Source organism: Furipterus horrens, unplaced genomic scaffold (genome assembly GCF_987537825.1).
Source record: "Furipterus horrens unplaced genomic scaffold, mFurHor1.1.pri manual_scaffold_17, whole genome shotgun sequence".
Classification (NCBI taxonomy): domain Eukaryota; kingdom Metazoa; phylum Chordata; class Mammalia; order Chiroptera; family Furipteridae; genus Furipterus; species Furipterus horrens.
In genome coordinates this window covers 84,350,776-84,422,864 of record NW_028327187.1, presented here as the reverse complement: position 1 = coordinate 84,422,864, position 72,089 = coordinate 84,350,776, and the positions used below count along the sequence as shown (strand labels likewise).

General features: G+C 39.0%; 1 protein-coding gene across 1 annotated transcript; it reads right to left on the bottom strand.

Moving 5' to 3' along the window:
• Window positions 1-46,281: 46,281 nt before the first annotated feature.
• Window positions 46,282-48,380, bottom strand: LOC149991509 (akirin-1). The gene has a single exon (XM_090264438.1). The coding sequence runs from the start codon at window positions 48,318-48,320 to the stop codon at window positions 47,745-47,747; it is 576 nt and encodes a 191-aa protein (XP_090120564.1). The 5' UTR covers window positions 48,321-48,380; the 3' UTR covers window positions 46,282-47,744.
• Between the last annotated feature and the right edge of the window lie 23,709 nt (window positions 48,381-72,089).

Sequence of the window (72,089 nt, the reverse complement as noted above, 5' to 3'; positions counted from 1 at the left end):
TTTTGCTCAATTTTGATGTGACTAAAATTGCTCTAAAATAATTACTTTTTTAATACTGAGGTTTTTATTTAAGTGCAACTTCAACACAATCTTGGAGACTGCCAATGCATTTCTGTCCAAGACATGAGATCATAGTGTTCTGCACTGGAGGGACCACACCTGAAAGGAATATTCCATGGGCTGGGCAGGGGAGGGCAAAGGGAGAAAAATGGAAACTGTAATAGAATAACAATAAAATATTTTTTCAAAAAGAACTACTCCTTGCCAGATCACATTGGAAACAGGAGAGGAAAATAGGAATGTTCTGCATGACAAAGAGAACATGAGAGTCATCCCCAAATATCAGATATATCATATTTATTCTGTATGTAGTAGCCGCTGTCCTTTCAGTAGAGGCAATCAATCAGGTCTTTCATAGACAGTCCAAGCTCTATCAACTTGCTGAGCCATCTTAACCACTGGAGTAGGTGAACTAGGTGCCCAGCTCTGTTGCCAGGGGGAAACAAAATGCCCATGTTTCTTCTACACCAAGTGTTCCAGGTCTCTGTTGTGATGACCTCAGTTCAAATGCCATAGCCTTTGTGCCTGTTTCCCTGACTGGCCCTCCTAGTCCTCATCTGAGGTGAGAGTTCTATCTACCATACAGTTGACATTTTTGAGTACTTAAAATGTGCCAGATCTCATATAACCTTTTCAAGCAGTCTATAATAATAGTAAATATCAATGCTATTTTCCACTTTATAGTTGTAAAAACTAAAGTTTAACAAGTCTAAATTTTATTACCTAGGATTCAAACCTATATCTGTTGATTTCAAAACTCATCACCTCTGGAACCAGTTCTCTTGACTATAACCCTTGCATCTTGCTTAAGTCTTTCCATGCTTAGGATCATGGATAAATTGGTTGCCTATGAGCACAGAGCTCACAAGAATTACAGAATGTCCCACTATACATAGTCTCATGCTGTGCCCCAACAGCAAAATTAGATAACACAGAGATCAACTTTTAATCCAATAGTAGGCCACAGAAATGTCCTGTAGAGCCAAATTAGTTTCTCCTATACTCCCTTTCCATAGTTTCATATTGGTAGATTTCCACCATAAATTAATAATGATAAGGATAAAGGAAAGGGAGAGAATGTATGAATCAAAAGTGAAATAGCATCTTAAAATTTTTTACATCCTTCAAGCTCTTGAAAGGTAACTAAACGTGTGGTTAAAAACAACTGGGGAAAATTACGAGTAAAATTGAAGTTTGAAGGAAGGAGTGAAGGAAGATATAACAAGGGTATCAGCAGAAACAACCAGGAAATAATATATATTATGCCAAAGCTTATTGGAAAGGGGTAACATATGAAAGAGGGAAACAATAGGTTAATAAAAGTAGGTGGGCAAATTTGCACCTTGTGAGGAAAGTCTATGGAGATCCCAAGTTACCTATAGACGCATTCTCATTTTGAGTACAGCAAACATCTCAGTCCCATGGACCCTGGGCCTAGACCAAGGGCTGGCAATGTTTGGTGGTCAGAGTTCTCTGTAAGAGGGCTTGGAATAGGCATAGGAGTTAAGAGGACTTACCTCAGCACCAGACATGGTTGCACATCAAAGAACTAAGTATTTGAGCCCTGGGAAGACTTTCAAGTATGTGAAGACCTGAAGCTGTCCTGCCTGTTCCTAGAATACTGGAATTCTGGTAATTTGTCAGTCCTACACTGTGGAGGCATTCCCTCACCCACACAAGAGCTTCAGGAGCTAAGAACACCTAACTGTAGTGAAATGCCAGAGCTGAATTAAAGGCAAGGGCCAAGGGAAGATCTCAGGAAATAGTCTGACTGGCCATGCCATGTATGAGCAGCAAGAGAGAGATGACACTGTATGTTTCCATCCAGAGGGCCTTGAAATTTTCTGGAGAAGGTCTGTGAAGATATTGAACCAGACACAAATGAATATAATTGTCATTCAGTTGTTATAACAAGTGATTCTATTGTAAACTCATTATGATGGTATGAACCTGTTGACCAACTACATGTTGTTCCAGTTGTAATTACTAGCTTAATACAGTGATCACCAAACTCCCTAATACAATGTGTTGGTCTATTTTAACAAAATGTTTGTCATAAAGCAGTAGGCCTCAACCTCTCCTGCAAGATGACCATAAGTATCTGTTACTGATAAGAGTTAAATGCTAAAATATATTATTTACTTATTATACAGAATCCAAAGTTATTCCAGTAATAATGTTATTAGCACTGTCACCGACACTGTTAGCACCCTACCCAAATATCCTTGGCCTTCTTCTCTACACACTAAAGACTGCTTACTATGAATATCTGTATCTCTGTCTTAAGAGTGTTTTTCTGGCTACCAGAGCATTCAGGACCCTATACATGGCAAAATGTAAGTGCTGAGGAATTAATGTCCCCAGGCAGCCCTCAGCTAATGAAGGATAGGTGTTAGAACTTAAATACCCCAGCTTCCCATCCCCTTGGTTGAGATAATTCTGAAGTATATTTTCTAGACTTCCCCTATACAATTGCTCTCCAGTTTTCCCACAGTGGTAACTTGCAAATAGACATACCCTTTCTTGGCTTCCTACCCTTGCCTGTCTTCTATCCTTAATCACCAGCCAAGACTTTTGGGATTCCTTCCCAAATTAACAATTAGCAGTCTACTCCTTGTCTCAGGTTCTAGTTCTGGGGTAAGCCAAACTAGACACTTAATAACATTTTTTCTGACATGCTTTCCTGGGTGGAAGAACCAGTAGACTATAAAGTAGTCATTCATTACTTTGAGTACATCTATGGGAGTATGGTAAATGTCACATCTGTCACAGCAGAATAAAGGTTAAGAATTATCATAAAACATGTAACCAAGTGATTGATCATGACACAATGTGGCTTCAAAAAAAATTGCAGTCCTGTAGAGAATGGGCTTCTGAAGAATAGTGCCAAAACTTATGGTCTCTACACTCCCAACCCAGTTCCAGGTTTAATAAATGTTAGTTGGTAGAAAAAGTACAAAGAATACCCTTTATTTTTTATAGGCACTAGGTGTGAGCACAGGAAAACAAAGAAAAATTAAGAGAACACTTCTCCAAGGAGGATATACAAATGGCCCACAGACATATGAGAAGATGATCAAGATAAACGTCACTAGCCATCAGAGAGATGCAAATTAAAACCACAATAAGATAACACCTCACACTGGTCAGAATGACCAACATTAATAAATCCACAAACAACAAATGCTGGCGAGGATGTGGAGAAGAGGGAACCCTGGTGCACTGTTGGTGGGAATGCAGACTGGTGCAGCCGCTGTGGAAAACAATATGGAATTTCCTCAATAAAATAAAACTGGAACTGCCTTTTGATCCAGTGATTCCACTGCTAGGATTATATCCGAAGAATCCCAAATCACCAATTCAAAAGAACCTATGCACCACTATGTTCATAGCAGTGCTATTTACAATAGCCAAGTGCTGGAAACAGCCTAAGTGCCCATCAGTAGATGAGCAGATCAAAAAACTGTGGTACTGCATTGATACAATGGAATACTACACAGCAGAAAGAAAGGAGTGCTTACCTTTTGCGACAGCATGAACAGAACTGCAGACTATTATGTTAAATAAAATAAGGCAGTTAATGAAAGACAAATACCATATGATTTCACTTGTATGTGGAATCTAATGAACAAAATTAACTAACAAGCAAAACAGAACCACGGGCATGGAAATGTGGAACAGACTGATAGCGACCAGAGAGGATTGGGGAGGGAGATAATGGTTGAAAGAAGGGACTAATCAAAGAACATGTATGAATTACCCACAGACATGGACAACAGTGTGGAGATTGACTGTGAGAGCAGGGTTTGGGCTGGGCAGAGGAGGACGAATGGGGAAAAAATTAGGACAATTGTAATAGAATGACAATAAAAAAATTTTTAAAGAAAAATTAGGAGAATTCCTTTTTTTAAATATAGGGAACATTTTCTTTTTCTTTCTTTTTTTCTCCCTCCTCTTCTTTTCAAGTTAAGTGAGGCAACTCAACCTCAACTTCTGGAATGGTGAAATAAAGACCTCCAAAAATCCATTCCTTATAAAAGCAAGGAGAACATTGGTAAAAATTATCACAATCAACTTTTTTCAAAACTCCAGAAATTAATTAAAAGCTTACAGCATTCTTAAGTGTCTACTCAAGAAAAGTGGTTGAATATTGGTAAGAAAAGCAAATATTAACTTGCTCTAATCCTATCTTCCTTTCCCCATCTCTACAGTAGTCTTGAAAACCAACCAAATAACTACAGGCGCTGGGAAACTCAGGAGACTAGCATTCTCTGGAAGAAAAAGAACAAGCTTGGAAGTTCCCAAAAGATCCAACCTCAATGAATTGTCACTATCTGACAAATCTGGCAGTTCACTAAAATGTTCCATTCTTAGGGATCATTCATATTTGCCCTCACTCAGAACCTTCTCTGTGCAAGCAGCCCTACTGTTGGAGCATTTGTAAAAACAACAATTCGGAATTGTTTAACATTACAGCTACCTGAAATGATATTACCAGCTGGGGTTAACAAGAGGCTGACAAAAAACTTAAAAGAAAAAGCTGGAACTCTGACCTGTATGGTTCCATTGGTTGGTCAACATCCTGCAAATCAAAAGGTTCACAGTTTGACCCTCAGTCATGGCATATACCTGGGTTGTGGGTTTGGTTCTGGTTGGGGCACATACGAGAGGCAACTGACCAATGTTTCTCTCTCACATCGATATGTCCATCTCTTTCTCCTTTCCTTCCCCTCTCTAAAAATAAATAAACTAAATTAAGAAATTAAAACTAGAAATGATATTTCCACAGAATATTTTGAAAAGCTCTTACATATTCTCAGGAATCTAGGCCACATGAATGTGTTGAGCTGTGCCCATGCCCAGGAAAGACCTCAGAAGGATTTAAACTCTTATCTCTGGCTTACCTTGAGTCTATACACAAGCAGAAGTTGAAGGCTAATGCAGAGTTACAAAACTGTTTGCTAGAGCATTCAAAGCATGTCCCAACACATGTACAAAGTCCCTCAGCAAATGCTGGGGGAGTTACTGGTTCAAAGAACTTAAGAAAATCCTTGTTCCATGAATAGTTGACTATAACACTAACCAGGGACCAGAGTGGTCACACATAACAAATAATATAGATTTTATAGAATGAGCCCAGGAAAGTCACTAAACACATTGTAGATCAACTCTTTTCTAATACATATGAAAATACCCACAAAAAATATCAAACTGAACCCAGCAACATATAAAAAGGATTATATACCATGACCAAGTGGCATTTATCACAGGGATGCAAGGTTAGTTTAGCATATAAAAAATCAATCCATATAATACATCATATTAATAGGATAGAAGACAAAAAACACATAATCACCTCAAAAAATATAGAAAAAGGAATTAACAAAATCCAGCACACTTTCATGATAAAAACACTCAAGAAACTAAGAATAGAAGAGAGCTTACTTAACCTAAGAAATACACCTATACGAACATCTGGCCAAGATGGAGGTGTAGACAGACACGCTGCATCTCCCTTCACAACTAAGAAGGAATACCACTACCTCAAAACTGGAAACAACCAGAAGTTCCAGAAAATCAAACTGCATGGAAGTCCAGCAAACAAAGATATAAAGAAGAAATACTCATCCAGACAGGTAGGAGGGGCAGAGCCAGGGTGGAGAGGACATGGTGTGGTGGTGGCAGCAGTGGCAGCAGTGGCAGACCAACAGAAAGCACAGTCACATGTTTTAAAAAGTCAGGAGGGACACCTGGGGAGTGTCCCCAGCTCCTCACCAAACTGCGCAGCTCACGGTCCCAGCACTGGGGAAAATCAAGCCTCATTGCTTCTGACTGTGCAAACGAGTGGGGGTTGAGGTGGAGGCAGAAACTGCCAGTCTCTCAGCAGAGTCCACTTGTTTAAAGGGCCCTCATGGTCCTAGAATGTCCACAGACCCACCCACTCAGGGAATGACAGCCGGTGCAATGGCTAGAGAGGCACCAATCCCATACAGAAGTGGGAGAAGTGCCTGGAAAAGGGGTGAGTGCTGGGCAAACGGCATTGTTCCTTCTCAGACACCCCCCATACAGCGCCACAACATGGTGAAACAGGTCGCCCTGTACTGATGAATCCCTAAGGCTCCGCCCCTTACAACATAACAGGAGCGACAGCTCTACCTAAGTAAGACACAGAGGCAAACACACGCAGGAGACTTCCGGCCAAGATGGAGGCCTAGACTGACACGTTCCATCTCCCTCCACAACTAAGAAGGAATACAACTACCGCAAAACCAGAAATAACCAGGAGTTCCAGAAAATAAATGGAAGTCCAATTTATGAAGTTATAAAGAAGTGGTCCTCATCTGGACGGGTAGGAAGGGCAAAGCTGGGATGGAGAGGTGAAGTTGTGCTGGCAGTGGCAGCAGTGGCAGTGGCGACGGGACGGCAGCAAGCACAGGCACCCGTATTTAAGGGGAGGTGAGAAACACCTGGAGAGCACCCCTGGCTGCAGACCAAATCCATCAGCTCGCGATTCCAACACCGGGGAAGGGAGACCCCCATTGCCTCGGACTGTGAGGGCTGGATGGCGTGGGAACAGAGGAGAAGGCTCCCAGTCTCTCGGCGGAAAATGAACAGCAGGAATCCATCTTGGACCCCCACCCCCACACAAAATGCCACAGTGTGGTGAGAAGAGCCACCCAGTTGTGATGAGTCATGGGGCTCTGCCTCCTATAGCATAGGAGGTGTGACAGCCCTGCCCAGGAAGCAAAGGTAAACACAAAACTGTCAGGATGGCACAAATCATGATAGAGATCCTGGTGACGCAGCTGACCAGACAGCAAATACCTAATCTAATGAAGCAACAGATAGAAAATCTTTCTGAGGCACTGTTCAGAGCTTTCGTTATAAAAATGCTTACAGACCTAACAGCAGATCTTAAACAAGATGAGGAAGGAATGAAGGCTAGTCCTGCTGAAATGAACAAAAACACATACGAAACTAGTGGTGAGGGAAAGAAAACCAGGGATCAAATCAACAAATTGGAACATAGGGAAAGAACAAACAGCCAGTGCAGAAAGAAGAAATGAGAAGTGAGGAAAATGAGGAGAGGCTCAGAAGACTATGGGACAGCTATAAGCGGGCTAACATCTGAAACATAGGGTTGCCAGAAGGTGAAGAAGAACTAGAAATTGAAAAATTATGTGAAAAAATAATGAAGCAGAACTTCCCAAACTTGGGGGAGGAAATAGACTTACAGGTCAGGAAGCACAGAGAGTTCCAAAAAAAACTAGACTCAGGAAAAACCACACCAAGACACATGATAATCAAAATGTCAAAAATTAAGGATAAAGAGAGAATCTTAAAAGCAGCAAGAGAGAAGAAGAGAATTACATACACAAAGGGATCTCAGTAAGACTATCAGCTGATTTCTCAAAAGAAACTCTGCAGGCAAGAAGGGACTGGCAAGAAATATTCAAAGTAATAAAAAGCAAAAACCTACAGCCATGATTATTCTATCCAGCGAAGTTGTCATTCAGAATAGAAGGGCACAGAAAGTTCTTCCAGGACAAATTAAAACTGAAGGCACTCATCAGATCCAAACCACTCTTACATGAGATGTTAAAGGGACTTGTTTAGGAGGAAGAGGATCAAAACTATGAACATTAAAATGAAAACTGTATCACAACAACCAACAACAGAAGCTAGGGAACCAAAACAAAGGCAAAGTAAGTAGGCAGCGAGAGGTGGAAAAAAATTATAGTTATGGGGAACATTTTGAGGAGACGTCAGCCTGGAAGGGGAAGGGGGAAAGGAAGGGAGATGGTACAGGAATTAAGAATCATAGTAGGAGGGACTGGAGTAGACAGGAAGATGTTGAGAACTATATGGGCAACCAATGGGCCTGGACTAAGGCGGGGAACAACTGAAGGAAAGGGGGTCACCGGGTGGAGGGGAACAAAGGGAAAAGAAATTTGGGCAACTGTAACAGCATAATCAATAAAGCATATTTTAAAAAAAGAGATACACCTATAAAAACACACCTAACATTATACTTAATGGTGAACAACTGAATGCTTTCTCCCTAAGAACAGAAAAAAGACAACTTTGTCCATTCTCACTTCTATTCAATATTGTAATCAACGTTATAGCCAGAACAATAAGGCAAGAAGACAAAATGAAAGACATACTGACTGTAAATTAAGAAAAATCATCTCTATTTACAAATGGCATGGTCTTGTATATGGAAAATCATAAGGAATTGACCCCCAAAATTATTAGAACTAATAAAAGAGTTCAGTAAGGTGAGATACAAGATCAATTAACAAAATCATTTGTATTTCTACACACTAACAATGAACAATATAAAAAAGCAATTAAAGTAACAATTATATTTAGAATAGTATCAGTAAGAATAAAAATGAATAAATTCAACAAAGAGGTTACAACACAAAAATAAATAGACAAATGACCCAGTTAAGTACAGTAGAGGAAGTATAGTCAATAATGTTGTAATAACTATGTATGGTGCTTGTTAGGTACTTTATAAAGTATATGATTGGTTAACCACTATGCTGTATAATTGAAACTAATACAAAATAATATTGAATGTAAACTGTAATTTAAAAATATTTTAAATAAAAAATAAATTTTAAAAATTGGGCAAAGGTTTGAGGAAACATTTATCCAAAGAACATATACAAATAGCCAGTAAGCACATGAAAAAATGCTCAATGTCATTAGTCATTAGAGAAACAAAAAACCAAAACCACAATGAAATGTTACTTCACAGTGACCAGGATGGCTGTACTTAAAAAAAAAAAAGTACAGACAATAACAAAATCTGACAAGAGTAGGAAGAAATTGGAACACACATCCACTGCTACTGGGAATATAAAATAGTGAAGCCACAGGTAAAAGTCTGTCAGTTCCTCACAAACTTAAACATAAAGTTACCAATTGACTTAATAATTCCACTCCTAATTATATTGCCAAGATAATTGAAAACATATGTCTGTACAAAAACTTGTACATAAATGTTTATAGCACCATTTTATAATAACCAAAAATGGAAACAATCTAAATGATGAATGAACAAACAAAATATGATATATCCATGTGATGGAATATTATTCTGCCATAAAAAGTAATAAAGGTCTAATGTATTCTAAACCATGCATGACCTTTGAAAACACTATTCTAAGTTAAAAGAAGAGGCATGAAAAGCTACATATTATATGATTCCATTCATATTAAATGTCCAGAATACATCAAATGTCAAATCCCTAGAGCAAGTAATAAATTAGTGGTTTTCATGGCCTGAGGGGAGGAAGAAATGAGGGATGGCAACTGAAGGCTATGTGTTTCCTTCGAAGGGTAAGGAAAATGTTCTGGAATAAGATAATAGCAACGATCGTACAACTTTGTGAATATACTGAAAAACTATACACTCTAAAAGAAAAATTATATGGTAGGTAAATTATATCTCAAGAAAGTTATTAAAATATAATAAATGATAATCAAATACAAGAAAAACTAGATCAGTGACATGGAGGCCAAAGCCCTCAGGCTGCTTTCAGCATCCTTTGAACCTATCAATGTAACTTTATGGGGGTTATAAAAGGCTGGGGTACTGTTTTCCAGAAAACCTCCTAAATTAAATAGGTTGGGTGTAGTTGGTGGAGGTAAATGAGGATAAAGAGCAATCCTTCTTGAGCCCCTGTCCTTTGACATGCCAACTGACAGTGATGGATACAAACATGTATTTATAAACTGCTATGAAAAACGATGCAGAGAGGAAGCAGCAAAGCTGGCTCGCCGGCTAAAGGGGAGAAAGCTGAAGGAAAAGATTGCTTCAGGGCCAACTTTATGGGTTTGTGGCCTGTGCCTACAGAGCCCCACCCTCAAAAGGATCTTGTGCTTGGTTTAATGCCATGTCACTGTCTTGAAATTATTTTTAAAAGTGTATCTTTACTATGTTAATAGGATAGAGGACAAAAATATCATGGTGTTTCTTAAAGGAAATCTGATGGAATAATGGAGCATGATTGTGAGCAAAGAATATATGGACAATATATGTGTCCACTGTATCTTGTTGCCCCACTCACACATAACATTCGTGACTGTTGCAAGATAGTCTTCCCTATAAGTCAACCGGGCAACTGCTTGACTGGCTGCCTACTGACAAGAGTCAAACAAGGTAACTGCTGTTCACTCAGCTTTTATTGAATGCAGGTTTACTCAAAGTAGAACATCAACATACATTAATATCCTATTCACACTTTAATAATCTAAGAAAAGTATAACACACACATGCACACAGAGAGCTATCAATTGGGAATAATGAACCTGAATCCCAGAATTTCAGTCTGCAGGTCCAGGAGACAGCATGGTGGGCAAGAGAGTCATCAGCGTCTGCAATAAAGGATCTCCAGAGCCAGGTGGGCAGCAAGGAAGGCAAATTCCTCAATCCAGTAGGGCAGAGCCTCCGGCAGCTGATGCCAAAGGAGATCAGCATGGCATGGAGCAGCACTCTGGTGTGTGGAGCTCAGCTGTCTCAGCAGTGGTCTGGAACCTGCCTCAGTTATACCTTGAAAGTGGTGTACTCCACCCTTCTGGGTCTCTTGATAAGTGTCTTGGAACCCCTGCTGGCAAATGGGGAATTTATCCAGGAGCCTGTCTATGGGTGGTCCTGCTTGCAGACTTGGCTGTTCTGATCAAATGTGAAGTCATCTCAGGTGTGTCTCCTTGCCAGATGTGTCTGCTCTGACTTAGGTAGTTTCCCTCTTGAACCAAATTCATGGCTGACTGGCAGCCATCTTGGTTGACATGAGTGACTCCATTTTGTTTTATATACTTTATGCTGTCTTGGCTAGATCAATGCCATTTTATTGGTCCTGCTCTCCACAATGACATTTCATGAGCACAGAATTCCAGTGGATCCATGATGCATCAAGAGTTAAGTGATACTGTTACAGAAACAGGGGAGTCCAAAAATCCCTGGAGTTTGAGGCTGGGGGATGGGGAGAAGGAAGCAGCTTTCAGAATGCCTCCACATGCCTGAGGCTGATGGCTGGTGTCTTTCATTATGTAAAATTGCTTGGATGCTTCCAAGGCCTCAGGTGGATGGGAGGAGTCTTTAACCAGGTGATGGTATGGAAAGCACACAGAGCCTATGTGGGGTTCTGTGAACGGTCAGAACTATTGGCAACACCCACTGCATCAGAGGAAGCAGTCAGGGATATATTGGCAGCTGCAAACACTTTAGAGGGGGCACACTCTGGAGCTGTCTCCCTTGCTGGTGGGTGTTCGCAGAGGTGCTCTGGAGAAGGAGAGGAGATACACGCGGTTTACAGAAAGAAGACAGTTTGCAAGGAGGCTGAGAATCCCGGCGGTTTTACATTGAGAGCTGAAGGACACCACAGCACAGAAGGGACCTCCCCAATCAGATTGAGTGATTGGCAGCCGCTGGTAAAGCTGAACTGTGCCTAGGAAGTAGGGAAACGGTGTTTCTGACCTCCCTAAAAGTGGCTAGGTTTGGTAGAGGGGAGGCAAGGATATGTGTAACTGTTAAATAAACAATTTTCTTTTCACTCAACTATAATATTCAGAGTTGTAATTCTGGCGGCAGGCAATCGGACTCCTAACTAAAGAGCCCGTGGGTTTGTTTTCAAGTGGAACAGCCCTGGGACTCTGTAACAATACTCAAAGTGAGTAACGATGTGTTACATCTATGACTAAGTAAGGGAACTAAAAGCCCCCAGAAGTCATTTGAATTAGAACTTGCTAAGATGGCAGTGGTGTTCTATGAAATACAAGCAACCAAGAGACTCTGTTATACCCTTTATTATTCTTGCTATTTTGCTGCATTAGCCAACCATTTATTCTAAAAATGATAACCCAAAAGGGCAAGATAAGGCAACTCATAGTCCCTTTCCTTTCAGTTTTTTTCTTACTCATCAGTTAGCCAAGACAGAATGTTAGTTGAATGTAAGCATATCAAAAAGTGAAATATAAAAATATTTGGCTTCATTTTGTGTGTTGTTTCTATTTTTCCAATAATAATGGTATACATATGTATGTATGAGCTACTAAATACTAATTGTGTAATTTTGGTGATTCTGCATACAAGTTAAATACTCTTAGATTTCAATTTATTAATTTTTTAAAATTTACTTAGATTTAATTTAAAAGTAACATTGGACAATATAAAGATTAATGGTAAAATTTGTGCTAATAATTCTAGTTTTTAATGTTTCTTTATATAAAACCACAGTAAGTAACAAATAAAGAACATGACAAGTCAAGAGAGAGAAGGGAGAGAGGGAGAAAGAGAGATACCATGGAAGAAAGGACACAGTTTTACATGTTAGTACATTTAATGGCACTTTTTGTTCCTGCCTTTTGAACAAAAGGCCCCGCATTTTTCTTTTGCTCTGAACCCTGCAATTTATAAAACTAGAGATTGCCTTGATATCTGAATTTTTGGTTTTCAAAAAGTCTGTTGCTTTACAAGCCTACACTCTATGCTGGAGTCATTGTGTAGGTGTAAATTGTGTGAGTTGGTGTGTGTTAGCAGAGATTGGATGAGATGTGGAAGGTACTGGAAAGCAGGCTGACAGTGGCAAGTTCAAATTAAGAACACACAGAGGGGTTTCAGAAGAGGAGGTGGTAGTTGGTTCTTGGGGGGGGGCTCACTTTATGTATTAAAGTCACAGAAACAAAGCTGAGATATTATCATCTTAAATTTTCTAAGTCAAATATTGGAGAGATGTGGATGGGGGAGGAGTGTTTGCTTCACCATGGCAGCAAAAATATTTTTCAGAAGCCAGAGTGAGGCAGTTCTTCCTCGGAACAAAATGTACAGAATGTAAAGTAAAGCCAGAATTGCTTGCAAATGTCATTTGTTGTGAGATAAAAGCAATCTCAAGCATTTCTCTGTCAGGGCATTTTTGTGAAAGAGTTGCTGCCTCCCAGTGCCCAGGCAGTGAATATTTTCAAACACACCACTTCTCTCTACATGAGTTTTATATTATTTTCTATCTCTTAGCATTTATTTGAGGAGCTCAAGTATTTAATATATATTATCCTGATATAGGTACAAAATATTTTTAAAATATAATATTGAAGCTCAGCGAAATTAAGTAGTTTGCTCAATATCATACAGCAAGGCTAAAGAAAAGCCCAAATCTGTTGTTGCTTGACATAATGAATGTGAAACTGGATCTTGTGCCTTACTCTATAAGGACAGAACATGGTTTTCTAACTTGGTGTTGGTTGTGTGATTTTGTGGGAAGGAAGGGATAATGATTCATTTTAGACTAAAAAATATATCAAATATTGTAAAGGTCAGCTGATTTGCAATCTAATTCCATCTGCAACCTTAACTCTTTCGCCTTGAAACATAACATATTCACAGATTTTAAGGATTATGACTTGGACATCTTTGGGGAGCCATAATTAGGTCTACCCACATCATAGACACATGGAGAAATAAAATTCAACAATAAATTTGGAAACTTCAATACATGACTCCCATAATATGAAAGAAAACCTAGACAGAAAATTAACAAGGACATTATATCTACAACATTATCAAATAACTTGACCTAAATGACATCTCTAGAACACACCACTAAAGAACAATATAATACACATTCTTTTCAAGTACACATAGAACTTTCTGCAGGATAAACCATTCTGTAAACAATATAACTAACACCATAAAATTGAAAATAATTGGAATAATTTAAAGTATATATTCTCTGAAACAAAGGAATTAAATTATAAATGTAAAACATAAAAAATTGTAAAATCCACAAATTTAGTAATTCAATATCACTTTTCTAAATTACCCATGGGTCAAAAAATAAATTACAAGGGAAAGTATTTTTGAACTGAATGAAAATAAAATCGCATCATATAGAAACATATGGGATTCAGCTTAAGCAATGCTAAGAAAGGGATTTATATCCATAAACAAGTATGTTAGAACAGAAGAAACATCCCAAATCAATATAGTAAGCTTTCGCCTTATGAATACCCAGAAAAGAAGAGCTAATTGTCTTAACTAGTGTGCCTCAGTTGGTTGGGTGTTGTCCTGCAAAACAAAAGGTCACTGGTTTGATTCCTAGTCATGGCACATGCTTGGGTTGTGGGTTTGGTCCCCAATCAGTGCAGGTGCAAGAGGCAAGTGATCAATGTTTCTTACATCAAAGTTTCTCTTCCTCTCTTTCTCCCTCTTTTCCCCTCTCTCTAAAAGTAAATAAATAAAATATTTTTTCACAAAAGAAGGGCTAATTAAACAAAAGGTAAACAGAAAGAAGAAAATAGAGAACAATTCAATGAAATACAAAATAGAAAATCATTGAAGAAAAATCAATTAAACCAAAGTTAATCCTTTGAAAAAATCAACAAAACTGATAAACCTTTAGTTGGATTGGCTTTTGAAAAAAGAGTGAACAGAGATAACCAAAAACAAGATGAAAAAGAGGAGAGATATTACCACTGACATTACAGAACGTAGAAGAATTATAAGGGACTTATATTATAACAAACAAATAAATAGAATAATTTTCAATCTTCCCACAAAGCAAAACACAGGATAAGATGAAATCAATGGGAAATTCTATCAAACACTTAAAGGTGAAATAAGGCCAATTCTATACAAACTCTTTCAGAAAATAGAAGAGAAGGGAACAATTCCCAACTCATTCTATGAGGTAGTATTACCATGACACCAAAGCCAGATAAAGAAATCACAAGCAAAGAAAATTACAAACCCCCATCCTTCATGAATATAGGCACTATAATCCTCAAGAAAATAGTAGCAAACCAAATCTAGTTAAATATGAAAAGAATTATAGCCACAATCAAGTGGGATTTATCCCAAGAATGCACGGTTGGTTTAAAACCAAAAAATGAACTAACAACAAACCATATTAAGAGAATAAAGACCAAATGGCAGATGATCATTTTAGCAGACACAGGACATGTATTTCACAAAATCCAATACCCATTCATGATAAAAAAAAAATTTCAACAAACTTGAAATAGAAGGGAACTTCCTCAAGGTGAGAAAGAGCATCTATGAGAACCCTACAGCTATCATATTTCATGATGAAAGACTGAATGCTTTCTCCCTAAGATCAGAAACAAGGAAAGGATATCTGTCTCACCACTTCTGTTCATCATTGCACTTGAGGTCTGGCCATTGCAATCATGTAAGAGAAAGAAGTGGAAAGCATTGAGGTTAAGAAGAAGTAAAACTTTGCAAATGACATGAATCTATGTACAGAAAATCCCAAGGAATTTCCAAAGCATTATTAGAACTGATTTTTTTTAAGTTCAGCAAGGTTGCATCCGTCGTCGTCGGCAGCCGTCCGTCTCGAGAGACGATGGTGTAGCTTCTCAAGAGTCTATCTGCACTGCCGAGAATGGCTGTGCAGTCCGACTCGGGAGTGACATGGTATCTGTCTCCTCTCGTGTTGAATCGACATCTTGCGATGACGCTGGAGTGTCCTCTCCAGTGAAGCTGAAGCTACAGAGCCTGGGCAGGGTGATATGGAGGGTCTGCTGTTGCCCATGCAGCAGACCCACTCTCTCTTCGCAGCTGAAGGGTCCAAGGGAAAGACGGAGTCAATACAGCTTGGCTTCAGGTGCGCCGCAGGAGTTGCCGGTGTTGACTACAACGTCAAACCGCCTTAGGGACTCCGGCTCCGGATTTTCTGTCGGGGTTTACTCCCTTAGCCTTTCCCCTGAAGAGGTATGCCGCAAGGCAGCGGAGGTTTTTTGGAGTCAGAGTTTTCCTTCTCTGAGCAAGGTTGCATAATACATGCCAATATATTAAAATCAACTATATATAACTACATGAATAATCCAAAAGTAAAACTGGGAACACAATTTCATTCATAATGTTATCACACAGAATAAAACTTAGAAATAAATTTAACAAAACAATTGCAAGACAAGTATACTGAAAATTATAATACATTGCTGAGAAAGATAAAAGAAAATCTAAATAAGTGGAGAGACATTCTATGCTCATGGATTGGAAGACTCCATATTGTTAAAATGGCAATTCTTCCAAAATTGATCAGTAGATTCAGTGCAGTCCCCATCAAAATTCCAGCAATCCCAGTCTCTCTCTCCCTCTCTTTCCCTCTCTCTCCCCCTCTCTCTCTCTCTCTTGCTCTCACTCTCACACACAGACTCTCTCTCTCTCTCTTTCTCTCTCAGAAATTGATATTATCCTAAAATTACATAAAAAGTGAAAAGCCCAAAATAATTTTAAAAGGATATTTGGTAGATTTTTAAAAATATTTTACTTATTTACTTTTAGAGATATAGGAAGGGAGGGAGAAGAAGAGGGAGAGAAACATCAATGTGCGAGAGACAAATTGATCAGTTGTCTCTCCCATGCCTCCAACTGGGGACCTTGCCCACAACCCAGGCATATGCTCTGACTGGGAATTGAACTGGGACCTTTCAGTTTGCAGGCCAGCATGCAATCCACTGAGCCACACCAGCCACGGCAGTAGAAATTCATGTCAAAAAATTTAAAACTTACTATGAAGCTACAGCAATCAAGACAGTATAGTACTGCACTAAGGATAGACATATAGATCAATAGGACAGAACTGAGAGTCCAAAACTACATTCTTATGCTTATGGTCATTTGATTTTCAACAAAAAGACCACAACTATTTATTGAGAAAGGATAGTCTTTTCATCAAATGGTACTGGTACACATGGACATACATAAGTCAAAAGATGAACTTAAACCCTTACTTAATACTATACACAAACATTAATTCAAAATGAGTTGTAGACCTAATTGTCAGAGCTAAAACTAAACGTTTTAGGAAAAAAATTTCAATACCTTGGGTTCTACAGGGATGTCTTAGATACAATTGCAAAAGCATGATCTATATAAGAAAAACTTAATAAACTGACTATCAATTTTTAAAATAAAAATACAAGCCACAGTCTGGGAGAAAATATATTCAAACTACATGTCCAATAAAAGACATGTCCAGAATATGCAAAGAATTCTTACAAGTGTATAATAAGACAAACAGCTATTGAAATTGGCAAATTATTTGAATAAGTATTTCCCCAAGAAAATATAGAAATAGCCAACAAGCACATGAAAAGACCATCACCATCATTAGTCATTAGGCAAATGCAAATTAAAACCACAAGGAAATACCATTTTACACCCACTAAAATAGGTATAATCAAAAACACAGATGATAAGAAATGTTGACAAGGATACGGATAAATGAGAACTCTCGTATATTGCTGGGGGAAGCATAAATAGTGCAGTCACTTTGGAAACTGAGTATTTCTTAAAAAGTTAAACATACCTTTACTACATTACCCAGTAATTCCAGTCCTGGTATCTACCCAACCTAAAGGAAAACATATACTCACACAACTTGTACACTAATAGCAGCACTATTCATTTTAAGCAAAAAAAAAAAAAAAAAAATGAAAGCAACCCAAGTGTCCACCAATGAGTGAATGGATAAACAAAAGAGGGTATATCCAAACAATGGAATTTTATTTGATAATTAAAAGAAATGAAATACTGATATATGCTCCAAGACAGAAGAACCTCAGAAAGATGCTATGAGAAAGAAGCCGTGTATTATATGGTTTTATTTAAATGAAATGTCCAGAAAAGGCAAATCTATAGAGACAGAAAGATTAATGATTGCCTGAGGCTGAATGTGAGAATGAGAAGTGATTGCAAATGGGCACAAGATTTCTTTTGGGGGTGACAGAAATATTATAAAACTGGATGGCAATCGTAGTAGCACAGCTTGGTAAATTTACTAAAAATCCTGAATTGTGCACTTAACATGGGTGACTTTATGGTATACAAATTACACCTCAATAAATTTATTTAATAATTCTAAAGGAAATAAAATTCTCCACTTAGGGTACAAAACACATTTCAGATACTTTGGAGTATTGGCTAGTGTTACTCATAATGCAAAGGCCTTAAGAGGTATCTCTTTATGCAAAGTTAATAAGTATAATAGCTATAGCATTTATTGAGTTCTTACTATAAGCCATCCATTATCTTAAGCACTTCTAATGCATTTGCTGCTGTAATTCTCATTAGATATGTATGAGTTCGATGAAATAACTTGATCTAAATCACACAGTTTGTCCAAACAGTACTCAAATTTATGTCTGCCTGACCCTGAGTCCTTGCTCTTCATATCCATAATCTTGTCTTTACATGACCTAGAAAAAAGAACAAATCACCTTTAAAGAGATCTAGAAAACTTAATATGTATCTGACAAACTAGTAAGTATAATAACCATTATGACTGCTGATATAAGACAATGTATTAGTCTCTAATGATGTGTAAAATAAAATTACTCTAAACTTAGTGACTAAGAAGAATACACATTATCTAGCACAATTTTTGTATGTCAAGAATCTCAGGGTAGTTTGGCTGGGTGGTTCTAGCTCAAGGTTTATCATGAAATTGTACTCAAGATGTCATCCAGGGCTGCAGTCATCTCAAAGCTGAGGCGGGAGCATCCACTTCCAAGAGGGCTTACTCACATATCTGGTAAGTTGATTCTGGCTGATGGTAGGAGTCTTAGTTCCTCTACATGGTCATCTCCACAAGACTGCATGTGTGCTCTCACTAAATGGTTGCTCACTTCCTCCAGAACCACTGTCCAGGAGACCTAGGAGGCAGCTGCATTGACTTTTATAATCTAATTTCAGAGGTCACACACCATCATTTTGCAATGTAGGAGGAGTCTACAAAAAAAGTGACTACCGAGAGGAGAGGATCATTGCAGTCCATTTTGGATGCTGGCTAACACAGCAGATTGTCAGCTGACTCTGGAAGCTTTGCATAGCTGGAGTTGTCAAGTATTCAATCCCACACTTACCACAGACATATACATGACACTCATCAAGTTGGAAATACTTGCTCAAGTCATAGATAGAAGCCTGTCTCTTTAGGCTGCCTCCCTGCTCTGCTGGCCACATATGACAATTTGGGTGGACTCAAGTGGTGAATGGGAAGCCAGAATATGACTTTTGGTGCTTCCATTAGCCTCTTATCCAGTCTTTCTGCAATATTTTGATAGCATCCTCCCTACTGTTGATTTCCTATTCTGTACATAACTTCTGTACACCTCCCCACATCCCCTACTCCTCATCAAAATGAACCTGTTCTGCATCCCATCTTCTTGAATCTTCCTTTTTATCTAGAACTTGGAAATCTCTAAATCCGGAATACTAATTCAAGGTAATGGGTTAGGAACACTCAATATATTTGCATTTTAAATGCCTTCCAAAGCTTTAGCCCAAAAATGGATCCATGTGAGAATTTTAGTCATTTATAGGAAGAGAAGCATCTCTGTCTCTTCAAATCATACCAAGTTGATTCAAAATATACCTTCATCCATTCCTTCATTCAGCTAGTCAGCCAACCAGCTTTACTGAGTGCCTACTACGTACCTGCCACTCTACTAGACACCATAGAAAACTCATCTTGGATATTATGAATGAATGTCAGTAGAACATTTTATGAGTCACACAACTGCAGAGTGTGGAAAGTTCAAAGAGAGGCTCCTTTCCTAAGGTTCCAAGGGAAAGGAAGGAGCATACAAAGGCATATCCTTATATGGAACCCTAATATATATATATATATATATATATATATATATATATATATATATATATATGGAACCCTAATATATATATATATATATATTATGGGAAGGGTAGATCTGTTAGGGTCTTAGCCACACCTAGGATAAGCTTGTTAGCCAAAAGAAAAACTGAAGTGAGTTCCTTTGAGTGCAGCTCTTTAAAAGTACATTTAAAATACCACCCCCATGTATGCTTCAAAAGGTACATTTCTGAACCTTATGAATATGAAAATATAATCCACATATAAGAGTTGATATTCTGCCTAAAGTAGAGAAGCTAATAAATGTTGCCTCCTGAATAATTAGAATTAAAAGTGTAAAGAGCTATTATGACAGGGCACCATTGTTTTAGAAGACAATCAATTAAATATGTATTACATTCCTCAGCAACTCTTGGGCTTTTTTCCTATTGACAGAGAGAAATAGAGGAATGGACAATTGATCCAATCAACACAAATTTTTCAATGCCTACTCTGCACACTAACTACTGTATTCTGATACTGGGATTACAGAGATGGAAAAAACAGTTACAGCCCTGACATCATTGTGTTAAAACCCAGCAGGAAGGCATGAATGGAATAAATATTTCAAAAATTTACTCAAAAGGGTGATAAGTTTCCAAGGAGGAATGTTTAAGCATTAATGTTTAATGCAAAATTTGATGCAGATTCATTGCTCCACTCGCTCAGTCATTTTGAATGTGATGGGTACACAGTACACATGCTCACTCAATTGTGTCTACCGCCCCCACTGACTTTGGTTGCCAGGTTACATCAGTGTTGTGTAAAACGTTCTCTTATGTTAATAATGGCTGGACATTTTCTGAACAGACCCTGTATATGTACCACCACTTTTTTATACACTCATCTACTAATTGGCTATCGTAAATAACACTGCAATGAATATATGTAGGGGTACATATATTCTTTCAAACTAGTGTTTGGGTTTCTTTGAATATATTCCCAGAACAGGAATCAGTGGGTCATAAAGCAATTCCATTTTTACTCTTTTGAGGAACCCCTATACTGCTTTCTACAGTGGCTGCACCAATTTGCATTCCCACCAACAGTGCATGGGGGTTCTATTTTGTCCACACCCGTGCTTGTTGATTTATTGATGATAGGCATTCTGACGGGAATAAGGTGATATCTCATTGTGGTTTTAATTTGCATCTCTGATAATTAGTGATGTTGAGCATCTTTTCATATGTGTATGTCCTCTTTAGAGAAGTATCTTATTCAGCTCCTTTGCCCATTTTTAATTGGGTTGTTTTTCTTCTGTGTGTTGAGTCATGTCAGTTTTTTAAATATATTTTGGAGATTAAGCCCTTGCCCAATATATCATTGGCAAATATGTTATCCCATACAGTTGGTTCCCTTTTCATTCTGATTATGGTTTCCTTTGCTGTGCAAAAACGTTTTAGTTTGATGTATTCCCATTTGTTGATTTTTTCCCATTGTTTTCCTTGCCTGAGGAGATATATCAGAAAAAAATATTGCCAAAAGAAATGTCCAAATTTTACTGCCTATACTTTCTTCTAGTATTTTTATGGAGTCGTGTCTTACATTTTAGTTTTTCATCTATTTTGAGTTTATTCTTGTATATGATATGAGAAGGTGGTCTAGTTCCATTTTTTTGGATGTATCTGTCCAATTTTTCCAACACCATTTATTGAATAGATTGTCTTTACCCTATTGTATGTTCTTCACCCCTTTTTCAAATATTAATTGACCATATACACATAGGTTTATTTCTGGGCTCTCTATTCTGTTCCAATGATTTATATGTCTGTTTTTCATGCCAATACCACACTCTTTTGATTACTATGGCTTTGTAGTTGAGTTTGATATCCAGTAGCATGATTCCTCCTACTTTGTTCTTCTTTCTCAAGATTGCTGTGGCTATATGGGGCCTTTTGTGACTCCATATAAAGTTTTGAATATTTGTTCTAGTTCTGTGAAATATACCATTGGTATTTTAATAGGAATTGTGTTGAATTTATAGATTGCTATTGGTAGTACGGACATTTTAACAGTGTTAATTCTTTCTATTTGTGAGCATAGAATATGCTTCCACTTATTTGTATCTTCAGTGTCTTATAATTTTCTCAGTACTGTACAGGTCTTTTACCTCCTTGGTTAAAGGAAAGCAAGTTATACATTCTGACAACTTGAGTTCAAATTCCAGTTCTACCATTTAGAAGTTGCAAGACCTTGGGTAATATAAATTCTCTCTCTAAGCCCCTTTTTCTTTTTTTTTTTAATTTTATTTTTTGGTTATTCAATTACAGTTGTCCCATTTTCCCCCATTGCTCGCCACTCCCAGCTTATCCTTTCCCCCACAATTATATCCCTCCCCGTTGTCCATGTCCATGAGTCATTCATATACGTTCCTTGACTAGACCCTTCCCTTACTTATCCCCCTTCTCTCCCGCCCCCCTCCCCCCTACTGACTACTATTCTAGTCTTTGCCTATCTAGTTCGTTTGTTTGTCTTGCTCTTTAGTTTCTTGTATTGGGTGATATCATATGGTATTTTGCTTTCTTTGCCTGGCTTATTTCACTAAGCATAATTCTCTATAATTCCATCCATGTTGTCGCAAATGGCAGGAGTTCCTTCTTTCTTTCTGCTACATAGTATTCCATTGTGTAGATGTACCACAGTTTTTTGAATCCACTCATCTACAGATGGACACTTAGGCTGTTTCCAGCACTTAGCTATTGTAAACAGTGCTGCAATGAACATAGGGGTGCATAAGTTCTTTTGAATTAGGGTTTTAGGATTTTTCGGGTATAATCCTATCAGTGGAATCACTGGTTCAAAAGGCAGTTCCATTTTTAGTTTTTTGAGGTAATTCCATACTGTTTTCCATAGTGGCTGCACCAGTCTGCATTCCCACCAACAGTGCAGTAGGGTTCCCGTTTCTCCACATGTTCGTCAGCATTTGTTGTTTGTTGATTTGTTGATGATGGCCATTCTGACAGGTGTAAGGTGGTATCTCATTGTGGTTTTTACTTGCATATCTCTGATGGCCAATGATGTTGAGCATTTTTTCATGTGCCTATGGACCTTCTGTATGTCCTCTTCAGAGAAGTGTGTGTTCAGGTCCTTTGCCCATTTTTTAATTGGGTTGTTTGTTTTCTTGATGTTGAGTCGTATAAGCTCTTTATAAATTTTGGAGATCAGTCCCCTGTCTGTGATATCATTGGCAAATATGTTTTCCCATATGGTTGGTTTCCTTTTCATCTTGCTGATGTTTTCTTTTGATGAGCAGAAACTCTTTAGTTTGATGTAGTTCCATTTGTTTATTTTATTCTTTATTTCTCTTGCCTTAGGAGATGTATCCGTGAAGATATTGTTACGTGTGATATCTGAAATTTTCCTGCCTATGTTTTCCTCTAGGACTTTTATGGTATCACAGCTTACATTTAAGTCTTTAATCCATCTTGAGTTTATTCTCATGTGTGGTGTAATTTGGTGGTCTAGTTTCATTTTTTTGCACGTCCCTGTCCAGTTCTCCCAGCACCATTTGTTAAAGAGGCTCTTCTCACTCCATTTTATGTTCCTTCCTCCTTTATCAAAGATTAGTTGCCCATAGAGGCCTGGGTTTATTTCTGAGCTTTCAATTCTGTTCCACTGATCTATATGTCTGTTCTTATGCCAGTACCAGACTGTTCTGATCACAGTGGCTTTGTAGTATTGTTTGATGTCTGGTATCATGATTCCTCCTGCTGTGTTCTTCTGTTTCAAGATTGCTTTTGCTATTCGGGGTCTTTTTTGGTTCCATATGAATTTTTGGAGGATTTGTTCTAGGTCAGTGAAATATGTCATTGGTATTTTAATAGGGATTGCATTGAATCTGTAAATTGCTTGGGTAGTATGGCCATTTTGATGATGTTGATTCTTCCCATCCAAGAACATGGTATTTGCCTCCATTTATTTGTATCTTCCTTAATTTCTTTCTTCAATGTTGCATAATTTTCAGTATACAGGTCTTTTATCTCTTTGGTTAAGTTTATTCCTAGGTACTTTATTTTTCTTGTTGCTATAGTAAATGGTATTTTCTCTTTTACTTCTGTCTCTGATATTTTATTGTTGGTGTACAGAAATGCCTTAGATTTCTGTATATTTATTTTGTACCCTGCTATTTTGCCAAATTCATTTATTATATCCAGTAGTCTTTTAGTGGAGTTTATAGGGTTTTCTAGGTATACTATCATGTCATCTGCAAATAGTGATAGTTTTACTTCTTCTTTCCCAATTTGGATGCCTTTTATTTCTTTGTCTTGTCTGATTGCTGTGGCTAGGACTTCCAACACTATGTTGAATAGAAGTGGGGAGAGTGGACAGCCTTGTCTAGTTCCTGATTTCAGAGGCAATGCTTTCAGTTTTTGTCCATTGAGTATGATGTTGGCTTCAGGCTTCTCATATATAGCCTTAATTATGTTAAGGAATGCTCCCTCTATTCTCATTTTGCTGAGTGTTTTCAACATAAATGGGTGTTGTACTTTATCAAATGCTTTTTCTGCATCTATAGATATGATCATGTGATTTTTGTCTTTCATTTTGTTTAGGTGATGTATTATATTTATTGATTTGTGAATATTAAACCATCCTTACCTCCCTGGGATGAATCCCACTTGATCATGGTGTATGATCTTTTTGATGTACTGTTGGATCCTGTTTGCCAAAATTTTATTGAGGATTTTAGCATCTATGTTCATCAGTGATATTGGCCCATAGTTTTCTTTCTTTGTTGTGTCTTGACCTGGTTTTGGGATTAGGGTAATACTAGCTTCATTTAAAGAGTTTGGGAGTTTTCGCTCTTCTTGGATTTTTTGGAATAGTTTGAGGAGGGTAGGAGTTAGTTCTTCCCTGAATGTTTTGTAAAATTCGCCTGTGAAGTCATCCAGTCCAGGGCTTTTGTGTGCAGGGAGATTTTGGATTACTGTTTCAATTTCCTTCTTTGTTATTGGTCTGTTGAGACTTTCTACTTCTTCTTGATTCAGTTTTGGAAGGTTATATGTTTCTAGAAATCTGTCCATTTCTACTAGGTTGTCAAATTTCTTGCCATATAGTTGTTTGTAGTAATTTCTTATAATTGTTCGTATTTCTGAGGTATCAGTCGTGATTTCTCCTCTTTCATTTCTGATTTTGCTTATTTGTGTCTTCTCTCTTTTTTTCTTAATGAGCCTGGCTAGAGGCTTGTCAATTTTGTTTATTTTTTCAAAGAACCAGCTCCTAGTTTTGTTGATTTTTTGGATTGTTCGTTTAGTTTCTATGTCATTTAATTCTGTTTTGATCTTGATGATTTCCTTTCTTCTTTTTGCCCTAGGCTTTGTTTGTTGTTGCTGTTCTAGTTCCTGTAGCTTTATGGTTAGGTTTTTTATTTGAGATTCTTCTAGCCTTTTCAGATATGCCTGTGTTGCTATGAACTTCCCTCTTAGGACTGCTTTTGCTGTGTCCCATAGGTTTTGGGTTGTTGTGTGTTCATTGTCATTAGTTTCTAGAAATTTCTTGATTTCCTCTTTGATCTCAATGTTAACCCATTCGTTATTTAAGAGCATGTTATTCATTCTCCATGAGTTTGGGTGTCTTTGATTTTTTTTCCCTGAGGTTGATTTTTAGTTTCAAGGCATTGTGGTTTGAAAAGATGCTTGATATGATTTCAATTTTCTTTAATTTGTTGAGGCTTGTTTTGTGTCCTATTATGTGGTCTATCTTTGAAAATGTCCCATGTGCCTTTGAAAAGAATGTATATTTTGCTTCTTTGGGGTGAAAAGTTCTATATATATCAGTTAAGTCCATGTGGTTTAGTGTGTTGTTCAATGCCTGTATATCCTTGGTGTTTCTTTCCTTGGATGATCTGTCTATTGTTGATAATGGAGTGTTGAAGTCCCCTACTGTGAGTGTGTTGTTGTTGATATCTTTTTTGTGGTCTTCTAGTATTTGCTTTATGTATTTGGGTGCTGCTATGTTAGGTGCATATATGTTTATCTGTGTTATATCTTCTTGATGAATCGTTCCTTTAAGTATTATGAAATGTCCTTCTTTGTCTCTTTTTATTGTCCTTGCTTTGAAATCCGTTTTGTCTGATATGAGGACTGCTACGCCAACTTTTTTTTCAGGTCCATTTACTTGAAATATTTTTTTATATCCCTTTACTTTCAGTCTATGTAAATCTTTTGTTTTGAGGTGTTTCTTGTAGACAGCAAATATGTGGGTCCTGTTTTCTTATCCATTCTGTTACCCTGTGTCTTTTAATGGGAGCATTTAATCCATTTACAGTTAAGGTTATTATTGACATGTATTTATTCATTTCCCTTTTGTATCTCTGTTCCTCTACTCTTGTTTTGTTTTTTCTCTTCCTTTTTCTTAGAATATTCCCTTTAGCATCTCTTGCAATGCTGGTTTGGTGGAGATGTATTCTTTTAGTCTTCCTTTGTCTGAGAAACTCCTTATTTCACCTTCTATTTTGAATGAGAGCCTTGCTGGGTGTAGTATTCTTGGTTGTAGGCCTTTGTTTTTCATTGCTTGAAATATTTTTGACCATTCCCTTCTGGCTTGTAATGTTTCTGTTGAGAAATCGGTCGATAGCCTTATTGGAGCTCCCTTGTAAGTTATTTGCTGTTTTTCTCTTGCTGCTTTTAGGATTCTCTCTTTGTCTTGGAATGTTGCCATTTTAACTATGATGTGCCTTGGAGTGGGTTTTTGGGGGGTTCCTCTTTATTGGAACTCTCAGTGCTTCTTGGACTTGCATAACTTTTTCTCTCATCAGGTTCAGAAAATTTTCTGTCACTATTTCTACTATCAGTTTTCCAATTCCATGCTCCTTTTATTCTCCCTCTCTTATTCCTATGATCCTGATATTATTTCTTATCATGCTATCCTGTAATTCCCTTACATCTTGTTCATATTTTTTCAATTGTTTTTCATTTTGCTGTATCATTTGAGAATTATTACCTACATTATCCTCTAACTCGCTAATCCGATCCTCTGCTTCGTTTAGTCTGCTTTTGACTGATTCTACTGTGTTTTTCAGTTCAGAGATTGCATTCTTCATTTCTTCCTGGCCCTTGTTGATAATTTCTATGTCTTTTTTTATGCTGGTGTAGTTCTCTGCAAGTTCCCTGTAATTTTCTTGGAGCTGTTGGTAACTTCCTTGGAGGTTGTCATAGTTGTTTTTCAGGTTTTCGAGCATATTGAGCTTCTTCACCACCACAGTTTTGAATTCCATGTCTGACATTTGGGCTATGTCTATTCTATCTACCTCTCTTTCTGGGGATTCCTCTTTTCTTTTCATTGAGAGGTTGTTTCTGCGTCTTACCATGTTGGATTCTTCTTGTTTGTTTTTGTTATTTGGATTTGTCTGCTTTGCCTTCCCACCTTTGTGGTATTAGATTTTTTACGGTAGATCTGAGGGTTTCAGTGGTTCAGTCTCTTTGATCTCCTGAGCCTGATGTTCTTGGGGTACCTTTTATATCGTTTGTTTATGCCGTCTGGTTATATTTCAGATTTTTTTGTTAGGATATTCCTTCTGGCTTGTTGATTGAGAGTCACTCTATCCACTTTATCTCGAATTCTTTTGTGGAGAGGTCCGTTTTAGCCTTGGTGTGTCGCCTTCTTTTTCTGCATCCACAGCTGCTCTAGTGTAGTGGTTCAGAGGTTCTTGTTTCTTGCAGCAATGGTGTGCACCCGCGGTTGCAGCAATGGTGTGCGCCCGTGGTTGCCGCAATGGTGCGCTCCCCCGGTTGCCGGCACGGCACGCTCCCTTTCTGCCCTCCGGAGCCAGTTGAGGTGTCCTTGCACGCGAGCCCCTGCACGGGCCAGGCTGCCGAGAGCTTGCCCCGCCATTGGCGCCTATTGTTGCCGGGCCCAGGTGTTTCCGCGTTCGCGCGCCAAGGTGTCCCTGCGCGCGTCCCTGCACGCGCGCGAGCTGCCTGGGAACTTGCCCCGCGATTGGCGCCTATCATCCCCGGGCTGAGGAGTTTTCGCGCTCGCGTGCCTGTGCCCTTAGTCCCACTGAGCCGAGCTCCAGGAGTTGGTCTCTCACCTCTTAGGGTGGGGCCGCGAACACTTGTGCACAGTGGAAGTGAGCGTGAGTCGCTGCCGCCCGCTGTTCCGGCGCTGCAGCCAACTGCCTTCCCTCACTTGTCTGGGCCAGCATGAACAGAGCCTGAGCTAGTGGTCTGCTTTCCGGCCTGGGGCCCGGCGCCCACGGGAGCTGTCTAGGGGTATCTGCGCACGGTCCTCTGCGTGTTCAGTGGGACCTCCCTGTGCCCATTGGGGCACTGATCTTGTGTCCGTTGGGGAGTGTCCGAGGGACGCCTGGACTCACGGCCCCACGCACCTGGGCCAATGAGTGAGGACACTTCCCTATGCACGCCCCCGCGACCCAAGGGTAGGGTTGGGGAGTGGATGAGCGCACCACTGCGCCTGCGCTCCTCAAGAATGGTCTACCACCCCCAAACTTTCCTCCCCTCTCCACCATCCACTAGAGAAAAATATAAAGGAGAATTATGTTCTCACTTGCCCGGCAGCACACTCTCTCCTGTCCTTCAGCGCCAATGCCACTTGGTTGAGTCCTGTCTCTGTGAGCGGGCAGAGATCCGCTCTCCTCCCAACTCCTCTCCCGGGTAGCGTGTGGTCGCCAAAAAGCCTTTGTGTACTTCCAGCCGCAGCTCCGACAGCTGCCCCAGTCAGGAATCCCGTTTCGTCCCCTTTTCCTCCCCTATCCTCACTAAACAGGTTGTTCCCACATGGATTTTCTCTAATCCAGCAGTGCCTTGGCTCGACTCCTGCCAGTGTCCAGCTGCTCACTGAGATGTTCTGTCTGCAATTAGCCCAAACTGCAGTCAGGTCTCAGGAGCCTGAAAGCGCATCCTCCCCTCACTCCTCCGCCATCTTCCCCTCTAGCCTGTAAGCCCCTTTTTCAATGTAAAAAGAAAGCTTACTTTGGAGTGCTCTTTTAATTAAGTGAAATGATGCATGACAAAGCATACTGCCAGACGCATCAGTACCTAGTAAATGTTATCTGTAATCTTATTAAGTATGGATAATTTAAAATAATATTAAAATTAGTTTTCATTTTTTGAGGATACACACTAACACTATGAAGGGAAGCTTGGTTTTTATATTTCCTTCATGTATTAATTCAGCCATTTATTTACATCTTTGACTTCTTTCTTGCCAAAACCAAGGAGAAAATGGAATCCCGACACTTTCTTAAAATGTCTTACTTGGGGCTTTGGTGCTGATGGTTGTGCCTTGAGGAGTCTGTAAAAGGAGATCAGTCTGTCTTTCCAAAGTGAGGGAAGATGGTGGAGGAGTGAGGGGAGTCTGTGCTTTCTGGCTCCTAAGACCCATCTGTAGTTTGGGTTAATTGCAGATAGAACCTCTTGGTGAGCCGCTGGACACTGGCAGGAGTCAAGCCTTGGCAATACTGAATTAGAGGAAACCATCTGGGAGCGACCTGTTTGGTGAGGATAGGGGAGGAAAAAGGGACGAGACAGGATTTCTGACTGGGTTGACTCCCCGAGCTGCGGCTGGAAGTACACAAAGGCTTTTTAGCGACCACAGGCTTCCCCAGAGAGGAATTAGGAGGAGAGTGGAACTCTGCCTGGTGGCTGAGCCAGGAAAGTATCAGGTGGCATCTGGTGCTGAAAGACAAGAAACAGCGTACTGCTGTGCATGTGAGAACGTGATTTACCTTTATGTTTTTCTCTTGTGTACTGTGGAGAGGGGAGGAAAGGTTGGGGGTGATAGGACATCCTTGAGGAGCGCAGGCGCAGAAGTGCGCTTGCCCACTCCCCAACCCTCCCCTTGGGTAGCACAGGTGCACAGAGGGAAGTGCCCTCATCCACTGGCCCAGGTGCGCAGCCAGGTCGCCAGCCGCGCACTTGGGTGCCCCTCGGACACACCCCAATAGACATAAGATCAGTGTCCCAATGGGCGCAGGGAGGGCCCACTGGGCACACAGAAGACCGTGGACAGAAACCCCTGGCCAGCCCCAGTGGCCACCAGACCAGAGCGCAGACCGCTTGCACAGGCTCTACTCGTGCCAGCCCAGTCAGGTGCGGGAATGGCTGGCAGTTGTAGCACGGGAATAGCGGGCGGCGGCGACTCATAGACGCTCACTTCCACTGTGCACAAGTGGCTGGGGCCCCGCATCAAGGGGTGAGAGATGGACTCCCGGGACGCGGCTCGACAGGCCTGAGGCTAGCAGGCAGGCGACTTTGTGCACGCACGTGCGAGCGCGCACAAGCACCCCGACCGGCTCCAAGCACACGCTTAACCTGCAAAGATCAGTAACATCTGGCCCACCTCATTAGACCAGCTGTGGATCCAGAAAAAGAAGACGATACACAAAGGCTGAACTGAGTAAAAACTTTCCTTTTGTCTATATATATTTTTTAATTTTTATTTCTATTTGTTTTTTTATTTGTATTTTATGTTATTTTAATTTCTTATTTTTAATTTTTATTTTAATTTTGATTTTTACTTTTATTAAAAAAATTTTTTTACAAATCTATCTCTTTAATATGTTTCATATCATCTCTCCTCATCCTTCCTCTTTAATTTTTGTTTATTTGTTTGTCTGTCTTGTTTAGCCTCCCTTTCACACTAAATAAATAGAATAAAACTACTATATAAATCTAATACTATACAATTCCACTTTCTTACTATATTCTGCATTCTTCCCTCTATTTATTTTATAATTATTAACATACAATGTAAATATTACTGTCTTACACAGTCTCAACACTACTTGCTACTATTACTAATCTATCATCCTCTCTCTCAAAAATCATATTTTTTCTCTTTAAAAACAACTCTTATTTATTCTTCCTATAGTATAAAAGCCCTAACCTCTCTACATTTATGTTAATACTGGCTCATTGACTGACAATAGTGGAATAGAGGGTGGGGGATATTTTTGAGGATGTGGGTTTCCTGCCTGGGCTGTGTGTTTATGTTTTTAACAGCATCTCCACAAAAGAACTCAAGACAAAGTGGACAGAGTGAATCTCAATCAACTAGCCAGAGAGAAGATTCCACCGAAGAGCATCTGAAATATAACCAGACAGCATAAACAAATGACATGAAGGATAACCCGAGAACATCAGGCTCAGGAGATCAAAGAGATGACACCACTGAAACCTGCAGATCTCCTATAAAGAATCTCACATTACAAAGGTAGGAAATCAAAGCAAACAAACCCAAAAAACCAAAACAAACAAGAAGAATCCAACATGGTAAGATACAGAAACAATCTCTCAATGAAAAGAAAAAAGAAATCCCCAGAAAGAGAGGTAGATAGAATAGACATAGCCCAAATGTCAGACATGGAATTCAAAACAATGATGGTGAAGAAGCTCAATATACTTGACAACCTCAAAAACAACTACGACAACCTCCAAGAAAGTTACCAACAGCTCCAAGAAAATTACAGGGAACTTACAGAAAATGACGCCAGCATAAAAAAAAAACAAAACAAACAAACAAACGAACAAAAAAAAAAAAACACATATAAACGATTAACAAGAACCAGGAAGAAATGAAGAATACAATTTCTGAACTGAAAAACACAGTAGAATCAATCAAAAGCAGGCTAAACAAAGCAGAGGATCGGATCAGTGAGTTACAGGACAATGTAGAAAAAAATTACCAAACAATACAGCAAAATGAAAAAAATTGAAAAAGTACAAATAAAATGTAAGGGAATTACAAAATAGCATGAGGAAAAATAACATCTGAGTCATCGGAATAAAAGAGGGAGAAGAAGAAGAACGAGAAATACAAAATCTGATAGGAGAAATAATAACAGAAAGTTTTTCCAACCTGATGAGAGAAAAAATTATGCAAGTTCAGGAAGCACAGAGAGTCCCAATGAAGAGGAACCCCCATAAACCCACTCCAAAGCACATCATAATTAAAATGGCAACATTCAAAGATAAAGAGAGAATCCTAAAAGCAGCAAGAGAAAACCTGCAAATAATATGCAAGGGAGCTCCAATAAGGCTATCGACCAATTTCTCAACAGAAACACTACAAGCCAGAAGGGAATGGTCAAAACTATTTCCAGCAATGAAAAACAAAGGCCTACAACCAAGAATACTACACCCAGCAAGGCTCTCATTCAAAATGGAAGGTGAAATAAGGAATTTCACAGACAAAGGAAGACTAAAAGAAAGCATCTCCACCAAACCAGCATTGCAAGAGATGCTAAAGGAAATATTTTAAGAAAAAAGAAGAAAAAAAGAGGAGAGAAACACAGGTACAAAGGGAAATGAATAAATACCTGTCAATAATAACCTCAAATGTAAATGGATTAAATGCTCCAATTAAAAGACATAGGGTAACAGAATGGATAAGAAAACAGGATCACATATTTGCTGCCTGCAAGAAACACACCTCAAAACAAAGATTTACAGACCGAAAGTAAATGGAAATAAGAAAGTATTCCAAGCAAGCAGACATGAAAAAAAAAAGCTGGGGTAGCAGTAGTCATATCAGACAAAACGGTTTTCAAAGCAAGGACAATAAAAAGAGACAAAGAAAGACATTTCATAATATTTAAGGGAACAATCCATCAAGAAGATATAACACTGATAAACATATATGCACCCAACATAGGAACACCCAAATACATAAAGAAAATACTAGAAGACCACAAGAAGGATATCAACAACAACACACTCATAGTAGGGGACTTCAACACTCCATTATCAACAATAGACAGATCATCAAAGCAAAGAAACACCAAGGATATACAGGCATTGAACAACACACTAAACCACATGGACTTAACTAATATATATATATAGAACTTTTCACCCCAAAGAAGCAAAATATACATTCTTTTCAAATGCACATGGGATATTTTCAAAGAGAGACCACATGATAGGACACAAAACAATCCTCAACAAATTTAACAAAACTGAAATCATATCAAGCATCATTTCAGACCACAATGCCTTGAAACTAAAAATCAACCTCAGAGAATAAAATCAAAGACACCCAAACTCATGGAGAATGAATAACATGCTATTAAATAATGAATGGGTTAACAATTACATCAAAGAGGAAATCAAGAAATTTATGGAAACTAATGATAATGAATGAACAACAGCCCAAAACCTATGGGACACAGCAAAAGCAGTCCTAAGAGGGAAGTTTGTAGCCATACAGGCATATCTGAAAAGGCTAGAAGAATCTCAAATAAAAAATCTAACCCTAAAGCTATAAGAACTAGAACAACAACAACAAACAAGCCTAGGGCAAGAAGGAGGAAGAAAATCATCAAGATCAGAGCAGAATTAAATGACATAGAGACCAAACAAACAATTCAAGGGATCAACAAAACTAGGAACTGGTTCTTTGAAAAAATAAACAAAATCGACAAGCCTCTAGCCAGGCTCATCAAGGAAAAAAAAGAGAACACCCAAATAAATAAAATCAGAAACGAAAAATGAGAAATCACGACTGATACCACAGATATACAAAGGATTGTAAGAAATTACTACAAACAACTGTAGGGAAAGAAATTTGACAACCTAAAAGAAATGGAAAAATTTCTAGAAACATAGAACCTACCAAAATTGAACCAAGAAAAAGTAGAAAGTCTCAACAGACAATAACAAACAAGGAAATTGAAACAGTAATCAAAAATCTCCCTGCACACAAAAGCCCTGGACCAGATGGCTTCACAGGCGAATTTTACAAAACATTTAGGGAAAAACTAACTACTACGTTCCTCATACTATTCCAAAAAATCCAAGAAGAGGAAAATGTCCCAAGCTCTTTCTCTGAATCCAGTATTACCCTAATTCCAAAACCAGGTAAAGACACAACAAAGAAAAAAAACTACAGGCCAATATCACTGATGAACATAGTTGCTAAACTCCTCAACAGAATATTGGCAAACAGTATACAGCAACACATTAGAAAGATCATACACCACGATCAAGTGAGATTCATCCCAAGGGTGCAAGGATACTTTAATAATCATAAATCAATAAATATAATACATCACCTAAACAAAATGGAAGACAAAAATTACATGATCAAATCAATAGATACAGAAAAAGGATTTGATAAAGTACAACACCCATTTATGATGAAAATACTTAGCAAAATGGGAATAGAGGGAGCATACCTTAACATAATTAAGGCTATATATGAGAAACCTGAAGCCAACATCATACTCAATGGGCAAAAACTGAAAGCATTCCCCCTGAAATCAGGAGCTAGACAAGGCTGTCCACTCTCCTCACTTCTATTCAACATAGTGTTGGAAATCCTAGCCACAGCAATCAGACAAGACAAAGAAATAAAAGGCATCCAAGTTGGGAAAGAGGAAGTAAAACTATCATTATATGCAGATGACATGATAGTATACATAAAAAACCCTATAAAGTCCACTAAAAGACTACTCAATATAATAAGTGAATTTGGGAAAATAAGAGGATACAAAATAAATATACAGAAATCTAAGGCATTTCTGTACATCAACAATAAAATATCAGAGACAGAGACAAAAAAGAAAATACCATTTACTCTATCAATAAGAAAAATAAAGTACCTAGGAATAAACTTAACCAAAGAGATAAAAGACCTGTATACTGAAAATTATGTAACATTGAAGAAAGAAATTAAGGAAAATACAAATAAATGGAAGCATATACCTTGTTCTTAGATGGGAAGAATCAACATCTTCAAAATGGCCATACTACCCAAAACAATTTACAGATTCAATGCAATCCGTATTAAAATACCAATGACATATTTCACTGACCTAGAACAAATCCTCCAAAAATTCATATGGAACCAAAAAAGACCCCGAATAGCAAAAGCAATCTTGAAACAGAAGAACACAGCAGGAGGAATCATGATACCAGACATCAAACAATACTACAAAGCCACTGTGATCAGAACAGTCTGGTACTGGCATAAGAACAGACATATAGATCAGTGGAACAGAATTGAAAGCCCAGAAATAAACCCAGGCCTCTATGGGCAACTAATCTTTGATAAAGGAGGAAGGAACATAAAATGGAGTGAGAAGAGCCTCTTTAACAAATGGTGCTGGGAGAACTGGACAGGGACGTGCAAAAAAAATGAAAGTAGACCACCAACTTACACCACACACGAGAATAAACTCAAGATGGATTAAAGACTTAAATGTAAGCTGTGACACCATAAAAGTCCTAGAGGAAAACATAGGCAGGAAAATTTCAGATATCCCACGTAACAATATTTTCACAGATACATCTCCTATGGAAGAGAAATAAAGGAAAAAAATAACAAATTGGGCTACATCAAACTAAAGAGTTTCTGCTCAGCAAAAGAAAACATCAGCAAGACGAAAAGGAAACGAACCATATGGGAAAACATATTTGCCAATGATATCACAGACAGGGGACTGATCTCCAAAATATGTGAAGAGCTTATACGACTCAACATCAAAAAAACCCAACAATCCAATTAAAAAATGGGCAAAGGACCTGAACAAACACTTCTCCGAAGAGGACATACAGAAGGTCCATAGACACATGAAAAAATGCTCAACATCACTAGCCATCAGGGAGATGCAAATAAAAACCACAATGAGATACCACTTCACACCAGTCAGAATGACCATCATCAACAAATCAACAAACAACAAGTGCTGGTGAGGATGTGGAGAAATGGGAACCCTACTGCACTGTTGGTGGGAATGCAGACTAGTGCAGCCACTATGGAAAACAGTATGGAATTACCTCAAAAAGCTAAAAATAAAACTGCATTTTGAACCAGCAATTCCGCTGCTTGGATTATACCCGAAAAATCCTAAAACCCTAATTCAAAAGAACTTATGCACCCCTATGTTCACAGCAGCCCTGTTTACAATAGCTAAGTGCTGGAAACAGCCTAAGTGTCCATCTGTAGATGAGTGGATCAAAAAACAGTGGTACTTTTACAAAATGGAATACTATGTAGCAGAGAAAGAAGGAACTCCTGCCATTTGCGATAAGATTGATGGAACTAGAGAGAATTATTATTAGTGAAATAATCCAGGCAAAGAAAGAAAAATATCATATGATATCACCTAACACAGGAAACTAAAGAACAACATAAATAAATGAACTTAATAGGACAATGAGCAGAATAGCAGTCCATAGGGGGGAGGAGGGAGGGAAGAAGAGGGATAAGTAAAGAAAGGGTTTAATCAAGGAATGTGTATAAATTACTCATGGACATGGACAATGGGGAGGGGTATGATTGAGGCAGAAGGGGTGGGCTGGGTGGGGGAGAGCAATGAGGGAAAATGGGAAAATGTAATTGAAAAACTAAAAAATTTTTAAAAAGTTTTTTAAAAAGGATAGTAAGGATTACTACAAACAACTCTATGGCAAGAAACTTGACAACCTAGATAAAAATGGACAAATTTCTAGAAACGTATAATCCTCAAAGACTGAATCAAGAAGAAGCAGAAAGCATGAACAGACTGATAACAACTTGTGAAATTGAAGCAGTAATTAATCTCCCGGGACACAAAAGTTCTGGACTAGAGGGCATCACTGACAAATTTTACAAAACATTTAGGGAAGAACTAATGCTTACCCTTCTCAAACTATTTCAAAAAAATCGAAGAAGAGGGAAGACTCTCAAACTCTTTATATGAATCCATTATTACTCTAATTTCAAAACCAGGTCAAGACACAACAAAGAAAGAAAACCACAGGCCAGCATTGTTGATGAACATAGATGTTAAAATTCTCAACAAAATATTGGTGAACAAAATACAGCAACACATTAAAAAGATCATACACCACGATTAAATGGGATTCATCCCAGGGATGCAAGGATGGTTTAATATTTGCAAATCAACAAATATAATACAACATATAAACAAAATGAAAGAAAAATCACACGATCATATCAATAGATATGTTGGTAAAGTACAACACCCATTTATGATGAAAAAATTCAGCAAAATGGGAATAGAGGGAGCATACCTCAACAAAATAAAGGCATTATATGAGAAACCTGAAGCCAACATCATACTCAATGGGAAAAAACTGAAAGTATTCCTCCTGAGATCAGGAACAGGACAAGGATGTTCACTCCCCTACTCCTATTCAACATAGTGTTGGAAGTTCTAGCCACAGCAATCAGACAAGAAAAAGAAATAAAAGGTATCCAAATCGGAAAAAAAGTAAACCTGTCATTATTTGAAGATGACATGATAGTGTACATAGAAAACCCTATAGACTCCAGTAAAAAAGTACTCAACCTAAATAGTGAATTTGGCAAAATAGCAGGGTACAAAGTCAATATTCAGAAATTGAAGCCATTTCTGTACACCAACAATAATATCTCAGGGATAGAAACTAGAAAAAAGTCCCATTTACTATAGCAACAAGAAAAATAAAGTACCCAGAAATAAATTTAACCAAAGAGGTGAAAGACTTGTACTCGAAAAACTACATAACCCTTAAGAAAGAAATTAAGGAAGATACAATAAATGGAAGCATATACCATGTCCATGGATGGAAAGACTCAACATCATTAAAATGTACATACTACTCAAAGCAATTTACAGATTCAATGCAATTTCTATTAAAATACCAGCGACATATTTCACAGACCTAGAACAAATACTCCAAAAATGTATATGGAACCAAAAAAGACCCCAAATAGCCAAAGCAATCTTGAGACAGAAGAACACAGTAAGAGGAATAACAATATCTGACATCAAACTATACTACAAGGCCACTGTAATCAAAACAGTCTGGTACTGGCATAAGAACAGACATATTGATCAATGGAACAGAATATAGAGCTCAGAAATAAACCCAAGTCTATATGGTCAACTAATATTTGACAAAGGGAGAAGGAATATAAAATGGAATGAAAAGAGCCTCTTCAATAAATGGTGCTGGGAGAACTGGACAGGGACTTGCAAAAATATGAAACTAGACCACCAACTTACACCACACACGAGAATAAACTCAAGATGGATCAAAGACTTAAATGTAAGCTGTGACACCATAAAAGTCCCAGAGGAAAACATAGGCAGGAAACTTTCAGATATCCCACGTAGCAATATTTTCACCGATACATCTCCTAAGGCAAGGGAAATAAAGGAAAGAATAAACAAATGAGACTACATCAAACTAAAGAGTTTCTGCTCAGCAAAAGGAAACATAAGCAACATGGAAAGGGAACCAACCATATAGTAAAATATATTTGCCAATGATACCTCAGACAAGGGATTGATCTCCAAAATATATGAAGAACTTATACATCTCATCACCAAGAAGACAGACAAATCAATTAAAAAATTGGCAATGGACATGAACAAACACTTTTCCAAAGAGGACATACAGAGAGTCCATAGTCATATGAAAGAATCCTCAACATCACTAACCATCAGAGATATGCAAGTTAAAACCACAATGAGATACCACTTCACACCAGTCAGAATGGTTATCATCAACAAATCAACAAACAGCAAACGCTGGTGAGGATGTGGAGAAAACGGAACCCTCATGCACTGTTGCTGGGAATGCAGATTGGTGCAGCCACTATGGAAAACAGCATGGAACTTCTTCAAAAACTAAAAATGATACTGCCTTTTGAAACAGTGATTCCATTGCTAGGATTTTACCCAAAGAATCCTGAAACCCCAATTCAAAAGAACCTATGCACCCCTATATTCATGACAACACTATTTACAATAGCCAAGTGCTGGAAACAGCCTAAGTGCCCATCTGTAGATGAGTGGATCAAAAAACTGTGCTACACTTACACAATGGAATACTATGCAGCAGAAAGAAGGAAGGCCTACCATTTGTGATAACATGACGGAACTAGAGAGAATTATGCTTAGTAAAATAGGCCAGGCAACGAAAGACAAATGCCATATGATATCACCTAATACAGGACATGATTGAACAGCACAAACAAACGTGCAAAATTAAACCAGAGGCATGTAAGCATGGAACAGCTTAATAGTTACCAGGGAAATGGGTGGAGGGAGAGGAGGCAGGTAAGTAGGGGAAGAGTTTAGTAAAGGAACTAGTATAAATAAACCATGGACATGTACAAAGAGGTGGGATTGACTGTGGGAGAAGCGGTGGGCTCTGTTGGGGGGTGAGTGGGGGGAAAAGTGGGACATTTGTAATAGAAAAACAATAAATAAATCAAAACTGAAAAATATCTAACTCCTTTAATAAGTAATGAGAAATAATAATAAATAATAATAAAAATATTAAAATAAATTTAAAAATTTTTAAAGACTAAGCAAACAACTAGAACAGAATCATAGATATGGAGATTATTTTGAGGATTATCAGTTGAGAGGGGGAAGGGAGAGAATGGGAGAAAAAGTACAAGGATTAAGAAACATAATTGGCAGGTACTAAATAGACAGGGGGATGTTAAGAATAATAAAGGAAGAGGAGAAGCCAAATAACTTATATGCATGACCCATGGATAGAACTAAAGAGAGGATTGCTGGAGGGATGGAGGGTACCGGGTGTAATTGGGGAAGGAGGGAAAAATTGGGACAACTATAGTAGCATAATCAATAAAATATATTTAAGAATGGATCTTTGCAGATGTAACTAAGTTAAAGATCTTGAGATGAGATCATCATGGATTATCCAAGTGGACCCTAACCCAATGGCAAGTATCCTTATAAGATACACACAGAAGAAGTATACAGAAGAGGAGAAATAACGTGACCACAGAGACAGAAATCATAATGATGCAGCCACAAGACAAGGAATGCCTAGTGCCACCAGAAGCTGGAAAGTGCAAAAAACAAGTTTTTGCCTAGAACCTTCTGAGAGTATACAGCCTTGCTGACACCTGGTCTTCAGACTTCTGGCCTTCAGAATTGTATGGAAACAAGTTTTTACTGTTTTAAGTCACCAAGTGTGTGGTAATTTGTTATGGTAGAACTATGAGACTAATATAAGACCCAATATTCATTTATTAATTTGTTCATTTTCCCAACCTTTGACAAGCATCTCTTATTATGTGCCAGGCACTGGTAGATAAACCTATGAGATGTTATCTCTGCCTCAAGAAGCTTATAGTCTAGTTAAGGTCACGACCTTATGCCTAGGTTATGTAAGCATTCCATAATGACACTGAATCTACTGGCCATTTTTCTGGCCAACACACTGCAAAATTATGTGGCAAGCTAGAGTGTTAGGCTGCCAGTGGAAATCTCTGAATGTCTGTGTTTCTTTATACTTGGGGTTATGAAACTTGAGAGATGATAGGGATCTTGAATATCATTTGGTTCAACCTTCCCCCAGTATAGGAGTCCACTTACCAGAGTTCCTGGCTGGTGGCCATTTAGCCTCTCTTTGAGCATCTCCCCAACAAGTAGTGTATTCCTTTCATGCCATATCCCTTTTCGTGTATGGACAACTTTCACTGTATGATTCTCGCCTTCTCTGAGCCCTAATTTGCCCATTATGGCTTCCATTCAATTGTCACAATTCCATCCTCAAGACCCATAAAAATAGGTTTAATTCTTTTTTCATATAGCAACCTCTCAAATTATTGAAAACACAGTATATATTTTTTCCAACTATCTTCTCTTGCCTGGCAACTAGCCCAGTTTAACTTACCATTCCTCAGGTGATATGGTTTCCATAGCTGTCACCATATCACATTTCTTCTCTAAATACAGTCTTATTTATCCATAAAATAAAGTATGACACTGAGAACAGAGTACAATTTACAGATAATTCAGGCAGAGGAGAAGTTATACCATCACCTCCTTTGTTCTGGGCTTAATTCATGCATATTGAGACTACATTCACATTGTAGAGAATGATGTCATATGATTGATTCATTCCGACCTTCTTGGCAGCTGAAACCTAAGTGTTTTACTGAATTTCTGTTTAACCTCATTTCCCTTATATGTCTATATGGTTGATTATGGAATCCGTGGGAAGAATTTTTTATTTACTTCTGGAAATTGCCTTTTTTTTTTTTTGTTTCAGATACTTTTTCCAGATTGTCAAAATATCTTTCAATTCTGATTTCTCAGATGGCATATTAACTTGCTTTAGCTGACCTTCATTCCCATACTTCTCACCTCTGGAAATTAACACTCTGTCATCAGGCTCTGGTTTAAACCCTTCTTTCTTGGACTCTTATAACCTCCTCACATACTCTTATTAGAGGCCGTTACTCCCTGCCCTTGATTCTTGTCAAGTCAAGAAAACCAATTTCCAGGCCACAACTCCAATATCTTTTGCTCCTTCTAGTTTCTGATCTTTCATTATAATATGTTACAAATTGGCAGATATTCAAAATTATTGAGATTGATAAGATTCATGTAAATGCAAGAGACAGCTAGAACCTGAAACCCAGGAAGACAAGCAATGTTTTATAAATGTCATGAAAGCAACATACTGGGGAAGACCCTGGGAAATTACAGCATCTTTATGAAGGTTCACAGAAAGGCTTTGGCAGCCCTTTTGAATTCTGCTTTTTGAGCTGCAGGTATTAACCTGAAAAACCAAAAAGTGGTTCTCATAGGCCTGTGGGCCAGTTCCAAATTGGAGGGGGCATCATGACCTGACACTATCCAAACTGACTCAGTAAGAAGAGCCCAGAGTTCATTAATGTTGTTGGGCATAACAGATAATATCTTGTAAGTGTCTTGCAGTTGCTCTTCATTGAACTAAAAGGCATGTTGATAAGACAGGTGAAAGGACGAGTTAGTGAAATGTAACATGCTTGGGAGAAAAGAAGTCATTTCCATGTCACATTTTCTGAATTATTTTCTCCATTTCTTTTATTGGAAAAAAACGTAAGTTGAGTAGTTTGTGATGGTAAAGAGGTGATGTAAGAAAAGTAGAAGGAAAACTACTTTTTAAACATTATTTTTATTATTTTCTAAATTTTCATATTTCCTGTGTTATTGAAATACCAGTCATGTTTAAAACTATTTATTATATACAGAAAACTAAAGAACAAACAAAAAAGTGAACAAAATAGAACCAGAGGAATGTAAGCAAGGAACATACTGACATTGACCATGAGGGAGGTAGGAGGGAGAAAAAGGGGGAAAGAAGGGGAAGAGTCTAGTCAAAGAATTCATATAAATGACACAGGGACATGGACAACAGAGTGGGGATTGACTGTGGGGGTGTAGCAATGGGGGGAATGAGACAACTGTAATAGAAAAACAATAAAAAATAAAGAAAAAAATAATAGAGTATTTATGACAGATGATGGGCTAGAAGAGCTAAAATAATAAAAGGTAAGCAAGTACCATCAATCCAAAGTCTCCACAAAATGATACTTTATACCTACATAACACTTTACATATCTCAAAGCACTTTTTCATGCATTAAAGTCTCACAACAACCCTGTAAGATTGCCCATTGCAGCTTCAAGATGAAATTTGGTAAGGTAAAGAGACTTTGCAATTTCATACAAGCAATGAACAAAGGCAGAACTGAGGCTTCAACTGTTTTTTTTAAAGTATATTTTATTGATTATATTGTTACAATAGTTTCAAATTTTCCCCTTTGCTCCCCTCCTCCCAGCACCCCCCCTCCCCCAACAATCCCCCCCCCAGTCCATGCCCATGGGTCGTATATACAAGCTCTCCTGCCTCACCTTTTCATATATTCTTCCTCTTCTTCTTTTTAAAAAATTAATTAATTAATTAATTATTTTAACAATAAAAAATAACAATCCCTCCCTCTTAGACTTAGGACCCTTTATAATCTTATAAAGGACAATGGGCGAAGGTCTCAAGCTCCTCTAGCTGCTTCAAGCTGGACATGGTCATCGTCCTACCTACCCTTGGGTCAAGAAATCCCTAATAAGAGTGGGGGTGTGGAGGGGAGGGTGACCTTCTCACATGGGGAAGGATCATGCAGACTCCAGGTCGGTTGGCTTTCCCTGGACAATGGCATGCTTGATTTAACAGGCTGGCATCCTTGCTGTATTCTGAAGGCAACAGATTTGGCAACAGGGTTAAAAGACATCATTCAATCTATAACCACTAGATGACAAAAGGCAGTGATTAACTTTTCAATGTCCCACATTAGGGAAAAGAAGGGCTTCTTTGGAGGAAGGTGTGCCAGGTACATCTCACCTGTCCAAAACCCTTTTGCCCATTATACTTAGTTTTGACTGAGGGAAATAGTTTAGGTTCCCCCCCTCTCAGGCCTCTGGGCTCTTTCTGCCCAAGCCTTTAGGACAGAAAAGAGAAACCAGTTTTAAAGCAAAGCCCACAGACCACTCCATTCTTCACCAACCCAACCACTTAGTTCAGCCAAACCATTGAGTCTCAGGAGGCAGTGATGCAGACAGGATTAAGTGAGGCCTATAGGTACAGACAATCACGCAGGCAATGAGATCGTAGGTTTATGCCCTTTGAAAACAGAAAACACATGTTAATTTATGTAACATAACCCACATACAAGTCTCTAAATCTGTAGGACTGTCTTATCAGAAAGACATCTAGTTGCAAGGCACTTGACATTCTTCTCGCCTGTAAATTAAACATCCTTGATAATGCCACAGACATAGTTTAACTTTCAAATGAAAACAAATTTTAAATGAAAAGAAACCTTAAAGATGGTTAGCTGCACTACTTTACAGTCAACTGTTATATTCCAAGCAGTATTCTTTATACCATGGTTAAATTATCCTGAAAGAAGAAAGAACAAATCATTACTAGCATAGCAATATTGAAAAACTGCCATTAACTTTAGATTTCACACAAAGGGGTGAGGATTCCCTTCTTTATATACAGATGAAAATAACATAATTATTCTGTAAGTCCCCTATCTCACTTAGTCTATCTCAGTTAGTCCAGGAAGATGCATCTTACTGCTCCAATTCAACAGTTTAACAAATGTTTAGTGTATACATGCATTTTAAAGGTGCTATGCTAACAGGGTGGACATTACAGAGTTATCTTGGGTCTCAAAAATATTATCAACTAATAGAGAAGACATATTTTGGTTGTCTATTGCTGTGTAAAAAACCACCACAAAATGCCATTGCTTAAGAAAACAGTCATTTACTATTGATCATGATTCTGTGGTTTGGCTAGTCTCATCTGGGCAGTGTTTCTCCTCCACTGCCATTTGGGGGTCCCCAAGACTATGCTGTGTCCCAATGAGAAGGAGTCATGGAACTCAGGTAGGCTATTACACTCACAGTTACAGTTTATTACAGTGAAAGAATATAAAGTCAAGAGGCATATAGAGCAGGTTCCAGGAAAGGCCAGGCATGAACTTCCAGTTGTCCTCTTGAAGTGAAGTTATGCAGACAGAACTTAATTCTCCAAGCAATGATGTGTAGCAACAAGCACAGAGTATTGCTAATCAGAGAATCTAACCTGAGCCTTGGTATCCAGAGATTTTATTGGGGCTTGGTCATGTAGGTATGGCTGTTCTCCCACATGGCAAACCTTTGTCTGCAGCCCCTTCAGAAATTAAGTTGATACCTCATGACCCAGTGCTACCACCATAAATCACATTATTAGCAAAAACTATCTGGTATGACCCTGGCTCCCAAGTAAACAAAGACACTTTATTGGACAGGACATTCCAAGGCCTTAGAGGTTACCTCTTAGAAGCTGGGCAAGTATCAAACCTTTCTTTGGGCAAGAATAATCCTTTGTTGCATATCCACATGTCTGTTGGGGCAGCAAGCATATGGAGGCTTGATTAGACTGAAACATTCAAAGTGTCTCACTCACATGGCCACAGTTGATGCTGTCTACTAGCTGAGAGCTCAGGTGGAACTGTCAACTAAAACATCTTATACGTGGCCTCTCTATGTAACTTACCCTTCTCATAACATGGCAGATAGGTTATAAGAGAGAGCCTTCCAAAAATCAAAAACAGAAGTTGCAGATCTCTTAATACCCAGTCTTGGAAGTTGCATAGTGTCACTTATATGTATTGTATTCTACTGGTCAAAGTGAGTCATAGATTAGGTCAGATTGCAAAGGAGAGGAAATCAACTCAACTCTTGATGTAGAAGTGGAAAAGAACTTACAGTCATGTTCAATGCATGAAAGAATAAATATGTTTCCTTCAAAATGACTAGTTTCTTCTCCAAACTCCAGTGACACTTCCTTGAAGACCCACTATGAACACTTCTTGTTGGAAAAACACAGAGCTGGAGGGAGGTATAACTTAGACTCTGGATCTTGTTCCGATTCTCAGAACTGCAGGAGAGTTGAGGACAAGGACAAACCACATAGCTATAAAAGGTATACAGTCTATGTGACAAGTTAGAACTGCTGATTTCAGTGAGTGGTAGATTATATATAAATATATAATCACCACAGAAAATATGTAACCTTTCCAATGCTCCTCACCCCAGGAAAGCCACCCTCTCTGTGTCCCTTTTCTGGGACATAAACCAGTTGCCAGAAACTTCAAACACTTAAGAGTCTTGGTTTGGCAAATATGTACCACTGAACTGGCTCTACTTGTCCTAAATTTAGCTTTGGCCACATGATAAAGACCTTTAAAGCCAACTGTGCATGTGACAACTCCATTAGACAGGCAGTTTCTGGATTCCTTTTAATACTAGAGGAACTTGCTAAAACAACAAAATGGTTTGCCAAAATGACCAAGCAAGTACAAGTTCAAGACACTGTGTTCCTAGTTTTGGTTTAAGAGAAGATATTTTTTCATGGATTTAGTCATACCTCATTTACAAACAATCAAATCTTCAAAATAAATGAAAAGTTCCTAAACATCCTAACAACAGTGCCAAAAACTAATAGATCTAAAAGAAACAACAAACAAATCTACAATTATAGTTGGATACTTCAACACTTCTCTCAGTAATTGTTAGAATAAGCAGACAGAAAATCAGTAAGAGTATATATGACCTTGACAGCACAATCAAACAAATTGACATTTATAGAACACTTCATCCAATAAGAGCAGGATACAATTTCTTCCTGAGTGCACATGGAACATTCACCAAGATAGACCACATTCTTGAACATATAACAAACCTTAACAAATTAAAAAGAACAGAAATCATAAAAACACATTCTGAGATCATAATATTAAACTAGAAATCAAAAGTAGAAAAATATGCAGAAAAAACACCAAATATATATATATATATAACAATACACTTCTAAGTAGCACATGGGTCAAAAGTCATCTCAAGGGAAATTTTTAAACATTTTAAGTATACTTTATTGATTATGTTGTTAGAGTAGTCACAATTTTTTACCCCTTTTCTCCCCTCCACCCAATACCCCCCTTCCCTCCAGCAATATCACTCCCCTTAGTTCATGTCCATGGGTCATGCATATAAGTTCTTTGGCTTCACCCTTTCCTATATTATTCTTAACTTCCCCCTGTCTATTTTGTACCAACCAATTATGCTTCTTAATTCCTGAACCATTTCCCCATTTCTCCCCCTTCCCCCTCCCAGCTGATAACCCTCCAAATGATCCCCATATCTATGATTCTCTTCTTATTCTGGATTGCTTAGTTAGAATTTGTTTTTTTTTGTTTTTTTTTTTTTTTTAAACAAATAGCTTAAGTATTTTATTTGTTTGCAACTAAGCTTGTTAACACTATATAATGAAAATGTACAAAGAATAACGCCGCGGTTTTTGGTTAGATTTAAGTCAGACATTCATTAATAAGGAAACTTCCAATGCAAAGATTCCAGAAATTTCTCTAAGCCATTTGATCAGAACTGTCTCTGAATATTCCCTTACTTTGGAAGGTATTGGCATACATATGAATTACACTCAGAATTTTTCAAAATAAGCTGTAATTAAAAAAACTATTCTATATTCAAACTAAAACAATTTTAATAGAACTTTCCTTTCCAAAAACAATAATAAATGAAACAAGGCATTCTGTAAAATGTGGTCCTGAACAAGTCACAGTAAAAAATAAATGTATACTTAACTTCCACCTCCTCAAAACAGAGGCTACTCTCTGTTCCTCAGCCTTGGAAAACAGGTGAAGAACAGTCTGTAAGCAACTTTGGGCAAGGGGTTGCCAAAACAAAGCTCAAAGCAGTTGAACATGGACACCTCTTAAAAGAATTTGGGAGAACCTGACCAAAGGATCCAAACTTATTGGTAATAACTGATACAAAGGTGAAGTGGCTCCCCCTAAGTACCAGTGCCAGCAGGGCCTGGCCCAGTCCCGAGCTCACCTGTTCTATGCTCCCAAGCACACCCTGATGCTCCTGATGCTAGGAGACTTTTTTTCAGTGTCCAGGGAGCTCTGTGTGAATGAGATGAGCACAGACTCCACGTGAGTATTTTAAGGCTTGGAGTCAAAGTATCTAACACGGCTAGGCAGGTTCCAAATGGCCTGTCTCCAGTTCATTCTAATTTATTGACCTAGGGCCACAGACCTTTGCTATGTCATCATAATCACATCTAATGTCCCTCCTAACATATAATTCATATTCTGTGCCTGGAAACAGTCCCTGTATTTAACAGTAATATCTACACATAAAACAACCCACTGTTACAACTTTTATGGTCACAAAACATTAATGATCTTCTGTAGATCAAACAAATGTTTTAAACCATAATTGTCGTGCATCAAATTCACAGCCAGAATCCCCAAGATCAAAAAAATTTGCACAATACAAATAATAACTTAAAACACACATCCTCACATACACACACACTCTCACACACACTTCTTACAGAACTGTGCTTGGGGAAACTCCATTTGTTGAGTGCCACTGAGGGCATATTTTGCTAAACTGCTGCTTCAGGTATTTTGTTTGGATAATCTATCACAGTAGGGCACAGCTGTTTATTGGATGAGCAGAAAAGAAAGATATGCTTGTAGCAACCAGAAAGTTTTAAGGTCTTTCAAGTTGTATAAAATGGACCTGCAGAAACCTTTTAAGTGTTCTCAGGATGCAAAATTGGAGCTGAAATGTGATATCAAACCAGTTGCAAAAAGTGCACAGCAGCCATCTCTTGAGGTCAAACCTGGTACCCAGATATGCAAGAAAGCTTCAGGACACATAGCTTGTGGGCCTTGTCCCATATCGTCGCATAATCTGATCATGTGTGAATTTCACAAAAGATTCATATTGTTCTGCTAGTTTGGTATTGAGGATTTGCTCATATTCCTCCCGAATTTTATCTTCATAGTCTTTTAAGAGTCGCTCACATATTATTCCAACTTGTCGGAGAGTAAAGGTGGGTTGGTCCTTCTTCATCCAGGAGGAACCTGGAGAACTAGGTGCTGTGAGTGCGGAGGAGTGAGGCTGATTTTCTGAAGTACAAGCTTCATTTTGATTAAGAACAACTTCTAAATGTCTCCACCTCTGGTAACGACTATACTCTTGTTTTATGTTCTGAAAAATTTGCTCCGGAGTTGGAAGGCGCCGCTCGCTGCCGGGCGGGACCGGCTGCTGCGGAGTCGGCGGTGGGGTCTGCATCTGAAGCGGCGGCGGCTCGACGTCCGGGGGCCTGAGGCCCGGAGTGGGGCCGGGCAGCGGGGCGCAGCGCCGCCTTTTCGGGGAACCCGGGCTCAACAGCGCTGCCTCGAACTCCATGGGCCGCTTCAACGTCGCCCCGCACGCCATGCCGCTGGCGGGCCAGGGACTACGAGCGGACGCGGCTGTAACTGCGGTTCAGTCTTCAGCTCCTCCGCGGAGCTCTCAGGCCAAGCCGGCTCCAATTAGAATTTGTTTTTATTTTTCAGATTCAGTTGCTGATAGTTGTGAGTTTGTTGTCATTTTAGTGTTTGTAGTTTTGATCTTCTTTTTCTTAAATAAGTCTCTAACATTTTATATAATTATGGCTTGGTTATGATGAACTCTCAGCTTTATTTTGTCTGGGAAGCACTTTATCTGCCCTTCCATTCTAAATGATAGCTTTGCTGGATAGAGTAATCTTGGTTGTAAGTCCTTGTTTTTCATCACATTGAATACTTCTTGCCAGTCCCTTATTGCCTGCAAAGTTTATTTTGAGAAATCAGCTGATAGTCTTATAAGCACTTCTTTGTAGGTAACTCACTGATTTTCTCTTGCTGCTTTTAAGATTCTCTCTTTATGTCTAATGTTTGGCATTTTAATTATGATGTGTCTTGGTGTGGTCCATTTGGGTCTAGCTTGTTTGGGACTCTCTGTCCTTCCTGGAATTGTATGTCTATTTCCTTTGCCAAATTAGGGACATTTCTTTTTCATTATTTTTTCACATAAGCTTTCAATTTCTTGCTCTTCCTCTTCTCCTTCTGGCACCCTTATGTTTTGGATGTTGGCACATTTAAAGTTGTCCCAGGTGTTCCTAAGCCTCTCCTCATTTTTTTCAATTCTTGTTTCCTCATTCTGTACTGGTTGACTGTTTATTTCTTTCTTATGTTCCAAATCATTAATTTGAACCCTGTGTTCCTTCCCTTCACCATTGATTTTGTGTGGATTTTCCTTTGTTTCATTTAGCATAGGCTTCATTTCTTTCCTTATGTGTTTGCTATACTTAAGCATATCTGTCAAGCCTGTGACCATCTTTATCACCAGTGTTTTCAACTCTGTCCATTAGGTTGGCTATCTCCTTGTTGCTTAGTTCTCCCACTGGAACCTGGATCTTTTGGTCCATACTTCTCTATCTCATCTTGACAGGCTTCTGTGTTTGTTTGCCTCTGTGTCTTAAGTAGAGCTGTTGCACCTGTTATGTTGTAAGAGGCAGAGCCTTAGGTATTCATCAGTATAGGCAACCTGTTTCACCACATTGTGGCGCTGTATGTGGGGGAGGGGTCTGAGAGAGAACAATGCTGTCTGCTCAGCACTCGCCCCCTTTCCTGGCACTTCTCGCACTTCTGTATGGAACAGGCGCCCCTCTAGCTGTTGCCCTGTCCATCCTTCCCAGAGTGAGTGGGTCTGAGGATGTTCCAGGATCATGAGGGCCCTTTAAACATTCGCACTCTACTGAGAGACCTGCAATTTCTTCCTCCACCCTAATCTCCACTGGTTTCCACAATCAGAAGCAATGAGACTTCATTTTCCCTGGCGCTAGATCCGTGAGCTGCATGGTCTTGTCTGGTGCTGGAAGCACTCCTCAGGTGTCCCTCCCTCCCTACTTTCTAAAATGTGTGACTGCACTTTTCATGGGCCTGCCACTGCTGCTGCCACCACACCACATCCTCTCCACTCCAGCTCCACCCCTCCTACCTGTCTGGATGAGTATTTATTCTGTATATCTTTTTTTTGTTGTTGGACTTCCATGCAGCTCAGTTTCCTGGAACTTCTTGTTGTCTCTAGTTTTGAGGTAGTTGTATTTCTTCTTAGATGTGGAGGGAGATGCAGCGTGTCTGTCTAGGCTTCCATCTTGATCAGAAGTCCCCAACAGCTGTCTAAACATTTTAAACTAAAATAAAAATAAAATATATGAAAATTTGTGGTGCTACAATATGGAAAAATCTTGAAAAACATTACACTGAGTGGAAAAAACCCAGACAGAAAACAACAAATATTGTATAATTACATTTATTTGATGTACTGGAAAAGGTAAATTCATAAAGACAGAAAGTAGAATAGAGGTTATCAGGGGCTTGGGAAAGGTGATGAAAAAGTTCTGGGAAATGATAGTGGTAATGGTTGCACAACATTGTGAATGTACTTAATGCCACTGAATTGCACACTCAAAAATAATTAAAATACTGAATTTCATTTTTTTCTTTTGTAATATATAGTACTTTATTTTATTGTTGTTCAGTTACAGTTGTCCAAGTTTTTCCATTTCTCTCCACTGCCCCACCCATCCCTGCTCCCACAGTTAATCCTCACCCTGTTGTCCATGTCCATGGGTCCTTTATACTTGTTCCCTTATGTTATGCAATATCATACCACTCTCTTTTTTTTTACTTTAAAAGTATAAAAATATGTGGAATAATGATAAAACAGTGCTTAGAGGAAAATTTATAGCATACCATTAAAAGAAAAGTTAGAAAAAAGAGAAATATCTAAAATCCATAACTTAAACATAGAATTTGGAAACTAGAAAAGGAGGACCAATTTAAACCCAAAGAAAGCAAAGGGAACAAATTAATAAAAAACAGAGCAAAAGTCAAAAAAATGAAATAAAAGAGAAAAATTAATAAAATCAAAGGCTAGCTCTTTGACAAGATCAATAAAATTGGTAAATCTTTAACTAGCCTAACCAAGAAAATAAAACGGAAGACACGAACTTTCAATATAAGAAATAAAAGAGAGGGACTTCCGGCCAAGATGGAGGCTTAGACGGACGCGCTAGGTCTCCCTCTACAACTAGAGAGGAATACAACTACTTCAAAACAAAGGATAACTAGAAATTCCAGAAAATAAAACTACACGGAAGCCCAACATATGAAGTTATAAACCAGCGGCGCCCTTTGGGCAGGTAAGAGCGAAAGGGGGGCGGCGCTGTTTGCGGTCGCACCTGGGACAGCGGCGGGGAGAACAATCCCGGCTGCAGTCGAACCCCCGGCAGCTCGCAACCCCAACGCTGGGGAAAGCAGCCACCACATCGCCTTGAACAGTGAGGCCCAGGGGGGCGGGAGGACGGATCCCGGTCTCCTAGCGGAATAACTGCGTGAATCCATCTTGGACCCCCGCCCCCAAAGAAAGCGCCACAGGGCTGCGAAATAGGTCGCGGACAGGCACCGGTCGCTGGATTGTGACGACAAAACACCACAGCACAGCAAGAAAGGCTGCCAAAGGGCGCCGGTCGCTGGGTCATTACGAGTACACAGGCACTGCCCCCTACAGCCGGCCCAAGAAAACAAAACGCATCTGTCAAAATGAGGCAGACAACTATAGAAATCCCGGTGGCGCAGCTCACCAGGCAACAGATGAAGAACCTGACAGATGAACAGATAAGAAACCTGTCAGAGGCTCAGTTCTGGGCCATTGTTATCAGGTGGCTTACAGAATTCACAAAAGATCTGGAAAAAGATGAGAAAGAAGCGAAAAACACTCATAACGAAAGGAACAAAACCACATACGAGACAGATGGTGAGGAAAAAAAATCCAGAGTTCATTTCAACAAACTGGAATATGGAGAAGGAACAAGCAGTCAACCAATGCAGCGAGAGGAAACGGGAAGCAAGGATGAGAGGATCAGAAACCTCTGGGACAGCTATAAAAGGCCCAACATAAGAATCATTGGTTTGCCAGAGAGCAAGGAAGATGAACTAGAACTTGAAAAATTGAGTGAAAATATAGTAAAGGAGAACTTCCCAGACTTGGGGAAGGAAATAGACTTACAGGTCCAGGAAGCACAGAGAGTTCCAAAAAAACTGGACCCAGGGAGAACCACTCCAAGACACATTATAATCAAAATGTCAAAAATTAAAGATAAAGAGAGAATCTTAAAAGCAGCAAGAGAGAAGAAAAGAATTATGTACAAAGGGGTCCCAATTAGACTATCAGCTGACTTCTCAAGGGAGACCCTACAGGCAAGAAGGGACTGGCAAGAAATATTCAAAGTAATGAAAATCCAAAACCTACAACCACGAATACTCTATCCAGCGAAATTGTCATTCAGAATAGAAGGACAGAGAAAGTGTTTCCAGGACAAAATAAAACTGAAAGAGTTCATTAGATCCAAACCACTGTTATATGAGATGTTAAAGGGACTGGTTTAGAAAAAGGAGGATCAAGACAATGAAATCTAAAATGAAAACTGCATCACAAGAAACAACAGAAGCTAAGGAATTGAAACAAAGGCAAACTAAACAGGCAACGAGAGTGGAAAAAGAACTATAGGTACGGGGAACATATTGGGGGGAGGTCAACAGGGAGGGGGAATGGGGAGAGGGAGGGAGATGATATAGGAATTAAGGATCATGGTAGGAGGGAATGGAATAGACAGAGAGAGGTTGAGAAGAACTGTATGCACAACTAATGGACATGATCTAAAAGGGGGGGACAACTGGAGGGAGGGATGCCACCAGGTGGAGGGGAGCAGAGGGAAGGGAAATTGGCACAAATGTAATATTATAATCAATAAAACACATTCAAAAAAAGAAATAAAAGAGAAAATTCACAGACAATTAAACTAAAAGGTTAATAAGGGAATACCACGAACATAAACTGAATAACTTGGATGAAAGACACAAACTACTAAGTATCATTCCAGAAGAAAGTGATAATCTACATTAGCCTAATACCTATGGAATAAAATCAACTCTTGGCCTGGATGATTTCATTGGCAAATTCTAGCAAACATTTCAAAAAGAAACAATATTAATATTATACAATATCTCACAAAAAATAGAAGAAAGGGCACTTCCCAATTAATTTTATGAGATTAACCTTATCCTAATATCAAAAACAGATTCTGATATTACAAGAAAACTACAGACCAATATCTCACATGAACATAGTTGCAAAAAATCCTTAACAAAATATTAGCAAATCGAGTCCAGCCATGTATATGAAAAGAGTACATTTAATACTGTTTATCAAGACCAAGTGGGGTTCATACCAGGGACACAAGACTGATTCAGTGTTCAAATATCAACATTAAAACATATTACAGGACTAAAAAAGGAAAAACCATTTTATCATATCTCTAGATACAGAAAAAGCTTTCAGTGAAATTCAATATCCATTCATGATAAAAACTCTCAACAAACTAGGAATAGAAGGGAACATCCTTAACCAAATAAAGGTTATCTACAAAGAAAACCCTACAGCTAACATTATAATTAATGGTGAGAGATTAAATGCTTTCTTCCTGAGATCAAGAATGAGGCAAGGAGGCCTTCTCTCACAACTCCTACTGAAAATTGTACTGTAACTAATAGTTAGTGTAATTGGCAAGGAAAATAAATAGAAAACTTAAAAATTAGAAAGGAAGAAATAAAATAGTTTTTATTGCCAAGTGACATGGTTGTGTATATAGAAACAAAAAATCTACAAAAACAACTATCATAAAAATGTTTAATAAGCAATTATGAACATTCTTTAAACAAATAAAAAAAATAGAAAGTATCGGCAAAAAAATAGAAAATATCAAGAGAAACTAATGGAAATTTTAGAAATGAAAAATACATTCACTAAAATTAAAAACTCATTACCCAATCTGAATAACATAGAGAAAATAGATTTAAAAAGGGAGAGAGAACAGAGCCTCAGAGATATATATGAAAACAACAAAAGATCTTTCTTTTATCAGAGTCTTAGAAAAAAAAAAAAGAAAGAATGTGGAGTTGAAAAATAATCAAAGAAATAATGGCTGACAATTTCCCAGATTTGGTGAAAAACATAAACCTACAGATTCAAGAAGCTGAGAAAAACGCAATTAGAATAAACTCATATCCATACCCACACATACAAAATCAAAGTTCTTTTTATGGCTGAGTAATATTTCCATTGTATATATGTACTATATCTTCTTTATTCATTTGTCTATAAATAGCCATTTAGGTTGCTTCTCCAAGCTCCTATACAGAAGACAAACTGATGACTGCCGGATGGGAGCGGGGTTGAGGGCATAGGTGAAAAATGTGAAGGGATTAAGAAATGCAAATTAACAGTTATAAAAATAGTCACAGGGATGTAAAGTACAGCAAGGGGAATATAGTCAAAATAATGTAATAACTATGTATTGTCAAATGGGTACTAGACTTATAGGGATGATCACTTCATTAGTTATATAAAGGTCGAATCACAATGTTGTATACATGAAACTAATATGATATTGTACGAGATGTGTCCAGAAAAAATCAAGCCATTGTTAATATAACAAGAATGGTTTGTACAATATTCATGTAATCTGGCATCCAAGGACAGTGGACTGGAATGCACATATGTGAACAATGAAGACTTCACTGTACTAGTCAGTGGGGGCAGCAGACCCCATTGAGTGATCATGTGTACTGCATGGCTGTCACATTCAAAATGACTGAGCAAGCAAAGCAGTGAATCTGCATCAAATTTTGCATTAAGCTTGAACACTCCTCCATGGAAACTATTCAGATGATTCAGAAGGCCACAGCTATGGGCAACTGGTGATTGGCAGCTTCATCACAGCAACATGCCAGCTCATGAATCAAGTCTTATGCAGAGTTTTTTGATGAAACATAAAATCACCCAGGTGACTAAGCCTTCCTACAACTCAGATTTGGCACCCTCAGACTTCTGGCTTTTCCCAAAATGAAAATCACCTTTGAAAGGGAAGAGATTTTAGGCCATCAGTGAGATTCAGGAAAATACGACAGTGTAGCTGATGGTGATCAGGAGAACTGTGTGAGGTCCCAAGGTGCCTACTTTAAAGAGGACTGAAGTGTCATTGTCCTATATACAATGTTTCTTGTATCTTGTATCTTCTTCAATAAATGTCTCTTTTTCCTAAAAAAAAAAAAAAAAATCAAAGTTCTGAAAACTAAAGATCATGAAAATATTGGTAAAGAATGTTTTAAATGGGAAATTCAGTGATATCTACTTAGCTTTAAGGTTTCTCTTGGAAAATAAAAGACAATAAACAGAAACAGGAATGTAAGATATAGACCCATGTTCATTCTTATTTGATACAAACTAGAATAATTATTTATGTTTATTTTCAATATCAAAACAACATTTAGCTTGGTTATTTATTTATATCTTGCTTCACTCAAAGGAATATGAGAAGACCACAAAAACAAATATATTCAAATATTTAACCCAACTATTTTGTTTCATTAAATCTAGAAGGATGTCAAACATTACTCAGTTTATATGGTAGGCAGAATAATAGACCCCCAAAATGTTCACATCCTAATCCCTGATCTGTGAATATGTTATGTTACTTGGCAAAGGGGAATTAAGGTTGCAGGTGGAATTAGATCTGCTAATCACCAACTTTAAAAAGGGAGATTATCCTGGATTATCTGGGTGGGCCCAACTTAATTATATGGGTACTTAATAAAAGTGAAAAAGGGAGAGAAGAAAAGGTTAGAGTAATGCAAATAGAGAAGGACTGGACCTGGTGTTTTTGCCTTTGAAGATGGAGGAAGGGGACCATGAGGCCAGGAATGCCAGTGTTCCCTAGAAGCTTGAAAAGACAAGGGAGTAGATTCTCTCCAAGAGCCTCCAGAAGGAATGCAGCCATACAAGCAAATTGATTTTAGCCCACTGAAACCCATATTAGATTTCTGACTTCCAGACTTGTAAAATAATGAATCTGTGTTGTTATAAGCCACTAAGTCTGTAGTAACTTGTTATAGCAGCCATAAAAAAACTAATACAACTGGGAAAATGTTTTTTTCAAGATCACATTTAAAGTTAATAGAAATTTAAGTCAGCCTTACATATAGCTGTTTTCCCTTTATGATCAAACATTATTAGCATTTTATTTCCTTTTCTTGTGACTGATTACATGGACACACATTCTTTTTTGAGCATAATTTGGACCAGCTCTTTTTATCAGGTTAAACTTTCAGGAAGATAAAGCCTTTAGGAAGCACTCTTCTACAATTAGTCAATAGCATATTTTGGTAGAATTCTCAGAGATCATCCCACTTTAAATATGGAAATTGGGGTTGTAGAAAACATTAAGCAAATAAAAGTATTGTTATAAATGAATATCTTATTGCTTTTGGGAATACTTGTAGACATTCTGAATTAAAACCCTGATGAAAATTACATGACTTTTATATGACTTATGCTAGATTTTACCCCTGAAAATCTTTTCCAGATACATTTGAAATTTAAAAAAAGTCAAAGAGCAAAGGTCTTAACTGTTTACTGAAACAGGTTTTGGTCTGATTGAGAACTTGATGTTCTCCCACCCCACACAGAATTCTCCACAGTGAAAAAAGTCACAGATGTCTGAAGAATTTAAGTTGATTTAAAATATATTGGGAGATTCTCGAGAATGTACTGTGATAGAGATAAAATGGCTATTTATGTAATTAATGATAGCCGATACACCTGTAATCCCTAACATTTGTTTGTGTAATGTGCTATATACAATACCTCATATAACACATTCGTGAAAAATCCAAACCTGACTATGATCAAGTCTAGTTCAATAACATTTTGCAGGAAATACAGAGGACAAGAGAACATGTTAAATGACAAATCAGTTGCAAGAGAGAATTCTACATTTTGTTGGAAACAAGGACATAGTGACTCCCAAACCAGTAAAAAGTCATTGGTAACAAAGGGCATATGTAATTAAAGGGTCTTAAGGGCAAATGTAATTAAAGGATCTCTTGAGAAGGGAGTAGACAACATTAGCATATTCACAAATCACAATAGGGGCATTTAGATGAACACATTAGATTGTAACTCTGGAGTATCCGGTCATGGAGAAACAGGGAAGAAGGAGAGGGGAGAGGAAACTAGTTGCGTTAGGGTGGGGAAGCTAATCGCTCTCACTTTAGGGGGGCAATTTCAGGGTGGGGAAGCCAAGACAATAAAACCAGGTTCCTTTGTCTATTTGGGGCGCACATTCTCCTGGCTGTGAGGGTGCACCCAGCTCTGCAGACTCGTGAATAAAGGCCTCGCTTTACTGCTCAAGTCCTGTGTCCCGGTTTTTACTGTGAGCCTTTCTCACAATTTAAAAGGACCTGAAAGCTGAGTAACTAATTACAATGTGTGAATCGTATTTGGATCCTGATTAAAACAAACAATAATTTGTGCTATTCATGAGAAAATTGTGAATTTGAACAAAATGGATACATGATGACATTAAGGAATTTTGTTACTATTTTAAAGTATGATAATGGTATTGTGGCTATATAATTTTTAAGTCCTTACCTTTTAGAGGTATATGGTAAAGTAGTGATGGATAAAATAATATAACATTTGAAATTTGCTTCAAAAAATATGGAAAGGAGAGAAGTAGATGGGGATGTAAATGAAACAAGATTGGCCTTGTACTGATAGTTGTTAAAGCTGAGTGATGGGGTGGGGGAGGTTCATTATATTAGTCTGTCTTTATATGTTTGAAATTCTCCATGATAAAAAAAATTTTTAAATAAATACTAAAATATCCATATTCCATATGATGTTTTACACGTTCAGTTTTCATTCCTTATCACCATTTACTGAGCTAATATTTAAATAGAATCACCTCCTAGGAAAATACAGTTGATATTGTAATGGGGTACAGAGTGAGGGTTCCCCTGAAATATTCCTCACAAACCTTAATTGGGGGCAGGGGAAGTGGATTATATGCCAGTTAAGATACTTTGCATAACAATGGAAAGTTAATAGCTGTGCCACCACCCTGTATAAAAGTTATCATGACCTTAAGAGCATATAGTGACTTGTGACATAGCCAGGGGAGGCGGATGGCCCTGAGTCACGGAGAGCTCTTTCCCTGACTAAAGATGGCAGCCGAAAGATGGTAAAAGATACAGGGGAACTGGCAAAAATAGCACATCATAGGAGGGGCTGGATACAAGTGTTACAGAATCCCTGGGCTGCTCCAATTGAAACAGAACCCACAGACTCTTTAGTTAGGGGCCTAATTGCCTGCTGCCAAAATTATAACTCTCAATACCAGAGTTTAGTGAAAAGAAAAAGAATTGTTTATTTAACAGTTATATAGATTTAGATTATTTGTGGATTTCTGCTGTTAAATTTTATGTTCCTTAAAACACCCGTAAACACATATCCTTGCTTCCCCCTACCAAACCAGGCTAGTTTTAGAGAAGTTAGAGATACCATTTCCCTACTTTCTAAACACAGTTCAGCTTTACCAGTAGCTGCCAATCATTCAATTCTGCTTGGGGAGACCTCATCTGTGTTATTGTGTCCACCAGCTTTTAATCCAGAACCTTGTGGATTCTCAACCTCCTTGTAAACTCCATGGTTAGTTCTTTGTAATCCACATGGTCAGTCTGTTCCTTTTCAAAGCAGCAAGGTACGTCTCTTCCTTAGAACTGCATCGTCAGACGCTGTTAAATCTGCTTGGTCAGCCTGTCCCCATTTAAATTCACATGGTCAGCCTGGCTAAAATGTCTGCCGCTTATTTTTAAATCCCTGACTAGGTCCTCTGATGCAGTGGGTGTTGTAACTTGTTCTGACCATTCACAGAACCTCACACAGGCTCTGTGTGCCTTTTCCATACCATCCCCTGGTCCAAGACTCCGCCCATCTACCTGAGGCCTTGGACGCATTAAAGCCATTTTGCATAAGAAAGACACTAGCCACCAGTCTCAGGCATGCGGAGGCATTCTGAAAGCTGCTTCCTTCTCCCCATCCCCCAGCCACAAACTCTGGATTTTTTTGGACTCCCCTGTTTCTGTAACACAAGGTCACATAGGAAGTTCCAGGCTAAGCATTTAAAATGAGGGCAGGCTGAAAGAGAAAGGGACGTTTCTGTCTTGAGGTCTGGTGTGTAAATAATAAGCCATGTGGAGGAAAGGATGTAGAAAGTGGGATTCTACCATGAAGTCTGGTGTGTAGGGAAGCAGCCATGCAGTCTGAAAAGATATATGAAGAAAGCTGATGGAGCTGTGTAGGACCTGTTTAACCAAGCATGGATTCATCGGAGATGCTTGGAGCTGGAATGAACTGTGACCAGAAATGCTGAGCTACAGACCTTAACTTCTCTGAAGGATGTATGAAGAACTCATTCTCTTGGGACTGTGCCTCCCTGGACCCCACCATGATCCAGTGCAAAATGGCACATGTTTCCCGGAGCCACTACATGGAGGCTGAGGACAATGTACCCAGATCCTGAAAAAGAGAGCTGCTGTGAGAGCTTGGTGACTCTGAAACCCAGAAGTGTAACCTTCTGGAGGGGATCAAGTTCTGTTTGCATGGCCGACTTAACAGATAAGGATATGGGGAACTTCTGGGCATTGTTTTGGGTTGTAGCCTTTTAGGGAGCAAGGGAAGTACTGCGTTTCATGGGAGAGAAGGGCTCTGAGCAAGAGTGCTCTCAGCCGCCCCCTTCAGGTTGGAACTCTGTAAATGAAAGGCTGTTTCCTTCAGCACTAATTGTTGGGGCATGTATTAAGGCACCACATGGCCAAACCCTGGTTTGCTCGGTTACAATATGACTTTTGAGAGTAGGTGACACAGAAATGTGCCAGGGAAAGGCAAATTTTTTTGTTTTGTTTTGTTTTTGTTCATTATTTGTTTTGTGGAAAGTTGTTTGTTTGTTTGTTTTGATCAGAATAAAAACTTTACTGTGGGAAAAATCATACCTGATGTTTTTCACTCCCCTCCTAGGGACACCTAATGTATTCAAGTGTGCTTTATATTTTCTAATTTAATCTTCTCAGAAAAAAATGTGTTAGTCAAATGAGTAGCAGAGGGAGACGTGTCTCACCTGCTAACTGAGTAGTCTTGGGTGTGGCCCCGTAATATTGTCAGGTGTTTCAATATCACAAGAAACACTGTGTTAGCACAGGAAAAGTCATTGGAACTCTATGTGCTCTTTCCACTATCTGGGAAGGAAAGCCTTTGAAACTGTTCACATCCTAATGCCTCCAAAAAGCTGGAAATTGCCCAAAGAATCTAAAGGAAGAAGCTCATTAACACCTTCGGGTATCCATGTCCCGGTCTCAGAAAGCTAGCACCACCTTTACCTGTCAATCAAAATATAACTCCCTCAGCCCCGTCTTGCCAACTATATGTCCTCAGAACAAAGGACTCATGCTCTTGGCTCTCTTGGCCCTCATGGCCCTCATAGAGCTCTTGGCCTTCTGGCCACAGGGCCCCTGGCCACCCTAAGGTGAGCTTGCCACTCCAGTCTTTGTCCACCCTTGCTTTTTCTCTCCCATTCACTAATAAATTTTGCGTGCACGCTAATAAGCTTGCTGATCTGTAATTCTTTACTGTATCAACGTGAAGAGCCAGGGCTTCTCCGATATCAAATGGACCACTAAAGAGACTATGAAGACTGTCTCCTGGAGGTGGGGTGAGGATGGAGTAGTAAAAGGGCTTCTAATGTGTTTCAGATAAAACAACCTGAAAGAAAACTTAGGACAAGAAACTGGATTGAAAATTATTATTCTCTGTTTAATACCAAAACTCAGGGTGGTTCCATTTTGTTAGTCAGCCCCCTCCTCCTCCTCTTCCATTTCACCCCATTTTCTCTACCTCCTTTGAACTAAAACTAAGCACTGGTGAGGAAAAGCCGGGAGCTAAGCACATTGAGGGGCAGGGAAGTTAAGCCTTCGAGAAGAAATATGCCTGACTCTAATAATAACATGAGGAAGGAGATGAAAGAAAAAGTTACAGTAGTCCCTCTCTATGTCACGGTTCACTTATCCCGGCCTCACTGTATTGCGGGATTTTAAAAAATATTGTATTTAATTATTTATCGCAGATTTTTTGCTATATCGCAGGATTTTGCGGTACTGTATATGTATGTTGTTAAAGTTACGTAGGTTTAAGAGTGCAGAATATGTTTAAGAGCATAAGTAGTGTTTATAAAAGTGTGGAAAAGGTTAATAAGAAACTGGGAACGGTTTATTAGTGTATGGGAAGGGTTTATAAAGCCTTCAAATATATATAAATACTAAAATAAATGTAAGGTTCCTACTTTGTGGATTTTCACCTATCATGGGGGTGGGGTCTAGAACATAATACCCACGATAAGTGAGGGAATACTGTATTCTTGCCAAAGCCCAACATCCAGAGGTGGGCTACTGGTGCCCAGAACACAGGAGCAAAGGGGACCCACTGGAGCTGTTACACAGGGTACCCAAAGAGAGGGAAAACATTGGGAACTGAGGGGCTGGATGAAAGGCATTTTCTGACAGCTCCTGCTAACTAACAATAGCAAGAGGGTTAACCTTTTTTTCTTTTGAGATGAAGGAGAAAGGACCCCCCAGAAGAAAGAAGCCAAGAATGCCCCCCTGTCCTTACCTCGCTCTGTGGCCCACAATTTAAAGCAGTGGTTCTCACAATTAGTGCATCGGAATCATCTACAGAGCTTGTCAAAACCTGCTGGCCCCAAACCCCGGGGTGTCTGACTCAGTAGATCTGGATGTGACCCAAGAATTTGCATTTCTAACAAGTTCCTAGGTAATGCTGCTGTTGGTTTCAGCCATTGAGAATAGCTACTCTGCAGGAGAGCTGATAAAAGACACAAGGAGGCCCCCAATGGGGCAATGTGAGGCTGTGAGGGTTGAGCTTGGGGCCCAGGAGGGCCAATATGGAGTTTCCAAGTCCTGGATTGTTAGTGAACCAGCAGCAAAGTGAAATGAAGTAGAATTTCACAGAATTTCAGTTTCCAAATACTAACACCAAGTAAATGCTTTAAATTGGTGGGTTGCTTTTTTTTTTTTTTTAGCTGATGATAATAAACATTTCTTGAGAATCTGTTATGTGTCAGTCCGTTTTTCAGACTCTTGAACTAATCTAATATTAATTCTCATAGCAACAGTTTTATAAGGTAACATCATTACACCAGTTTTACAGACAAGGAAACTGGTTAATTAATCAATTGAGAGGTTAACTGAACTGCAACAAATAACTGTAGAAAACACTCCTGTTGTTACAGAACCCCTGGGCTGCTCCAGTTGAAAACAAACCCACGGGCTCTTTAGTTAGGGGCCCGATTGACCGCTGCCAAAATTATAACTCTCAATACCAGAGTTTAGTGAAAAGAAAAATAATTGTTTAATTAACAGTTATATAGATTTAGTTATTTGCGGATTTCTGTTGTTAGGTCTTATGCTCTTTAAAACACCCACAAACACATATCCTTGTCTCCCCTTACCAAACCAGGCTAGTTTTAGAAAAGTTAGAGAAACCGTTTCCCTACTTTCCAAACACAGTTCAGCTTTACCAGCAGCTGCCAATCATTCAAATCTGATTGGGGAGATCCTTTTTGTGCTGTGGTGCCTTCTAGCTCTCAATGCAGAACCACCTGGATTCTCAGCCTCCTTGCAAAACTGCCTTCTTCCTGCAAACCGCGTGGATCTTCTCTCCTTCTCAAAACTGCATGGCAAGAGCCTCTTAAAGCAGCCTGGAGACCCCTTCTCCAAGCCACATGGAGAAGGCCCCTTCACCAAGCCACATGGAGGGAGCACACAAGAGAGTGAGAGCCCGAGAGCAGGCGCACGAGCGAGAGCGAGAGAGAGAGAGAGAGAGAGAGAGAGAGAGAGAGCTCCAGAGCGAGCGCACGAGCGCGCCAGAGAGAGAGAGCGAGAGAGGGAGAGAGAGAGAGAGAGAGAGAGAGAGAGAGAGAGAGAGAGAATGAGAGAGAGAGAGAGAATGAGAGAGAGAGAGAGAGCTCCAGAGCGAGCGCACGAGCGCGCCAGAGAGAGAGAGAGCGAGAGAGAGAGAGAGAGAGAGAGCGAGAGAGAGAGAGAGAGAGAGAGAGAGAGAGAGAGAATGAGAGAGAGAGAGAGAGCTCCAGAGCGAGCGCACGAGCGCGCCAGAGAGAGAGAGCGAGAGAGGGAGAGAGGGGGAGAGAGAGAGAGAGAGAGAGAGAGAGCGAGAGAGAGAGAGAGAGCTCCAGAGCGAGCGCACGAGCGTGCCAGAGAGAGCGAGAGAGGGCGAGAAAGGGAGAGAGAGAGAGAGAGTGAGCGAGAGAGAGAGAGAGAGAGCGAGAGAGAATGAGAGAGAGAGAGAGAGCTCCAGAGCGAGCGCACGAGCGCGCCAGAGAGAGAGAGAGCGAGAGAGAGAGAGAGAGAGCGAGAGAGAGAGAGAGAGAGAGAGAGAATGAGAGAGAGAGAGAGAGCTCCAGAGCGAGCGCACGAGCGCGCCAGAGAGAGAGCGAGAGCGAGAGCGAGAGCGAGAGCGAGAGCGAGAGAGAGAGAGAGAGAGAGAGAGAGAGAGAGAGAGAGAGAGAGAGAGAGAGAGAGAGAGAGAGCGCTCCAGAGCGAGCGAGCGCGCGAGAGTGCTTATATATCCCTGACTGCGTCCTCTGACTGCGTCCTCTGACGCAGTGGGCGTTGCAAACAGTTCTGACCATTCACAGAACCCCACGTAGGCTCTGTGTGCTTTCCATACCGTCCCCTGGTTCAAGACTCCTCCCATCTACCTGAGGCTTTGGATGCATTAAAGCCATTTTGCATAAGAAAGACATTGGCCACCAGCCTCAGGCATGTGGAGGCATTCTGAAAGCTGCTTCTGGGGATTTTTGGACTCCCCTGTTTCTGTAACACTGTTACTTAAAAGGTGATAAGAATCCTTAGATGAGAGGAGAAGAAAACACTGGGTTACACAGTCTTTCCAGGAGTGTGCTGGAGTAGTGGATTCAAATAATGTGTGGTTTTTTAAAGCAGAACCTGGATGAGGATGGGAAGAACTAATGTGGCACTGGATGATTTGTGTTTGCATGAGAAAGAGCCAGAAACAGAGAAATGTCTGCTGTGACACTACAGAGAGGCCTTGGGCACAGGAGTTGATAGAAACTGTAGGGGTTAAAAAAGATACTTTTCTTCCTACCTTCTAAATTCTTCCAGTGGGGATAATAATCAAATTAACAGAGATAGATTAACAGGAGAAAAATCAAATTTTTAATACTTGTGCATGGGGAATTCACACAAGCATGAAAATTCCAAGGACAGTGAGGCAAAAAGAGTGTGTGTGTGTGTGTGTGTGTGTGTGTGTGTGCATGCATGCATGTGTGTGTGTGCAATTTTGGACAAGGAGAAAGTGAGGAGGGGATCTGAGACTTCAAAGCAAGTAGGCAATTTATAGGTAGTTGAGGAGGAGGGGAACATAAAGGTCTGGTAAATTTTTGCTAAGCGACCCAGAAACAATAGGACAACGGAGGGGAGGAGACCAAGTAAACAAGTTCCTGCTTGGAATTGTCTTATCTACTGCTAAGGTGATTATGTTAAGGTTCCCTTTCTGAAGCAGATTTTCCCCTCTGAATTTCTTAGGCAGGAAAGGGTGGAGGGTCAAAGGTAACCAGCATAAAAATCAATGTCCCAAATGCAAAACTTTTGGTCCCCTTCAAAACACTGCCCAAGAATTGAATTCTTTCTCTAATTTCTCTTGCTATTTGATACAAATTTCATTTGATACAAATTTCATGAGGATGTAAGAACAGGGTGAAGGAACCCAAAATTCTGCCATCCTGAAACAGCACTTTTGAGATATTGATTTTAAGCTGTTTATTAAGAAACAAGATTTATAGGGAGCCTTTGATTCTCCCTCCCTTCCCTGCCCAAGAGATTCAGACAGAGAAATCTGTTTCAGGAAGGAGATCTTAGGATGTTCTCCTTAGCCTAATTTAAATCAAGTATGGTAAACAACAGGGCTTCAGGCAGGCTCCCATTAGCTAGATACCAACTGTGACGGCATAGTTGAGTTGCCTAGAATAATTTTCCTGCCCTGTAAATTCTGCTCTTCCTCAACTACCTGTAAATCACCCATTCTCACTTCTGAAATCAAATACCCTGCCCTCCACTTCTCCTTTGTCTAAAACATCTTGTAACTCCCAGAATTGTGTCTGGAGAGTGGCTAATATTTTGACAGCTTTGGAGACAGGAAGGAAAGCGAGCCTGGCAAGGTACCCGTTCCATTCCCTTCTTGCTCCGTAGCTGGTGATTGGAACACACTGCAATAACATTTTAAAAAATCTCTTATATACCCAATGTTGCCTCACTGTCTTTGAAGTTTTCATGCCTACGTGAATTTCTCCTGTGCATGTATCAAAACTTTGATTTTCTCTGTTAATCTGTCTCTGTTAATTTATTAACCAAGCTAGAAGAATTTAGAACGTGAAAGGAAAAGTATTGTTAGAAACAAGGACATAGTGACTCCCAAACCAGTAAAAAGTCATTAGTAACAAAGGGCAAATGTAATTAAAGGGTCTTAAGGGCAAATGTAATTAGAGGATCTCTGATAAGGGAGCTGACAGCACTGGCATATCTACAAACCACAGAAGGGGCATTTAGATAACCGTGTTAGATTGTAACTCCGGAGTAACCAGTAATGGAGAAACGGGGAAGAAGGAGAGGCGAGGGGAAGCTAATTGCGTTAGGGCGGGGAAGCTAATCGCTCTCACTTTAGGGCAAGGAAGATAATCACTTTAGGGTGGCAATTTTAGGGTGGAGAAGATAATGACTTTAGGGTGGCAATTTCAGGGTGGAATAGATAATCACTTTAGGGTGGCAATTTCAGGGTGGGGAAGCTAAGACTATAAAACCAGTTTCCTTTGTCTACTTGGCGCGCACATTCTCCTGGCTGTGAGGGTGCGCCCGGCTCTGCAGACTCGTGAATAAAGGCCTCGTTTTACTGCTCAAGTCCTGTGTCCCAGTTTTTATTGTGAGCGTTTCTCACAGTATTAATTTTTTAACCCCCACAAGGGTCTATGCTTATTAGCATGTTGATTGCTGGAGAAAATACAAAATCCAAAGCATTCTAGCTGAGATAAATAAATAAATAAATAAATAAATAAATAAATCAGTGGCCTCTAGTTGAGATAAATCCCAATAAAAACCTGTGTCTTTTTTTATTGTTGTTCTTTTACTAATAAAAATGTGTAATTAGATAGTGATGATGGTTGTAAAACTTTATGAATATATTACAAACCACTGAATTATACACCTTAAAAGGGTGAATTTTATGATATGTGAATTAAATCTCAATTAAAAAAAAAGCCTGTGTCCTATGCTGCAAAAAACACTAGCACAAATCACACTTTAACATGATGCTAAGGAAGAAAAGCAAAGGTCCACCATTTCAAATTGTGATTTTCACTTTCTTAGTTATTTTTTGGCAGATTAAAAGGTTACATTCATTCTCCAACCAGCTAGTTTACACAAGTTCTATCAGAGCTATTTGGGGTTTTGTTTTGTTCTGTTATTACTTTTTTTCAACTAATGTAATAGCTATGTTCAGCCTGAGAGAAAGATGTGACAAAATGCAAACCTTTCTAAGCTAGAAAAGCAACTGCCATTAAAACCATGAGAAGAAAATAATCAAAGCACATTTGCCCAAACAAGGGAGATACAGCAGGTTGAAATGCTCCTTTTGTTCGTGCACATGGGCAATGCTTTGTAACTCTGATGAAGACACAGTTGTTTTGCATTTTTCAACCACAACAACCTGCCTTGACTTTGTAGGGTTTCATGACTCATCAGTGAACTGATGTTTTTCGGAGCCTGGCTTGTATCCACCTGACTCCAACCAGCATCTGTTCCTTAGATTGAGGCTGTAGTTGCAGCATCCATGCACTAGCTGCAGTGCCCGTACCTGGGAACAGTGCTGGGAATCCATCTGCCCGTTTCCTCTGGCCCCACTGCCTATACTTTGAGAGGTAGTGCTGTCTCTAATCATTCACTGTGATGTTTTTCTCTCTCCTGCTCAAAAGAAAACCTCTAACTAGATTAGGTTGAACCATTTTGTAAGTAAAAAGTGATCAAATATCAGCTATTTCATATGGTTTTACCTAATAAAATGGAACAATGGACTTCAGTTATGTAAGGAAAGGGGATTTAGGGAAGAGGCCATTGGAAATATGAGACAGATATCTCAATAAGAGAAATTTGGGGGTATTTCAGGCTGAGAAGGAAGGCTCTCACTAACCCACAGCATTTTTATCTTAAAGACAGAGAAGTACCCTAAGTCAGCCATTTCACACTTGTAATTACCACTGTCCAAAAAATAACTGTAACCCTAAAAGGTAAAATCCCTTCCAGTTTTTCTTTCTATGATGGAGTGAGCAGCAGCAGGTAACTGCTAAGAAAACCCTTGAGCTGTCACATGCATTTTGGTCTCTGACCTCTAGGGAGAAAGGTGGAGTGAAGGCACTGATGATATGTGCCCTCTGATCCTGGATATTAGTCAAAACATGGTCACAAGGAAAGAGCAGTGCCTTCCTGCAACCTCTTCTTCATTATTATTAGAGAGTAGGAAAAATATTGTGTTACCATGGCAAAGGCAATGTATAATCATGTATAAAGGGAACTATACAAAGTCAGTGTATTGTGGCCAAGGATACAGAATGATTACACTGGTGTGAGTGTCTGCTCTTGCATGTGTCTAGTTTAGGCCTGTCTGAGATTCAACTCTTCTTATGCTTTTTTCAAAAAGCTAGAAATATAAATGAAAGGGCTCCAAGATAGTCACACAGCTCCTCCACCACCAAGAAGGAAGTTTAAATGACAAAAGATTTCAGGCATGAAAGCACACATGCTCCTAGGAAGGAGCAGGTTCATGACCTGGAGCAGCCCCCCCTCAGGAAGTTACCCTGGCAATTCTGGAAGGGAGCAGCAGGGGACCGCTTCAAATCCCTATCCTATTAGCACCTGAAAGTCTCTGAATAGTCACAGACTGACACATGTGAGAGATGGTACTGCTTCAAAACCACAGAACCACAAAATCATTATCTCCCCAACATCAGAGCAAGATCAGCAAACTCCATATTCTTCCTTGAATCCCTGGGCTTTATTGTATCACAGACTTGAGGTGGATTGGCTGCCTTTTCTGTGGTTGACCTTTTTTTTTTTTCAAATTATTATTCTCTTAGCAGATGTAGTTTAGCAAAGGTTACTTGCATGTTATCTGTGCCTCAGTTTCCTTATCTGCAAAATGAAGATAATAATACACCCTTTGTAGTGTTGTTGTGAGGCTTTATTAACAGTGAGTTTATAAATGTAAAGTGGTTAGAACAGTTCCTGGGCCATAGTTAGCCCTTATTTTTAGATATTATTTTATAATATTTAGTTATTACTATTATAAATAATACCACTTCAATAATATATCAAGTACTCTTCTAGATAAGATTCTGTGCCTCAAAGGGGCTGCAAGTCTACCAAGAGATAGGCAGAGGCATAAACAATTCATAGCAATATCTATTGTGCGATGCCTACTGAACCACAGGTATCTGGGGTAATTAATCTAGGCAAGTAGGAGGAGAGTAAGATGCAGGGGATTGGACCACAGATGACCTGGGTATATGCTCACTGAACCTAGTAAAAGGTGCATGCGAAGATCAGGGGAACCTAAAAAGTCCCCATAAAAGGATATGAACAGTCTTTTGTTATCAGGTTGTCAGTCTTCCCTGAGCAAAAGATGCACAAATTCTATCCAATCTGCGAAACACTTGTTAACAGAGAGACAAAGAATCACTTGGGGCCCCACAGAGTATGACAAAAACCATCCACCTTAGCGAAGGGTTCAAACAGCAAGCCTCACCAAGAAATACAACCAAAACTAACTGGTTTCCATATGAACTTTGATGATTTTCTCCCAAATTTCATTAATCTGATTCTTTCACACAACAGGAAGAATTCAACTATTGCTGCCAAAACATCATGGAATAGGAGATGGGACTTCCAGAGTGATTGTATAAGGAGTTTAGCAAACCCTCTCCCCAGAAAACTAGTGACAAAACTGGAGAAAACTGTCAAAAACAACAACAAACTGAGAAGACTTTATTCAAGAAAATCTACTAAATCTCAGTAAAAGCAATGGAAGCCTGTGACATTTGAGCCAGGAGCTGCTTCCATTCTCACTAGTTCTATGGTAGAAGATATATTCTGGGCGGGTAGGGAAGCCCACGAAGACAAGCAGCTCCAGTCTTCCTTTAGCTCTGGTTTTATAGTGTAGAGGTTCCACTCTAGATGTGGAAGCGTCTTAAGGCTTGTGGCTTTCCCCTCTAAATACCCACTACAGCTCCAAATCTGTAGCACAAAAGGTTGACTCTGGGTAAGATAAGCAGGACATGAAGAACAGTAGCTCCTATATGTCTCTATTGCTCCAACTCTCTCTGGGGCGGAGAGAGAGGAGAGGGCACGTGAACAATGAAGACTGGCAGATCTGAGACACTAAGAGGAATGACTTTATTTGGAGCAGAATATGGAGAAATCTATGCCTGACAGTATTGTTGAAAATAAAGATCATGCTGGCAAGCAATTAAAGAAGGCTAACAGTTCCACAACACTAGTACAGACAAACAAAATGTCAGACCAGCCAGAATTTTAACAGCAAGATCCAGGAAAAAAGAAAGTCAAAGATCATACTTATCCCTGGTGTTCCAGAAAGCTGTGTGCATAGGCAAGACTGCACCCTCTTAGAGAATCCAGAGAGGGTACTTGTGAGCTTCCAGTCCCTGACTGAATGTGGAACATACTTGCAAGGTTTCGGCACGTTGAAAGCAGTTCCCAAGCCACACAGAGATCCAACATCAGAGGGTGGAAAGCTTACTGACTTAAGGGGCATAAGCACAACCTCTGGCCAGTCACTGACTGACCAATAAACTCTGCTGACCAGGGATGACCTTTAAGATGCCACGCTTAAAATAAGAATAAGATGATTTATTTTGCTGTACAGAAGCCTTTTAGTTTGATATAGTCCTGTTCATTTATTTTTGCCTCTACTTCCCTTGCCTTTGGGGTCAAATTCATAAAATCCTCTCTAAGACTAACATCCATAAGTTAGTACCTATGTTTTCTCCTATGTAATTTACTGTTTCAGGTCTTATATTTATATTTTGATCATTTTGAGTTAATTTTTGTATTTGTAGACAAATCATAGTTCCATTCTTTTGCATGTGGGGTATAAAACTGAAAGCAACAAATGAACAAGCAAGAAATAGAAACACAAAAACTCATAGATGCAGACAACAGCATGGTGGTTACTAGAGGGAAGGGGGTGGAAGTAATAAAGGGTAAATAAAAAGGAATAAATGGTGATAGAAGATTTAACTTTGGGTGGTGGGCACACAATGCAATACAGAGATGATATATCACAGAATTGTACACTTGAAGCCTATATAATCTTATTAACAAATGTTACCCCAAAAAGTTAATTTTAAAAAAATCAACTAAAAATAAGAATAAAAATAAAACTAAGCAGTCATACCACAGTCTGCACAGTACAAGAGAAATCGATTTCACAGAATTAGGCCAGGCAGGTCACTGAATGAATAAGCAAACAACATAAAACCAGCAACAACAAGAACCTGGAAAGAGGTGGGCAGAAGGGAAATAGAACAGAGTAATCAAAACAAAGAGGTAGAGCCCTGACTGGTGTGGCTGTTGGTTGAGCATCATCCTGCAAACCAAAGGGTTACTGGTTTGATTCCCAGTCAGGGCACATGCCTAGGTTGCTGGTCAGGACCCCAGTTGGGGGTGTGTGAAAGACAACCAATCAATGTTTCTCTTGCACAGCAATGTTTCTCTCCTGCTTGTCCTCCCTTGCTCTCTAAAAATAAATAAATAAAATCTTTTTTTAAAAAAACCCGAGGTAGTATAAAATATTCTATAAAATGTTTAATTTTCCAAAGCAAGGTGAGACAGTCAAAGAAACAAGTAACTGTGACTCATGCACAAAACAAACCAGACAATCGAAACTGCCACTGAGGGGGCCAAGATATTAGACTTAGTAGGAAAATATTTAAATCAACTATTATAAATATGTTCAAAAACCAAAGGAAACATCTTTAAAGAAATAAAAATAGATATGATGACATGGCTCATGAAATACAGAATACCAATAAGGAGATGAACATTTTTAAAAGAACCGAAGACATCAGGTGACCAGTAGCTCAGTTACTTAGAGCGTGGTGTTAATAAAAGAACCAAAAAGGAATTATAGTGTTGAAAATGTCAATACTTGAAATAAAAATCTTACTAGAGGGGTTCAACAGTAGATCTGAGCTTGCAGAAGAAAGAATCAGAAAGATTGAAGATAAATCAAAAGAGATTATACCATCCGAAGAAGAGAAAGAAGAAAGAATGAAGAAAATAAACAAAATCTCAGACATAGTTGAGACACCATTAAACACATCAAGCCCTGGCTGGTGTGGTTCAGTGGATTGAGTGTTGGCCTGTGAACTGAAAGGTTTCTGGTTCAATTTCCGGTCAAGGCACAAGCCTGGGTTGCCAGCCAGGTTGCTGGTTAGGGATGTGTGAGAAGCAACCTATTGATGTTTCTCTCACACATCATGTTTCTTTCCCTCTCTTTCTCCTTCTCTTCCCTTCTCTCTAAATAAATAAATAAATAAAAATTTTGAAAAATGAAATGAAATAAACACATCAACACATGCATAGTAGGAGTGTTGGAAAGAAAGGAAAAGGAGTAAAAGGCAGACAAAATACTTAAAGAAATAATAGGTGAAAACTTCCCAAATTTTATAAAAAGATCCCAATTTTTAATGATGAAACCAAATTAATAAAATCAATAAATACTCAAAAGAATTGAAAACAGGGCCTCAAACAGATATTTGTACAACCTTGTTCACAGCAGCCTTATACACAATAGCTAATCCAAGTGTCCGTCAATTAATAAATGAATAAGCACAACATGATATATACATACAATAGAATATAATTTGGCCTTAAAAAGGAATAAAATTCTGACACATACTACAACATGGATAAACCTTGAGGACCTAAGTGAAGTAAAGCAGTCACAAAAAGGCAAATACTGCATAAGTCCACATGCATAGTATGAGGTACTTTTAGAGTAGTCAAAATCCTAGAGAAAATGTAAAATGGTAGTTTTGAGGGCTTGGGA

Coding starts and splice junctions, on each gene's coding strand:
- LOC149991509 (XM_090264438.1), bottom strand. CDS start 48,320: ATGGCGTGCGGGGCGACGTTGAAGCGGCCCATGGAGTTCGAGGCAGCG.